Source organism: Rhipicephalus sanguineus, chromosome 4 (genome assembly GCF_013339695.2).
Source record: "Rhipicephalus sanguineus isolate Rsan-2018 chromosome 4, BIME_Rsan_1.4, whole genome shotgun sequence".
Taxonomy (NCBI): domain Eukaryota; kingdom Metazoa; phylum Arthropoda; class Arachnida; order Ixodida; family Ixodidae; genus Rhipicephalus; species Rhipicephalus sanguineus.
Genome location: NC_051179.1, coordinates 142,729,980 through 142,792,997, shown reverse-complemented (window position 1 = coordinate 142,792,997; position 63,018 = coordinate 142,729,980). Strand labels below are relative to the sequence as shown.

Sequence of the window (63,018 nt, the reverse complement as noted above, 5' to 3'; positions counted from 1 at the left end):
ACTATTAAAATTAATGAGAATCGCATCCATACAAATCTATACAAAAAACCAACGGATCGCCATCAATACCTTCACTTTAAGAGTAGCCGTCCACGTCATTGCAAAACAGCCATACCATACTCACAAGCCCATCGATACCGCCGAATTTGTTCGGACGTGTCAGATTTCGAAGGTCATGCCGAGGATCTTAAAACGACCCTTGTGGCGAAGGACTACCCAGAGAGTATCATCGATGATGCTATCAGCCGGGCGAGGAGTTTAGATAGAAACGAAATTTTGTCGGGCTCGAAACAATGCCACTCAAAAAACCAAACGAACCTTGTCCTCACGTACTCGTCCACACTACCGCACCTCAACAACATCCTCTCTAAACATTTCAACATTACACAGCAGAGTACGCGTCTGTCCTCAGTTTTTACGGAGCCGCCGCGAGTGGTCTACCGCCGCGGAAAGAATATAAAGGACATCCTAGTAAGATCCAAGACGACCGAGTCTGAAAACAGGCAATCGGGTTGCAGGCCATGTGGAAAACAGCGCTGCCAGGTCTGCAAACATACCACCACAACCTGTGTTGCCAAGGCTTCGTCCTCTGACTTCACATTCAAAATTAAGGGGCCTCTAAATTGTGACAGTCAGAATGTTGTATATATGCTACATTGCGATGTCTGTGGCCAGCAGTATATAGGCCAGACTGGGACGGCGTTTAGACTACGTCTGAATAACCACAGAGCTCACGCGCGTACTCTGCCAGATCTCCCTTTCTCTGAACATCTGAGTTTGCCAGAACACTCATTCGACAAAATACGCGTCACCCTCCTGCAGTCAGGCTTCCGCAGTACTCGTGAACGGGAACAACGAGAGTCCTACTTCATCCACAAATTTGAAACAGTGACACACGGCATAAATGAAAACATGGGGAAGCTCTCGTTTCTTCGGTCTTGCAAAAGTTAGTAGACGGGAAAAGGAATCCTGACAGTTGCAACTCGTGCTGTATGCTAAAATGGAGTATCGAACAAGTATCTGGGGGAGCGGACCAACCGGAAACCTTTGCATATTCTGTACTTATGTGCAATTTTGTTGACATGTGCTTTTGTATGTTTTATTTTTTCCGACTTTTCAGTATTCAATGTATACCTTTCCCACGTCTTACCTTTGCCTTTTTATTATCATATTTTTCAACGTTTTATTCGTTTTATTCTCATTTTCTTCCTTTCTTTCTACATTTTAACCGGTTTGCTTAACTTATTAATTCATTTTTTAAATGGGATAGGCTGACCCGCACTACATTCTTCAACCACAGGTGCCTCGGAGAGCCGCGCTAACAGGGCAGGATTCTTGTACTCACGCCGCCACTTCGACACGGACACGAGGGTTAACGTGTAGTTCACAAGGGGCCTCGTGCGCATGGACAATCTGTGCCCCCACACACACGCAACGGGTAAGCGTCAAAAGAACACCGACCCCCCCCCCCCCTTTCCCCCTCTGGAAGTGACCGCAAAAGGCGCGGTATCGGGCTTACTCTGCCACGGATGCACCACTCGCAGCAAGTAATTGCTGCAACGCAAGCAAAGCAACAATGCTCCCCACGACCTTCAAAGGCGCGCCGCGGAAGCCGCGCTCTGCGTTTTGTTGCGCTTCTGCCATTTCAATTTTTTTTTCCTCCTCCCACATCTACGGCATCTGCTCTACTCCGCCGAAACGGCGCTTGTTTCCCGTTTCCCCATTCTCTTCTTTGCTTGCTCTAGCGAATGAGCCGAGAGGAACTGTTTGACACACTATACGTCACCGCTGACAACTTGAGTGATTTATTATTTCCTCCCTTTCCTTCCTTCAACTAAGAGTGACCACGACGATTTTGGATGTTCGCATAGCGCTGTATTTGCTCATAAGCCCTGACGAAGACCGGTCCTCCGGTCGAAACCGTTGGCAAATAAAATCAAGACAACCGCTTAGTTGTGTCTCTTCTCTTCCCAAGTACGTTTGGCCCATTGGAAAAGCTTCTTCAGTGTGTATATATATATATATATATATATATATATATATATATATATATATATATATATATATATATATATATATATATATATATATAATATGAAGCGAGCGCCACCAACGCCATCTAGTGAGCTCTTCCCGAAATAGAGGTGGCTACTACAAACAAATAAACGGAAGATGAACATACCCACGGCATAAGGAGCTTCGCCCCTAAAAAAAGGCAGAGTGCGCTTATTTGCCGAAGTCCCGTACACGAATATATGTTTCAGTTGTCTTGCGATTGTGGCAGCGACTAACAGAAGCAGTTCCTCCAAGACAACGGATTCGGAGGTCGACCACGTCTCGAGGTGTTGACAGTGGGCCCCATCAGAAGTAACCAATCGCCCACCGGTGCCTCTAACATTTGTTTTCACGGACTCGCTTGTCGCTGCACTTTATTTTTTTAAGTTTCAGAGAGGTTTTCTGCACGGAAGACTGTAGAGGTAAGGGCACTTTCTGTGGTGCAGTGCAGTGAAGCCAATGCTATCCATAATAAAAAAAAAATATACTTTACGTGTATCTTTCGAATAAAAAGCCTCTGAATATTGTTTTACTGGTTTGAATACACGTAGAATAAAATAGGCGAAAAGAAATTGGCATAATTGTACCGGTTTCACCAAAAAAATCGGTAGGGAAAAAGTTATTAGAGGTAATAAATGGGCATGTCTTGCAGTACATAATCATCAAAAGGGCTAACTATTTACGAGAAAGAAAGCCAAGCGGAGTATGGCGAGTATGGTAGAGTGAAACAGGGAACGGTATCAGCAGGTTATTTGCACATATAAAGGGGAGAAAGCCGAGCAACTGTAATAGTATTGAATTTAGATAAAATTGCCTGTGGGAGCACAACTTATGAGCCAGTATCCAGACCTGTCCGCAAGGCAACCATATTTTGTTTTAACTTCTGAGTTATCGACAAAGTCATGATGACATTGTTTTAGCAATAAGTCGTTTGAGAGCGCGATGCAGACAACGACACAGTAAGAAGCCGAGAGGTGAGTAAGGCAACATTAACCTCGGATATAATACATCTCTCCGGTATAGGTTTGAAAGATATATGTGACAATATCTGGCATAATTAGAGGTGCGCTTACGCCGACGCTCCATTCAGTCGTTAATAAATGCATCGTTCGCAGCACGGCTATATGAGCGCTGTGGTTCAAATGCTTTGCAGCGTTCTAGCAGGTACACACTAAAATAATGGGGGTGACTCGCTCCTTTAAGGGTGATGAGAAAATGAGAAAATATATAAACTAGTTTCTTTTTCTTTGTTTACCCCTAAGGGCCCTCGTAAGTGGGCCCTTAGGTGTAAACGTCGATGTTTCCTTGTTCGTCTTTAAACGCGGTAAACTTCTTCCCCTATGTCTTGGATAAATGCGTCTCCCCCGTCAAGCGCAGCATGGCCGACGCAACTACAGTGAATGCAGCAGTACAATTAGGCCTTCCGACTTATCGATTATCATGTAAGAAACAGCATGCGTCGCTGGTAATCACACAAACGCAAAAAACGGTGACGTTCAGCTCACTATGAAAATTTATGAAAGGTAAAAGGTAGGGGTATCCGAATATTCGGCAATTTCGAATAAAGAATCAAATAGCATTCAATTCAATTCGGTACTCGAATGAAACAGTACATATTGAAAATGCCGAATATTTCTCGAATAGTTTTCGAGTATTTAGCACCGATGGGAGAATCCCAAAAGAACGAAAATTTGAAACAGCTAGAGGTAATTATTGTTGTTTTAATCGCTAAATTACCAGTATGCATGCAGCGCAAGCTTTTACGGGATGACCGACGGTATATTTATTACCAGATGACGGCAGTTTTTCGGAAAGCTTCACAGTTATTCAGTTTTCACTGTGCAAGAGCATCACATTAATAGGTTCCTGTCTTCAAGTATTAATAACTGAAGGTGGAGACTACGACTGCATTCAGCTTCATGAAAAAAAGAATCAATTATTGTGATCGCGTAAATTGCAACACTGTATACATTTTTTCGATGCCGTGTTGTGTTGACAGGTTTATTCGTTTCATTACACTCGTTGCTTATTCGTTGCTTTCGGAGTGTTCGCTTATAAAGTGTCTGCTCGTTACGTTTTAATTTTATTAAAAGCAGGCGACCAAGTATCAGCTTGATGACTGTAGGCACGCTGCATTCAGACTACTAGCCTACTGCTACAAAATATTTTGAAGGCCCTACTCTTTGCTGTATAAGAACATACCTCAGTTGTCATAGTTGTGTATTTTGAGTAAGTTAAAAGTTATCGTAATATTATTTGGTGAAGGTTTGTGAACATTTAATTCAAAGAAAATATTGTGGAGTTCTAAGACTTAATAATACAAAGTAGTTCTACGGCATCCCGCAAGGTGGCGGAAAGTTTAAGAACCCTTCCGCCAGCAACTAACTGGCTTTCATTCTGAGTGAGAAATCCGTACGCATTTAATTGCGGCTTCGTGCTACAAACGGGTGGTTGTCAATCTCCCTTTCTTCAGTTTCAAGACTGCTTTGAAAATGGTTGTTTTACTATTCGAGCACTATTCGAACAGTATTCGTTTAGTATTCGTATTCGATTCGGTGAAATCACTATTCGATTCGCATTCGATTCCAAAATTCACTGTTTGCCCACCCCTAGCAAAAGGAAGACGCCGACCACACATAAAATTGGCCGCCATCCCGCGCTTCGAGATTGAATGTCTGTATCAAACACCACACATGCTGATCGCTTTGTGGTCGCTGTGGTAGACCGTGATCGGTTGCGCGACCATTTTCAGGAAGACGAATTCGTTCGTTTCGTGGAGAGTTGGGCTAGTTGGTACGAGTTCATTCTGGTCGAACTGCGCAAAGGACGGGACACGAAGAAAAGCAAGACAAACGAGCGCAGCGCTGCCTCGTCGTTATGCTCCGTGATGCAAGTTCTGACACTTTGAAGAACGTCCTGTCGTGGCAGAGAATAGAAAAGATCTTCGACGTCGATACTGGCAGCAGCACAGCTTCCTGGGTTAGTTCCTCTCAGGAATTCAACCAAACATCGCGAATCCGGAATTCTGAACGGATCCTCAACACATAGTGGCGCCAGGTGCTTTTGCCAGAGACCTCCCGGAGCCAGGTATTTCTTTCTGAAACTGTAGTCCTCAACGGAGCCTGCGGCTTATGCGTCTTTACCGCGTAAAAAACTTCTAGTGTCAATTTTGGAGCCTTCTTCACTTTTTTGGCCACGTGCTTAAGGCCTACATCGTCCAGGAAGTCTAAAGCTCGCTGCCTCAAATCTTTTGCATCCGCCTCTATTACTCTGAAGTTCTTCGCTAAAGCTAGCTTCGTCTTCGTCTTCTGCCTCAAATCTTTTGCATCCGCCTCTATTACTCTGAAGTTCTTCGCTAAAGCTAGCTTCGTCTTCGTCTTCTACCTCAAATCTTTTGCATCCGCCTCTATTACTCTGAAGTTCTTCGCTAAAGCTAGCTTCGTCTTCGTCTTCTGCCTCAAATCTTTTGCATCCGCCTCTATTACTCTGAAGTTCTTCGCTAAAGCTAGCTTCGTCTTCGACGCGTGGAGAACGAAGGGACGTCGCTCAAATCCCTCGTGTGAAGTGCAAAGCAGCTGTAACCTATCTATACCGGGAACGCCTAGGAGGGTGTTCCCATTGTTTACAGGCGCCTTATCATCTGTAATGGGGTTTTCATGTTTCTTTTGTGGTTTCCTTTATTGCAACGAATACTGAGCTCTATGCTGTATCCCTGATTACAAAGAAAGATATGCCGTTTGTCGTCAATTGTTATATGGCCCGTAATCCAGCCGCAGGTCGAAAGTTTGTTGGGGTTGGGGCGTTACATTTCTGCACGGGTCTACAGCGAACGCTAGCGAAGGTACACGCGTTTGACCGTTTCGCCTTTTCCTTCGCTACGCCGCGTTCGTCGGCTCTTCTGTACACCTCTCCGAATGGTCTTCTTCAACGTCCGAGGTGAAAACGCAAGGAGAGCGCGCATGTGCTAGCAGAGGAACATGCGAGCGTCTGTGGTGAGTAGCGGTATTTGCCCAATTTCTGTGACACATACGCGCCGTAGGAGTTTTGTGCTGACGCCACGAAATTTTCAGATCAACGAGAGGTATACATCTTCGATGTAAAAGAGAACTTAAGAATTTTAGAAGGGATTTGGTCGGCGTCTTCCTTTTGCCTTTGACAATGAGGATTCCCTACCGGAGAAGTATTGGTCGAACTCTTGATTTCACTATTATTAAACTACATGAGAATAAAATGAAGCAGACAAACAACTGGTGGCGACAACTTTGTGAAACCGAACGACGAAACGTCGTAGGTTTTACATATTTGGGCACGCCTTGCTTTTCTTCTCTCCTCCTCCTCTGCGCGTCTTACGCACTCTCTGTGTTTTTTCTTGTATATATTGGCTTGTGCTTACGAATAAGGCTTTAGTTGTTAGTCAGCGCTTGTTTGTGTCTCCTTGTCTGCTGTTTTGTCGTTTTTTGCGCTGTTACTCAATGAACCATTACCAACTGGCCCAGCTTGCCACGCTTCTGCGACAGGAACTCGCACGTTACCCTGGGTTGGCAATACAGCAATCACTGTGGAAGTGCCGGAGTATTGCAGAATAGTTATTTCCCAAAGAATGGATGTAAAGCTCACTGTATTTTTTTGCTCGATGGATCAGGCTGTATAGCAGCATAATCCACGGCTTTGTGGGGCAACCGGCACCGACATTCTTATCGAACTGCACGCATAGCAACAATGCCGTTACGCGCAGAGCATAGCGGTGATAGCTAGACGTTCAATAATGTGTGAGTGAATATGTGGCGCTTTTAAAAAAAATAGCCAAATACAGAAATCGAAATCGTGCTAAATTTTACGGGAGCGTTAGGCGCGCCTAAGTATCATTAACTTCCTAAACAGTTGCAATCAAAATGGGACAATTCCTGATTGCAACGTGAATTCAAAGAGCTTGTAATTAAACATGACAAAAATGCTGCATCCGTTTCGATCAAGCTGAGCCACATTCAATAAACCAGCTTTGCGACAACAATCGTGAAGAAAGCAAAAAACGTTGTCTCATCCAATGTGTTTCATTTGTGTCCTAGTTGCTTTCCTGTCCTGTTTGCGTCCCACAATTACTTTTTCTAGGGCGAGTTGGCACTTACTGAAGGACGTTATCTTGCAGGGCAAAACTCTAATATAAAGAGTAAGAGGCCGACTTTACTATTTCTTTTTGCCTCTTAGTGCTTCTTTCAGAGTTTAGCGCTGTAGTATCATGTTCACATTTCAATCCAAGACGGTATATTTCAAATAAATGAAAGCACACATCTCCCCGTAAAGGGAACCCTGAGTAGCGTGCGAAACAGCTCATGGGTCGACCTAAAGTTCCGTAATGGGTTGCCGTTAAAGTTGCTCTTTATGTACTCATCATCACCGTTGATGACTTTAAGTTCTGTGTTGCGTTTTCCCTTGAGTGGGACGGCCTTGTAGTCCGTAAATTGTGCCGCGTCTTTTTTTTTCGCTGGCGTTCATCGTAGCGGTTGTAGAGGTCCATTGCCAGGCGGAGGACGAACGTCTTCCCGCAACCAGCCGGTCCGGTGAAGAAGGCGCGCAAGGGCGGTGCTGACGGCGTTGTTTGGCGGTGGACGATTTCGCGGAGCAGTTCGTGCTGTGCGGCATTGCTCATGCGCAGAAGCTTGGCGTATTCGTCTCGGTCCATGATGTCATCGTGGCGTTGACGGTGGCGTTGCCGGGAATGAGAATGAGTGGAGCGCGCGCGGGTCGTTTTCATCTAGCTGAGCTGCCGTGAAGCCTCTAGCGGTCTCCTCCAGAAGCTTCGGCCAGCTGTTGCGCATGCGCAGTGGGGGTGTCGACGGCGCAGGGAGAGAACAGGCTCGGTCATAAGCTGCTTCACATCGAAAGGATATATGAAATGAGAATATTGGGCACCGATCTATTCCTTGAAGAAGAAGTGATCCGAAATGGCACGGTATAAAACAAGCTCAGAAGAAGAAGAACTGGAGCACTTTTCAAGGCCTTCAATAGATGCCAAGAACAAGCAAACGCTTCCGACAATCCAGAATATTGCGCCTTCTCCAAGGAAGGACCAATTCGCTATTCTATGCTATCTACTAGGCTATCTACGTCGCACTCTATGTAAATCTCCGAAGGAAACTAAGCTTCTCTTATTTAAATCACTCATTCGTCCAATAGTAAGTTAGGCATCTGTCGTTTGGAACCCGTACAAGCAGTGCGAGATTAATAGGATAGACGCAATTCAGAAAAAAGCGGTAAGGTTCACATGTCATCGCTATGACCGTGACTTTTCACCCTCTTCTACTCTTTCTTCACTGAACTTCGCTCTCTTCGCGTCGCCGTATAGAGTCATTAAAATTATTGCATAGCATCGTGACGTCTTCAGTTAAACTATCAAATGACAAGGACTACACAAACTTTGCACCTCAGTCAACGACAAGAAGCTATCACAGCTTAAACTTAACGCCTTACTATGCTCGAACTAACATGTTCGAGTTCAGTTTTTTCCCCGTTCTATTGAAGACTGGAATTCATTACCTGGTTCTATTCGTTCACGCCCATCGCCCAGTTTTGTAGCCGACATCCATGACATGCATCTGTAATATACCATCGTCTATTTGCTGTTGGTGTGAGCTCTTGAGTAGTATTGTTTCTTTATTCAATTTTCATTCATGTTCACCACATGTTTGTGCACTTTTGACCTTGTATAATCACACATCTGTATTAGTTTGTCTGTTTACATAATTTTAATTCATGTTTGTTAAAATTCCGCGTATCTTGTACACCCACCCATGCCATAGCGCACTTAGCGCTGCAGTATGTGTAAATAAATAATTAAATAAATAAATAAAGTCTAGTCATCGTCATTACGCGCATGCGACGAAAGATGGCACCGACGGAAGCACAAGGATCATGTTGATTTTATCGAAAAATATCGATATACCGTACATTGTAATCGTATTAGGCTGATTTTACGAGCTAAATCAAGGCCAAACTAAATTTTCCAATCTATAAGAGCCAAATACGAAGTTTACTCCTGAATGCCGACGACAGAGGGTTATATAGGTTTTAGCCGCAATATGGATTTGAGGTATTTATGGGGCAGGAACACACTGGCAAGAAATTGTTGGAGCAGGCCCGACCATATTGGCAGGAGCAAAAGTGCGTTTTTCTCGGTTTCAGTTAAACTGCACTTGGCGCTTTTAGAAAAGAAAACGCCGCATATAGCTGTGACACCACCAGAGCCATATAATAATTGGAAGCTGGCACCACGTATCGCAAAGAAGTAAAAAAAACGTTTGGCGAGGCAAGCTACCTCATAGATAACCCAAGAACAACGGTAGCTCAATGCAAGCATGTGCAGAAGTTTGGTTATACAGGCACATCGTAACAAGTATTTTGACGCTGTCCACATTTCACGCATATTTCGCAGATTTTAGTACTTGGTGATGGTCTTTTATGTGTAGTGGTGCAAGACCCAGTTGTGGCCAAAGAGCGCCACTGTATAATGTATTTTGTGAATGATACTGTTATCTATGGCAATTAGTAAATGCGAGGCAGCTGTAGAAAATACTAAAACAATAGCTCTAAAACTCTACAATAAAAGAAATATAAAAACAAAGTGAGATGATACTGGGCACTACAGCTTTGCAACGACCCTTGCTTGGAAAGGCATCGATGTGAGTGGATTAGATATAACGTCGTAGCAACATCCTCATGAAGAGGAAATCCTACGTGATTCTTCGACAAATATCTTGCGATGTGCTAGGACCTATCCTCAAGTCTAGAACGAACTGATGATGAAACAGTGCACGACTAATCAAGAAAATCCAGGGATTAATTGGGATATGCTTCAGGTAGGCTTAGAAAAAGTGCGTTTTTCTTTCAGGCTCTACCTTTTTACACCTAATAGGACGTGAAGCACGCTAAGTGAAAATATTCAGAAGCAGGTGGTGATTGCCCTCGATGACGCCTTCAAGGTCTACGTGTTCTTCGGTGCCGACGTGAATGATGGCGCGGGAAAGATACGGTGCCGACGTAAATGATGGCGCGGGAACCATGACGTGCTTTTCTATCACATTCTACGAGTGGTTCGCTGTCGCATATGGAGCGGCAGCGCATTTTCTGAGGTTAGTGTGATTGACTCCGACCTCAGATAGATGACGGCGCCGTGATCACTTAGGAAGTCCATCCTAAGTATCACATCCCTGGAGCAGTGTTGTAAGATTACAAAGCTCGCAGGATAAGTCCGTTTATTGATGGCGACTTTTGCGCTGCGAACTCGAGCCGGCGTTTTTAGATGGCTTCCAGCGGTCCCGATTTCGGGGCTTTGCCAAGCAGTCCTAACTTTCTTCAAGTTTGTGCGAACGGTCCGACGCTCTGTTCGCCGCTATCAGTCTACAGTGTGCATTGCTGTAGTTAGACTTTGCGTTTCCAGGCCACAAGTTCGGCCAAATAAAGAGTTTATTTTAACACGCCGACTGCTGCCTTCGTCGACGTCACAACCCCGTGACATATCCTGGAGGTGCGGTTCGTTGATGTTCCGGACGCCCTCGTCAAGCTGTGAACCCAGCCCATGTCGCAAGGAAGACACCGACACCATCAGCGAATGTCGAGCTAGCCGCAGACTGAAAGGACTGCACCCACAATATGGACGCCTACCGGATAAGCCTAAAGCCACGGCAACAAAGACAACAGGTACTATGACGGTCAAGCGTCCCCTGCAGCGATAGCAATGCATCCGCCCAGGGACCGCCGACATTCTGTGGTTCGCCATGTGAAGACCCCCTAAACGTGGCTGGAGAAGTTTGAAAAGGTCGCTGCAATTAAGAACTGGAACGATGACGACAAGATGGTACATCTACCTGGAGAAAGCAGTAAGGACAATGCTCGAGCACTGGCAGTCCGCACTTGGAACATGTGACCTATTTGGCAGTGCTTTCTTTGAGACGTTCACAGGCGTTGTGCGAAAGGAAAGAGCCGCGGCCTTACTGGAGACACAGTGTAACTCCCGAACGAAACCGTGGCCATTTACACGGAAGAGATGACCAGGCTGTTTGGCTACGCAGACCCTACCATTTAAATGTAAACATTTCGACAGAAATCTGTCTGTCTGGGTGGAATATTTAGGAAGTTGATATGGCTCCAGCCAAGTTTCGCCCGATGTTTCGGGACCGATTCGGTCCCTTCCTCAGGGGTTGACTGGATTGGTCATGGAAGCTTCTCCCCGACTTGTTCCACCGCGGCTCCGGATTTCCATTTCCCTCGCGTTTCGAAGGTCGTGAACGTAAACCGAGGGCATTGTTCCCAGGGACCGGTTCACATTTGCCGGCGTGTTTTGAATGTGCCACGACTCGAGCAAGAGCCTCCTTCCCAGATTCCTTTCTGTTTCCAGAACAGAAGCGCCGTCGAAGTCGATCTTATGGTAGTGCTTTTCACAGTGCTCTGCAAGAGCGCTGCGTTGCATTTCCATCTTCCTGACGTCGTTCTTATGTTGGCGCATTCTTTCTCGAAAGCACTTGCTCTCGCCTATGTAGCTAGCTGGGCATTGCGAACACGGCACCCTGTAAACTACGCCCTGGTGTTGTTCCCTCGGGGGTCGATCCTTCGGCCGCGGTAGCAGGCGGGTGAGCGTCGACGCTGGCTTGTGTATCACCGTGACCCCCTCTTTTCTAAGAATCCTGGCGAGCTCTTCACTGATGCCCGGCACATATGGTATGACAATGTGCTGGGCTGGCTTCTTGGATTCCGTTGTGGCCGTTGGGGTGGCCAGGGAGGGGGGAGGGGGGTCGCGTAGCGCGCCTTTCGGCACACGGCGCGACACTCGGCGAATGAAAGCTTTGGTGTATCCGTTCTTTAGCAGCTCGGCGACGACCCTCTCCTCTTCTCTCTTTCTCTCCCCTTCCGACGTGCAGTACTTGCACGTGAAAGGAGCGCCGAAACTACCGAAGCTTTGTGGGCAGTCGGATGGCAGGACGTGAAATGCAAATACCTGCCGGTGTGCGTTGGCTTTCTGTATACCGAGAAGGTCATGCGCTCGCCCTGCCTCCCGACTGCCACATCGAGAAACGGAAGCGTCCCGTCTCGCTCTCGCTCCACCGTGAACTGTATCGCCTGGTCGACGGAATTCAGATGTTGGAGGAAGCTGTCTACGGCTGACTTCTTTATGACGCAGAAGCAGTCATCCACGTACCTCACAAACACTTTCGGCTTGTCAATAAAGGAGCCTAGTGCCGTTTCTTCAATGTGCTCCATTGTGAGGTTCGCAGCTGTAACGGAGATCGCCGCCCCCATCGCGGTCCCGCTGGCTTCTCTGTAGAAGATCCCGTCGACGCTGAAGTATGTCTCCTTGAGGCAATACTCCAGTAGACGACACAGTTCGTCGATGCTTAGGCAGCTTCTTTCGCTCAAGAGTTTATCTTCCTTCAAAGCTGCTCGTGCGCAGGACACTGCTAGCGCTATGGGCACACTGGTGAATAGAGACACGACGTCGAACGAAACGATGCACTCATCACTGCTCACCGCTTTTTTCCAGAAACCAAACGGAAACGAACAAGCAGCGTTTCATTAGTCTCTTAGTGCACTTAGTGCACGGAAGGGTCTTTTTTTATTGCAGCTAGTTTGATTACTAGAGATTATTTGTAGTCTGACTCTCTCACGTCATTGGGATCACTTCCAAATTGTCCCACTCGTCGCGCTCATGGTGTGATAGATTTAGCTTAATTTCTCGGTAAGTAGGGTACTACTATTGATAATATTGCCGTTTTAGACGTTGTCATACATTGAGCTTTCACTCTGACATTAATTGCTAGTTTCCTTTAGTGTCCCTTTAAGTAGTAGCACAAAGCCTATGTTTTTTCTGATATATTTTGCATGTTGTGCTCGCTGCTTAAGATGTAAGGGTGTTTCCATTCTATTGTATTGCAAAACGAATGCCTTGCTATGCAATAACACTGGCAGCAAATATATCTGGCTTTTATTGAAGATTTGTGGGTTTGTTTTCCACCTATCTACCTACGGATAAAAACAGAGATATTTAAAAAAGCACAAAAATTTAGGAATTTTGCAGCATGTCGTGTTTTCCGGCGCAGCGAAGCGCCTTCGTAGTCAAGCGTGATGGCTGACCGAATAAAAAACGCTAGGCTGCCGATGATTTCCTCCGATGAAACTCGACGCTTTCATGACAACTGTTGGGAGAGGTTTCGTGCCTATAAACATACTGTTGAATCTCAGCTACGCTTTTGCAGCAAAATGCCTCTTTTGCCGTTCAGCCAGAGCGCGATGAAAAACATGTTATCAGGGCGGATACTCGGTGCAACGTTCGAAAACAAGGCAATTAACTTTCCGTTCTGAGAAGTTGAATAACCTGCTATGTTTCACTCGGCATTAACCAGACTTTTTTGAGCAAGTGTCCTTGAATTCAAGTGAGGTTGTAAAACTGTGTTCGGTACACAGTTGAACAATACCTAAAAACACTTTTTACAGCCACAGAGATGTTTCATAGCCTTTGTTTGAGTACTTTGCACTTCCTCTCCTAGGGGACCGAGTCATGATTCATATTCACTGCGTTAAGGGGCCTTTTCTGCTGTGCGATTGCTATGCTTGCTCAGAAAGCAGACATTTATCTTCATTTATTTTTTCTTGCCAGAGTATTCCTTATAATAGGTTCATTTACCTTTCAACATTTGCTCTGCTGTTGTCAGCGCACTGCTGCGTGCGTGTACTGCTTTCGAGGACACTAGGACAGAGCAATGTCACTCAGGCGCCCATAGACGGCGTTGTCGGCACTTGGAAGTCTAAATATCAGTTACCGTGATCACCTCGTAGCATTGGCTGTATGGTCCTCGCGGAAAGAAGATCGCACCCACAAGCCGGCCTGCATCATGATCATCATTCTGTACAATGTAGTCGGGAGTCCTCCCTGCAACTTGGTGCGTTCACTCGCCAAGCACGCAGGCATAGGGCTTAAGCTCAAGAACCTGGACTTCGCCAACAAGGAGCACTTAGGAGAAGAATACCTCAAGGTAGGCTGCAACGACAAAAACACGGGTGCTTAGTGATCAGCAGGGAGCGGATCTCGAAATGAATGTTCTTCTCTTCTTGATGTTGTGTACACCTGAATTTTCATTGTTCTGGCTATGCGAAGCAATAACGTCGGTCTCTTCGCTTCGACGGTTTTATAAGATATCACGTTAATTGATCTCGATAAGCTAAAGCTAAGTGATTAACTTCTGAATTTGAATCGGACAGCTTTCGTGAATTCACAACAAGGAACGGCTAGGATAATTCTGGGTTGAGTAATATTGAGCCTAATAACAGTAGCTCTCACGAATGTTGTAACTGTATCGATTCTGCCTAAAAGAGCACTACGTACAGAAGTGCGAATTGTCAGGTGTCTTGTGCGTTGAATTATGTCCCATATCGGGTGCTACCTTGTCATTGCCAGTATTCCAAAAGAAAGAACAGGCAAGGTCCACGTTGCACTACATAAGTATTTTCTACATGATTTGCGACTTAAAAAAACACCTTATGACGATGCCAAATCGTTACCGCTGCGGAGAGCCTCAATTTGTATGATAAGCGTCCTTACTCGCTGTGCATTCACTGGTTTATTCGAAGAGGCAATGTCAAACAATAGGATTTGGCTTTTCTCGATACATCTCGTTATAGAGAAGATGCTGCAGTGACTGCATCGAGAGAAAATTATTGTTTCCTTTTTTCAGATAAATCCATTCCACAAAGTACCTGCGATTGACGATGACGGTTTTGTAGTCTATGAGAGGTAAGGCACCTTATGTCATAAAGATCAGATGCTGCGTTGTTCTTTTTTGCGGGCAAACGAACCGTAGCACAACTGTATACTCTGTGCTCTGTAATTATTTTTGGAGTATGCACGTTGACATTCCCTAAACTAAGTGAGATTTTTCTACGATTTATGGCCCATTATGCTGCAAGCCTACATGGGATCACTGAGAACTTCCATTAAACTGGGACGGCGTCGACACTATTTTTCTAGTTCGTACCATCAAGGTATGTTGTTCACTACATTTATTTATGCAGCCGGCACAGTGCAACTTAAAGCACAGACCGTAACACCTCGCAAAAATGACGAGAACATCCAGGAACACCATATCCAAGCCCAAGTGGGTCGTTTCATGCGGCACTTCAATATACGTACCGTATTCGTTGAGAGATGCGGGGTTTTTACAACGAGGCTGTATATAAGTAGGCAAGTCGTAACTGAAAACACCCAAAGCTCGTATGTGCAAAACAAATCGGGTAGAACCTCACTACTTACCCTTGGTCTACTAACAATGAAGAAGGGAACATACAGGCAGCAAACACCAACCTGTGTGGCAAACAAATTGGGCAACACTAGTCACCAGTGGTCCACTAAAGTGTCGCGAAACGGAGGATGCGGCAAAAAGATGTACGCTGCTTAAATAGCTCTTCAGACATGAAACTTTTTATTTGTCCTTGCTGGAGTCAACGGAAGGCGGCGGCCGGGAGACTAGCCCTACTGGAGCCCCCCTTCTTCAGGCGGTAGCGAGACCATGAGCCTTGGCAGCGTCTTCCGCTAGCCGGATTGCCCAGAGTTGGTTCCCCGGGCTCGCGCGGAGCAGCACAGCATCCCACTGCTCGGGCGTGATTGCCTTAAATGTAGGGCTGGAGCTGTGTTTAATAGTGCGCGTCGTTGCGGAACATGCCCAGATAATGTGGTCGAGGTTGGCACGAGCTGCCCCGCAAGCTTTGCGTTGTGGTGCATAAACGTCTGTGTAGATGCGAATATGCAGCGTGGGTGTGGGGAATGTCCCTGTCTGTAATAGCCACCATGTTGTCGACTGGTTCTTATTGAGCGACTTGTCAGGGGGTGGGTGGTTCAATCGTACCCTACGGTAATACGAGGGGCGTTCAATAAAGATTTCCCCTGACCCACTTCCTCTTGACGGAGAGCAACGAAACTTTGCAGGTTTATTAGTCCATCTCTACATAGGTGACACCCCGGGACACACACTTCTCCCATCTTTTTATGCAACTATAAACACCTCACTTGTAGAATTCGACAGGTTGCTCCAAAAGCCACGTTGTAACTTCAGAAATCAGAGTCTCATCATCTGGAAAATGCTTGCCCTTCAAATATGACTTCAATGTTGGAACGAGGTGGAAGTCCGATGGTGCGAGGTCGGGTGAATAAGGGGAATGCGGTAGAATTTCAAAGCAGCAGGAGCGTGCTTCCGTCTGGGCAACATCATCATCATCATCATCAGCCTGTCTACGCCCACTGCAGGGCAAAGGCCTCTCCCATGTTCCGCCAATACACCCGGTCCTTTGCTGGACAACATGTGAGTTGTGAACTGGGGTATGGTCTCGCAGAAGGCGGACGCCTTTGGTGAGCATGCCACGTCTCTTGTTTTTGATGGTCACTCGCAATTTCCGCAGCAGTGAAGCATAGCATGCCCCAGTAATCGTGGCACCCTTTGCTAGGAAATCCATCAAGACTACTCCGCGCTGGTCCCAAAAGACTGTGAGCATGACCTTGCCCGTCGAGGGCTGGGTGCGTGCTTTCTTTGGAGGCGGTGAGTCCAAGTGCTTCCAATGCATCGACTGGACTTTAGTCTCCGGATCATAGTGATGGACCCATCATTCATCCTGTGTAATCAGTCTGTTGAAAAAGTCCTGCTGGTTTCCATGGCACATGGCCAAAAGAGCCTGGGAGCATTCGACTCGTACCTGCTTTTGGAAAGGTGTGAGCAGCCGGCGAACCCAGCGATCGGATACCTTACGCATGTGAAGATGGTGCTGAATGATTTTTTCCATGGACTCCACACTAATCTTGACATGTTGGGCTAGGTCTCGAGCGCTAATGCGGCGATTTTCTCAAATGGCGGCCTTCACTTGCTGGATGGTGTGTTCATTGACAGCGTAGTGGGGTCGCCCTGCAATCGGAGCCGCTTCCACGGAAATCAGACCATATTTGAATTGGCGATGCCAGTTATTCACTACATCATATGATGGGGAATCCTCCCCATAAACCTTTTGTATCTCATCGAACGTCTCCCTTGGAGTGCGGCCTTTCAAGTACGGGAACTTGACTGCTGCTCTGTATTCCACTGCATCCATTATCACACTTCACACCACTTCAGCACCTCTAAAAGAAAGACCGTTATTAGTTTAGAGTTGCAAATTGGCACGTGAGCTACAGTGACTTATGTCATTACACATGCGCAGTTTCAGCATCCTGAAACAAATGGAAGTTAGTCAGGGAAAATCTTTATTGAACGCCTCTCGTACATAAGAATTTCACCATACGTGACTACACTGTCTTCCACGTGGGCACGCCCGGACACGACTGCCTTGTCCTCAGCCTGCTGGGCCCTCTGGGAGGGCATCTGCTCTGATGACGGGTGACGCGCCCGGTGGACAATTTCTCGGGCAGCGTCGTGAGCGCCTCGTTTACGGCAAGGCCCGAATGGCGCGGAGGGCATAGTAAGTTCACTTGGTGACGGCGAGATGGGGATCTGCTCGCGAGTACGCGCCTTGCTTGCGGTGAGATGAGGCCCCTGCTGAGGTTGCGGATAGCTGTCGAGTTGTCACCAACGATGCAAGATGCGGCAGTCGCCGGTTAGGCTAAAGCGATGGCAGCTTCTTCGCCCACTTCGGGTTGTGTGGTGCGTAAGGATCTGGTGGTGGTAGTCCTATGATTCTGCCCCGTGACGACCATGAGCGCCGTGGTTGGTTGCGGGCATTCCGCTGCGACGTCGCAAGCTATATGCGTGGCCCCCTTATAACTCTTGTCGATATGCTTCGCGCGGTCGTGCACTACACGCACATGCGCATGCGGCAAGCCGGACCAGACAATGTATATCGCAGAGAAAAGATCCATGCTGCTCAAATAGATAACTTTTAAGGAGTGCACGCTAAATTCAAAAGGGAGTTTCTGTACCTTTGTCTATCTTTAGTCAAAATTCTTTGTCACCTCCGTGCCGTGTGTTACGTACCTTGGCTAGTCATCCACTTCTGCAGAGTTGAAATGCTCATCAATTTTCTTTTTTGAACTACAAAGTACCATAGATGCAGTTGCGATGAAGAACCAAAAAATTGCCATTTTTGAAGTATGTAAACTATGCGAAAGGAGCAATAGCTAGCAGGACAAAAGCTATGCGATTCCACCACTGAAAAACACTACCGGTGAGCTATCGCTTTCAGTGAAATGATAGATCTTTGAAGCGCGTGAAAACAGTTGAACAAAGTTTGAGAAGGTACAACGCGGCTAGGGAAACTAAGGCTGTTGTTGAATGGGCGTCACAAGTGCTTCAAGAAGCAGTGTGAAAATGTCAGCATAAAACAAACTTATGAAGTGAAAGAACGCGCAGTCCTGCAATTTGAAGTGCATAAGGGCAAAGGCATGGCCTGAAAGGAGAAGGATATCGAGATTCTCAAGGCCCCGCTCCGCCTGAAACTTTAAAATAGTTCTGTACTATCGGCGTCAAATGAAACACAAACAGCGGCAAGCATTCCCAATAATATAATGCGCACCCTCCAGTCATCTCCACGAACAGGCTCGTGGCGGCACTGCGCTTATACCAGCCTGTCCGTGGTGAGGGCTGGAAGGCGCTCACTATACCTTTGCGAATCCTGGCCGCTGCTCGCCTTTCATTTGACGCCGATAGTACATACATGCTCGCACACATACCAAGTCATGTACGGATATCCATGGTGGTGGAATCAGAGCCCCTCGCCTTCTGAAATGACATTCTGATATACACAAATTTATACTCTCATATCGACAGCAATGCTATCGCCTACCACTTGCTGCGCAAGTACGCCCCTGAGTCGGAACTGTATCCGGCCTGCATTCAGACTCGTACCCGTATCGACCAGATTCTCTCAGCCATTGCCACTACGATCCACTCTGCAACATCTGTCTTCATGGTAAGCGCTTCACCTCCAGTTGAAATCTCTTGATAACCGCTACCTGCCCAAATAGTTTTTTATATTGCTGTTGCACTGTTAATGAAATGTGTTAAAAAATATTAGTCATGCCTTGCAAGCATATAATTTTCCAAAGAATACATCTGCAAGAAGAATTTTTTTCAGCTGCGTTATTATAGTGAAGAAATATAGTGAAGCGTTATTATAGTGATTTTTTTTGCTGTCGACAGAAAAAAAGAAAGATAACGCTTGAATACGTTAATCACAACTAAATTACGGAGTATGAACCAGAAAAGCATGAAGGTGGTACGCTTCAAATGCGAAACATTTCTTAGCGAACGTAAGACACTTGAGCGTTTCTATCTATCTATCTATCTATCTATCTATCTATCTATCTATCTATCTATCTATCTATCTATCTATCTATCTATCTATCTATCTATCTATCTATCTATCTATCTATCTATCTATCTATCTATATCTATCTATCTATCTATCTATCTATCTATCTATCTATCTATCTATCTATCTATCTATCTATCTGTCTGTCCGCCTATGTCTGGGTGCTCTCTTGATCACCTCCTTAACTTAGTGTAGACTAAAATCGTCATAGGGCGTTTGAAGAATATGATTGTCTTGTCATGACATGACTCTTTTCACGTACGTCGCCAAACCCTCTCTCCAGACACGTGTAGCACATACCAGGATACCACGGACCGTGGTTACCGATATGCGCCACTAGTGATTTTAAGTTTATGTCTACTTAAGAACGGCGAGACCAGACATTACTCATTTAAATGTTAGAGCGTTAAGCAAAACCGACATCGGCAGCGTTTACCCGACGAATGCAATAAATAAAACATTGTATCCCAGCAGAAATCGGACCGAAGCATTCTCTGTGGCAGTCAAGTATTGTACCACATATCCACGCCAGGTCTAGAAACTGCGTTGTAAAAGGCCCCTATGCTGGCGTAATATTGGTGCAACGAAAATGGTGGTTGTAGCGCTGGCTATTTAATCTAAAACAAAACAATAAATACTAAATATGCACTCCTACGACACCGGTGCATGCTGAGTCTTTATTCTCTAGTTTTTTTTTTAAACCGAAGCTCATATTTTTTTCCAATTTCCCCTTTTCTGATTTCCAATTTCCCCAATTTCCCCCTGAGTTCCAGGTTCAAATTCTAAGGGAGCGCGAAACGAGCTCTTGCATGGCTTTCAGTATTGATATTGAAGACGTGTTTTTTTTTTTTGTATTCCTAATCGCAAACCCATGGAGTGAGTTCAGGAATGTATTTTGAAAGAGAATGATGAGCTTCGTTTCAGGAGTCATAGTAATATTTCTGTAAAATCATTCACTGAATTATTGGCAATTTACCTAAATTACACCTTCGTCGGTTGGCGAGGGCAGAGCCTAATCGAGCGATCAGGAGTCTGCATAGGCTCGTACGTGGCACCTGTGTGGTATGATTTTTTTTTTTTTTGCAGAGAAAATTGATCACATTGTGGATGCAATCCTAAACGGAACTGTGAAACGTGTTTTCCGATATGTGGATGTCTATTCGGTGGTGGTGAAAAAAGTTCCGTTGCCTGAAACTGTTTGCATTGTGTAGACTGTGTTTGAGGCAGAAGGCATGGGCTTGTCCTTTACATCTGAGGTTCCAAAGCACGACTCCCTCTAATTTCTCAATCTTAACCTTCGCTCTAAGGGTTCCCACGTATTCTGGTGTTATGCACCACGATTAACAAAATCAATTCTTAAGCTTGTATCAGCCCAGTCAAAGGTGGTAAAAAGGGCCATCGCCTTCACATGCCTAACATCCGCTCTGGAAAAATCATGCCAAGGTGTGTTGGGCTCTAATTATGCAAACAAAGTAGCAAGGGTAAAGCAAGCAGTCTTCCCAGCTAGCATACTCATGACATTTTGTGTTAGGTTTTGATTGCATTTTTAAAAGGACTGTAGTACGGAAGCCCGATGCTGATGCCGGTAAAAGAAGTCCGCAGTCATTCCTTATGTGCATAAACGTGCACGTGGGTTAAAATATGCTGCTTTCCGCTACAAAGTTGATGTTGTTTTCAGGATGTAAGGAAAGGTAGCGATGGCTGGTTACTATTGGAAATGTAGCTATTGAGGGACTATGCCACACACTGTAGCACATGCGGGTGCGTTCCGCTTTTCGATAAGTGTTTAATCGTGCGTAGGAACTATGACGAAACCACTCGTATAATCGTTGAATCAGCAACAATTCATAAGCTGGGCCGAGATTGCATTAGTGCACCATCACTGTCACTGACAAACAAAGAACTAGTTTTCATTGATGAAAGCGTTACTGCGCATGCCTGACCATTGTTTTTTTTTTCAATGTATAGATGTCTGTGATCCGGTTTCAAACAAATCATTTGTTGAAGGTTAGCGCCTTTGTACGTCCCCTTCGTCTTGTCCCGCCTTGGTTAATTCTACGCTCAACACTTAGCATATGTGGTACCAAGAAGGCCAGAAGTCAGCCCTTGCAAGTTTAAACAAGGATGCACAAAATGTGTCGGGCAACTGTCCTGCATTTCACATGTGTTTTACCCGTTAACACTAGCAGAAATTACTTGAAACCAATTCATCTTACTTCCTAAACGTGCTGGATTGCAGTATGTGAGTTCGATAGCTTCCATAAGGAGCAAGACCAGTTGCTGCTTATCTGAAATCGAATTCCCAATGCTTCCTTTTCGTAAGTTTTTTTTTATTGCGAGTCACTAGCTGGCATTGCTGATGATATGTCCGGCGTCAGGATTGGCAAAAATGTTCCTACGAACATTTCTGCAGTAATACATCTTTGAGAATTCAGGTCCCACCTTACATGTGGCCTCTAAGGACATTCTAACTGAGCGTTTTAAGAGAGGATAGAGTGTAGTGGATCACCACGAAGAGAAGAACCGTCAGGTGGCAAACAAGTTGGATAAGTCCCTTATGAAATTCTTCTGCAAAACTCGGCTACTAGCATTTTCTTTAACTTCAGCCTATTCATAATCTTCTCTGCGGCAAATCTTGGGAATTATAAAAAAAAGTACGCTGTATTTCCTTATCGTGGGATAAAGGGCACCTGCATCAACATGTAATGCAGATAAATAGAAATTTTTGTACACTCTTTTGTTGCAGCGTCCTCGAATTTTTCTAAAGACCAAGCCGACAGCCGAGGAGTTGGCGGAATTTGAGCAGAATGTCGTCAGAGGATTGGAGCATCTCATCGGGGACGACAAGTTCGCGGTCGGCGACAACTTCACTCTTGGTGATATGGCTTTAACCACACGCATCATTGTGGCTCTTGAGGTAATGCATCGCTGCGTCTTCATCGCTTGAGTTGCAATGACACGCTCATATATGCAGGGCGGCCCAGCTATATTTAGCCAGAGTTTAAAAATATGCCGACACACTCAATGATGACGCGACCAAATGCATGTCGCTGACTGTTGCTCGGAGTACGTGAGAGTATTTTTTGTGTTCTGATTAATAGTATAATTAGGACACCTTATTTAACAGATTTCTAATCCACGAAGCCGGGTAAAATTCCAATGAGAAAGTCGTACATCTGTTTGCAAAATGTCCGATTTGACAGTTTCTAATATTCTATACAATAAGTATTAGTGCTTTCTTGCTTACTACAGATCTCCGCGAAATACAAAAAACCTCAATATTAATGAGAACTAACAGACAATAATGCCAAGGAAAGTATAGGGGATGTTTTTAGTAATAAATGTAAGGTAATTGCGAAGAAAGAAAAGTGGACGAAAAGATAGCTTGCCGCGGGCAGGGACCGAACCTGCGACCATCGAATAACGCGTCCGATGCTCTACCAACTGAGCTACCGCGGCGGCCATCCCCCCGTCCACTTTATAGGGTATATGTGTGCGTTTAAACGTGGGAGCGTCAGTCAGCGCCGCCAGTAGCCACGACGGCGAGTGTGGCACACTCTTTTTCTGCCTTGTTGGCGTCACGTAGCACGTGAACTTATTACGAGCTGGCAGCTGACCAATAATCCCTCGCATACTACCTGAAAGCATCAAGTCTGCCAGAACGAGACCCTCGCTATGAATGAAGGAAAGAAGTGTTAATTTCAAGGGCTCGTTTTCTTTGTTATACACAATATTAATGAGAACTAACAGACAATAATGCCAAGGAAAGTATAGGGGATGTTTTTAGTAATAAATGTAAGGTAATTGCGAAGAAAGAAAAGTGGACGAAAAGATAGCTCGTGACATGCGCCTATAAGCGTCGTGATTTGAATGCTTCCTAACGTTCCGCGTACAAACGACATGCTTCCCTGGCGCCGGTTCATGACAACGATAAGCAGGCGCAGCGGTTATCGCATGCGTTGCCGCTAATAAAACGTGTTCGTCGCACAGCCACCACCATCGACGCTGCCCTGTCGAGGCAGCACAACGGGGCAAATGCTATGGTCGTTTGCATGTGGAACGTTAGGGAGCACCAAAATCATCGTGTGCACTGGCGCCCAAGGAGGCATGTCACGTGATATTTTTTTTTTTGTATTTCCCGGGCATCTGCGGCAAGCTGAAAAACACTAATACTTAACAGATAGAAATTTCGAAGCTTTATAATCGGACGTTCTTCAAACCAATCTACAACTTTCTCATAGCAATTTTTTGCCCAGCTTCATGGCTTCAAAAGTTAGTTAAGTAAAGTGGTCTAATTAAGCAATTAATCACAACACAAAAATAGGTTGACTTACTACAGGCAATATTCGTCAACATGCATTATTTGGTCGCGTCGTCACTGACGACTATGGCATATTATTAAAACTCTGGCTAAAGATACCTGGGGTACCCTGTGTAAATTACGGGCTCGCGAGCTTTTGTTAACCTGCGAAGTAATCGGATAGCCAGCAGTCACAAGACAAAAGCTTTAAGCCCCACAGTTTGGGTTCGTGTAAGAAAGTTTCGTCGTCTTCAGTCGTAATCTTCCTGACTCCAGTGCATCATTAATTTTGTCCACTAGCAAGGAAATCTTAATAAAAACCACCTCGCCCAACTTGTTACCCTTACTCCGGCTTAGCAGTAAGAAGAGATATTCCTATATCCAATATTATATTGCATTCAAGCAGGCAACTTTACTCGGTGTTTACTTTACCCGATGCTCTGTGGTGCAACATGACAGTGGACACCCTTGTGGTATATCAACCCTTCCCAATTGTTTGATCAATTGGGGAGGGTTGATCAAATTCACCTCCAGTATGTAAAATGCTCCGTGGGCGCCATGTTCATTGATCACCGCCTACGATTACTGGAGGACTACACATGTTATTGAAGTGTCTATTATCTGCGTGCAAGAAGCTAATTGATCAAAAGGCTTGAAAAAGGTGGTTGATCCCTCCTTCATAGGAAACTGTATAACGCGAAAGTGAAACGTATCATCACAGAAGTAGTTCATTGTTTGTAGTGCATTGGTATATGAGAGCTTGTACAATATCTACTGTTGTTTGGCAGATATAGCATCGCTTGATGTGGACGCACCGCACTCACGTTGACGCATATAGTGGCACATCACCGTACCGACGACAAACGACCATGATCGTAATTTAACCCTTGCGGTAGCTGAAGTTCTTAACACATGCGTGGACACCGCATATGGTGAATCCCGCTTAAAGATGGCATCAACAAGCACATAATAAACACTAATGCTCGATATGCACTCCTTAAAAGCGTCTTGAAATGCGAAGAGAAACGCTACGCGCGTCGTGTCTTCCCTCTAGCCTGGCCGTTACTTCAAACAGGACGGGCGGGAAACGCGGTGCGACAGGCAGGCGAGCGTTATAATAATAATATCTGGGGTTTAACGTCCCAAAACCACGATATGATTATGAGAGACGCCGTAGTGGAGGGCTCCGGAAATTTCGACCACCTGGGGTTCTTTAACGTGCACCTAAATCTAAGTACACGGGCCTCAAACATTTTCGCCTCCATCGAAAATGCAGCCGCCGCGGCCGGGATTCGATCCCGCGACCTTCGGGTCAGCAGTCGAGCGCCATAACCACTAGACCACCGTGGCGGGGCGGCAGGCGAGCGTCGGAGAGCTATTTGTCGATATGGATGGATGCTATGACCGAGGCTTGCGCGAAAACCGCCATCTCACGGTGTTTTAAAGCGTTGACGAATTTAAACTTGTATTGGAAACGCGCTGAATGGGACGGTCGTTGCAACGGCGCGTTTTTTGTTTCTTTTTTTCGCGCCTGGTGGCACAGCTGTCACCGCCCAGTTATAAAGGGGACCCTCATAGCATCCATCTATCCAAGAGCACTGTGAGATGCAAGTGTGAAAAATAAAAGGCGCGTTCATGTCGCCTCCGTAATGTGTTTAGCGGTAGCTCAGTGGGCTAAACGCCCGCCAGCCATCTTTGCGGACCGAGAGGTCATGGGTTCGATTCCCGGTTACGGAACTTTTTCTTATAGGTTTTTTTTCTTTGCCATCTGATGGCGTATATTTTGCTGACGTACTTCCGTGACGGAAATACGTCATGAAAGTCTTGGTGGACCCTGGCATAAAACATGTTCGTGTTAAAAGCTAAAAGAGTCAGCCGAGAAATTACTACCGGAGGATTCCCGTAGCATGCAAGCATTCATATACTGCCAAGGTATTCAACCATTGGGGTCACGTGCTCGCGAAGTCACGTGAAGATACGATCAGATGACCCACGTGATGCTCACTATGCCGCCTTCGGCATCTGACCACACTTCTGTTATATGTGATCACGGGATAGTCATGCGGCCTATTGGGCCAACCTTGGAGATTCTGGAACACCCAATGATACCTGACTGCTCAGTGACCGACGAAAAAGGCGCACCGAACAACATGCTTCAGAAAGTTGGCATGCCCGTGTTTGCCCTATTTAAACAACTGTGTTAATTAACACGTACTATATTTGTCACAGTAAGGCTAGACAGGTATCGTTCGCTCTTTTACTGCGAGAACGAGAACTCTTGCAGAGGTAGTTTATGCGGGGATGCGTAATATCATCCGGATTGCCTGGACTGCCACATATTGTGATAAGCATTCGGCGACGACGCGGGAAAAACGTTTGGAGATGCGTACTACAGTTTCAAAGAATCACAGGGCTACCATTGTAAGCGAATACTGGGAATTAAAAGAACACAGCAATAGTTTCACATTAAACAGCAGAAAAAAGAGAGAGCTATCAATTCGGTCTGCCTACTTGGCGTGCACTTTAGTGTCGCAATATATTTTCTAGTGATTTTTAGCCGTGGCATGCAGCAGACAGCCTATACGTTAGTCCTATGGCCTATGGGCTAAACAAAGTGTCGGTGTACTGCACCAAAGAACGAAAAGACAATACCACCTTCGTTTAGGAAGTCACGCTGCTTTAGATGGGACGTTGCAGACGAAAGAAATATACTGCATATGTGACACGGAGCACAGCGAGCTTTGTATCCCGCGCCGCTGTAACAATACGCATTGGTTTAACTGATTTCTGGGCACATATATATATACTTGACACGAACTTGACGCCGGAGGCATTTATTGCTGGTTAGGTTTATCAATCGGACGCTTTTGTCGCTAGTTTATTTGATTGCACAATCAATGTTTTCAAATTTATTTGCATTTCAGAATGGTTTTGTTGACCCTTCGAAGTTTCCCAAGCTGGCACGCTATTATGACCGCGTCAAGCGAGAGCAGCCTTATTTCGAGGAAATCTACAGGCCAGCTATTAACCACGTGAAGGAACTCTTTGGAAAGCTGAAATAGCTAATACATGTTTCTGCTAAATGTTCCAGGTGCACTTTTTCTATTTATAAATCGCGTTTTGTCCAGCTTCTTGTTGTTGGCAAGGTTGTTTGCATAAATATAATTCTGAATGAGTTACGTGTGTGTTGTTATTTCGTCTGTATGTATCTCCCAAACCCATCTGCATTTTCTTGGGATAGTGCCTGTGATGTCGGCAAGCCATAGGTGGGCAATCTCATCTATGGTTGCCCTCAGTAGCCCCCATTTCTTACAAGGGCTTACAGACACGCTGTTTGAACGAAAGATAAATTTTGGTAATGAAATTGAACGATGTGGTGTGTCCAGAAATAAATTTGAATTGGATATTTCGTGAGTTACTTGATTATCAAGGGGTTAAAGTTTAAAAAGATAAATGGAGGGAGGATGTTATTTACGACAGAAATATGAGAGGAATAAAGGTAGGTTATTTGACAATCGAGGGAGAAGGTGAATAGCGGTGAGATCAATGGAATGAAATCAATAGCACAATAAACAACTGTCGTGCTCTTTCTACCGTTACTGAGCTGTTTTCGAACAAGCCCGCGATTAACACTGCGCCCTTCCTGTCTCCTTCAGGCTGTTCTTTCTGCCCGTTACGCTCAGCATTTCACGCACGGGTTGTGGACTCAGCATGACAAATTCAAGCGCGAACGTGTGAACGTTTAATAATAGTACGGTGTATGCAAAAAGGCTAACATCTAACGCATACGACGCATCATTAGGAACTCATTTTGATTCATAGCTGCAAAGTACTCCATAGTTAGACCTACTATACCGCCTAAAGCAAGCAAACAAACTTTAGTAGGCACCGCTAATGAGGATCTAAGGGTATTCAGAATGCACTATGGCAGATTTATTGTCCCTTATGAAGTATTTGCACAGTTTCGCTGGTGTGGTAACTGTGGGCTTGAAAAAGCGTCACGGACCGCAACCACAGTCTTCATAAGCAAACAGAGTTGTTCGGTTGTTCCTGCGGTACGAGTTGGATCGTTGATGTATGCTCTGAATACTACAATACAAAAGCTTTGCGTTTATTATGTGTTTCTCTGTTTGTACAAAATATTTGCAAGCATGATCAATAGGGAATCAGCATGATGGGTTGGGAATAAAATAATTTAGGGATGCTCATTCAATGTTTGACCAATATGAACGTAAAAAGCCAACGCTAATCTGCGAATGCCCCCTAACCGAGTTGCCCACAGTAATGTAGCGGCATTTACTGGGACTTCTCCTGTCCGCACCTTAAGTTTTTGATGCTTATACTATTTTATTTACATATTCGGAGAAGCCTGACCATTTATCCACGGTACAACCACATATGATTTTAGTGTCTGCGCTGTCGGTCTAATTATTGAAGGAGGTCCAAGCAGTTCAAGAAGACGACGACTGAATACATACAAGGCGACTGGAGGAAAGTGGAGGAGAATAAAGGAGTTAGAAATGGCGACATGAAGGGTATACTCTGTCTGTGTATAATGTGTGGTCTTCTTACAAATACGATAACATTGTTTCCGTAATCAGTACCTTTACGAGGCGATCGGAAGATCAACGCGAGGACCAAAAGAGATAAATTGAAGCAGGACCGTTGCTGACTTTCAAATATGAGTCGTCTGCGCCGGTCCTACTTTTACGTGTCTGTTTTCATCCATGCCTTTTCCCGCTGTAGATTTATTTTACCATGCACCAACATCATTTTACTATCATTATTTTACCTTTAGGAATCACGGCGTATCCAGCGTACCTGGTGCGCTCGCCATATGATCACAACGTTCTTACAAAGGACGTAGGCCCGTCTCGTTACAATTGGCTGAGCGTGAAGCAACGTGATATATTCCGCGTCTCGCGGAGTGCGTCGCATAATAACGACTCCTCCTAAGCGTGTGATCAGCAGGCAGATCTTACTCCTCTGATTATCTTTAGGAATATTCTCTTGGCAATGCGTAAGGCTTTTTTAAGAGACTTTATTTCTTAACTGAGGCAAGCTCACTTAAGAGCTCAAAACACGCAGCCCTTACGTGGATGTCTGAATGGCTTTTTAACCGTCCACGGCCGTTGATAACGTCATGATACGTTGGACATTTAGTTCAATCGATACCAGCAAAATGAGACTGCTCAGAACGAACTGCGCAGTTAGTGCGGTGACAATAGTGGCAAGTTGTCTACGCGCTCCGTACTGTATATAGGTCAGCCTTTGGAGAGACGTGTGTTTTCTGCCATAGTCCAGCTACATCTATACTAATAATATTAATAATATCTGGGGTTTAACGTCCCAAAACCACGATATGATTATGAGAGACGCCGCCGTACCTGGGCTTCTTTAACGTGCACCTAAACCTAAGGACAAGGGCGTCAAACATTTTCGCCCCTATCATAAATGCAGCCGCCGCGGCCGGGATTCGATCCCGCGTCTTGCGGGTCAGCAGTCGAGCACCATAACCACCAGACCACCGTGGCCGGTAGATCAAAGATTGAGGGCATCTCATATTTTGAAAGCTACCGACATTCTACAGGAAACACAATACCTTAGGACTTCAAATGTACCAGCGGGTTACGAAAATGGCAATAACATTCAACACGCATGACCGACATAAAAAAACTAAAAACAATGTGGCAATACGCCTGCGTTCAGCATGATACAAAATATTCACGAAGGTGATCTCGAACAGCATAAGAGGCACGCATGACTATTATCAACCTCGAGAGAAAGCTGGTTTCAGGACATGGCTTTCTTACCAGATCGGTGCCATGTGCTTCATGAAATGACTGTGAAATCTGCTAAATACAGCAAACCAGAGCCTCCACTATTTTTTCAGTGCCTGGGCGAATGCTGTCCATGGGCCGTCAAGAGCGCGCTCCGCCTCCACTCGCGGCTGCCGCATGGTGGCGTTGTACGAGTACATTACGATACGCTGGCTCTGAACGGCCGCGCGTATTACGATCTCACGACTTCGTGTGTGCATCCCAGTTTAGTTGTATTTGTGCTTCTCGCAGGCTTTCACGGGTACAGGGGGGGTAGATAGAAACGGTTTTCATCGTCCTCTGACCGTGGTGGCAATAAATAGATGCTAGGCGGTCTTAGTACCACGAATGACTCCGTCTTTTCATGAATCATCCAGGCTACAACTACCTCAAAATAAATGCGAAACAGCAGGAAATGTAAATGCCACATGTTCGCGTTCCTTTCCATTCGCACTGAACGTATTCTGCAGGCAGTCTCTCGGGCCGGGCTTCCAGTCCAGTACTTGCATCCCAGTTTCATAACATTCGCGGTTTACTTTCTATTTCAGGCTATTGCAACCACGTCATTCGCGTGCCCTTATTATGTCATACCGTTGCGTTCCACTCTGCAGGTGGAACGGAAAGAAGTCACGATTGCCTTTTTTTTGTTTCCCTTTATTGTTAAAAAAACTCATAGGATCCGTTAGGAATTCACGTAAGACGACTGAAAGCCGACATCCATCTTCGTTTTATTCCCCGTCAATGTATTGAAGATGCCTTGCCTTCCTCCGAGATATTTCTGCATCCAACGGGGCTTTCTTACAGCCTCAAGGCAGTGGCGTAGCCAAGGCGCGTGCCCCCCTTGTGATTTTTTTTGCTATGGCATACAGAGCACAAAATGACATTCCACCACATGTCCCTGACCGCTACACCCCCCCCCCCTTCTCCCCACCGAAAAAAAAATTCTGCCTACGCTCCTGCCTCAAGGATTGGAGGCGCTGCAAGTTTTCTGTAGCTCAGCGGGTTATGCACTGCCTCCGTCACCGCCCCTTTATGGCCAAGTGAAAATATAATATGACGACGCCACGTTATGTGACGTCACGACGATGCTACAAAATTTTATTATCTGTGGCGTCATATGATGACGTCATCACGTTATGATGATTTCTTGGATCAGTAGTGTTGACACAGTCGACGGCCAATTTTCGCGTTTGATGAGCCAGGTAATGCTTTCGCCTTAATACACTGTTCGGCTGTCGTTCCATGAAAATCCAGCTGCGGCTGGTGTTCAGGAGAGGTGGCTTGCAGTAATGAGGTGGGATAATTGGTCTCCTAATACATCTTCAAACTCAAAAGCTCCGGAACTCTTTCGTGGCAGGGGGGGGGGGGCTCGAGATACCCGATAAGCCACGATTTCCGGCTGGTCACAGGATAACATTTCTAACCATATTCTAGTGTGCACGCACACAAACAAGTGCGCCTGGCCAGCCCTATCACCAATTCCTGCTCTCAACAACTCCTCGGGCAACCCACACCAGGTAGGCTGGGCTAAGTCAGCCTCTTCTAGCTGCTGCTCAAATCACACTACTAATATTGACTCCATCCTCCTTAAAGAAAATACAGCCCTAAAAGCCGAAATTCAAAAACGTAAATTACTACTCGAATATCGCCACCCATCAGCTACGACCACTCAAATCGAATCTCGTCACCCCTCCGCCTCAACCACTCAAACCCCGGCCTATAATTCAGCCCTTTCAATACATCATACATCAGCCCCACCTGAACTCTCCTCACATCATGCCATGGACACTAGCCCCTCCGCTCAACGGGAACCGATTCTTCCTCCCCCCAGTAAACGTAAAACTCCGAGCACTCCGCGGTCAGAGGATTTCCTGGATGTAAGAATTTTAAATTACAATGACAGAATAACCGTTTTGGAAACTAAATTCCACAATACACTCACCGCAGTTGAAAAACTCAATGCAGATTATACAGCCAAACATGAAAAACTCGACAAATTTATTGACTTTATGCAAGCACATATCCAACAAACTACCAGTTGGATAGCTGGAGTCGCCGCGTGTAACCCTAGCATAGCAGCACCTGCTGCATCCGCCTCAGCACCATCTCCGCTTAACAATGGCCAATAACCCGACTCGCTCCGAGTTTGATGTTTGGCAGTGGAACTGTAGGGGGTTCCGAAAAAAGAAAGCACACCTCCAACAGTCCCTTGCCTCTCGTTCCAATCTCCCAGCAGTCATTGCGCTTCAAGAAACTCATGGGCCTATCAGCTTCCCAGGATATAATGTCCACCAATCCAAACAGGTGTCCCGGCCCGATACGGCAGTTCTTACTCAAAAACACTTCACCGCCGATCACTCCCACTTCGACGGCGTCGATATAGAGCACGATTTCTTAGAAATTATTCCTCCCAAGAATAACACCTCTACGCTTTACATTCTCAATGTCTACAGCCGCCCTCAAGAAAAACATCACCGCTCTGACTCCCATTTTGCACAAGCCATTGCCGCTGCCACCCACCATCCTCTCTTAATTCTTGGCAATTTCAGCGCACCCCACCAGTTGTGGGGTCACACAGTTTCTACTCCCAAAGGAAGAGCCCTGTGGATACACATACAAGACCACAGACTCACACTGCATAACGACATCGATGCTCCAACCAGGCTTGGAAACAGCGTAGCCAAAGACACCTCTCCAGATCTTACCCTTACACTCAGAATTCAACACGTCACATGGCACAACTTACAAGTTAACCTCGGTAGCGACCACTACATCATTACCACCACGGTACATTTCAAGCACAGACCGTTTGCACCCAAACCACTCAGCCTTACCAATTGGGACAAATTTCGAGAGGCCCGCAGATATCAGCTCCGGCAAACATCCAAGACATCTCCGAATGAGTGAAGCAACTTCACTCAGACGCTGAGACGCTTACTACCACTCTGGCCCCAGAAACCACCCTCACAACGGTTGATGCCAAGCTTCTACATATGTGGGAAGCCAAGCAGTCTCTTAAACGATGGATGAAGCGACGGCACAACCGAAGGCTGACTCAGAATTGCCAAATTAGATCTGCTGTTCCAGGAGTACGCCACACAACTGGTGTGACAGCAGTGGGGCCAGGTGTGTGAAAGCATGCATGAAAACCTTGACAGCAAGCGCACATGGCAACTATTGCGCCACTTATTAGACCCTACCACATCACGCACACATCACTACCACAGCACAAACAAACTTCTACATGCACACAGAAACGATCTCAACGGACTTTTCAACGATCTCCGGCATAAACAACTGTCTCCCACTCAGAAGTATGACATACTGAAGTACACTGAAAAAAACAACGATTTACTAAGCGCCACTATCACCGAAGCAGAGGTTCGGCATGCCATGGCCACCCTGCCCACAACATCAGCACCGGGACCCGACCTTATCAACAACAAACTAATCCGTAATCTAGGCGACAACTCCGTCACAGCCATCACGGATTATTTCAATCACTGCTTTGACACTGGCACCCTTCCTAGTTCGTGGAAAGATGCCAGGGTAATTTTCATACCAAAGCCAAACAAACCATTGCACACTACTAATATTAGGCCCATATCACTAACATCTTGTCTCGGTAAAACACTTGAACACGTTATTCTCAACCGTCTCAGTAAATACATGGAAGAAAACAATCTTTATCCATCAGTCATGGTGGGTTTTCGAAAATCACTGCCATGCCAAGATGCCATGCTTCGAGTGAAGCATGACATCATCACACCAAACAGCAGCCTAGGTACGCAAGCAATTCTGAGTCTGGACCTCGGCGGAGCTTTCAATTACGTTTCTCATTGCGCCATTCTACAAGAGCTTAATCTCATTGGGGTTGGCGGGAAGACACACGACTATATAGCTACCTTTTTAGCCAACCGTACCGCAACCATACACATAGGCGCAGAGCAATCACCCTCGTACGCTTTGAGAAGCTACGGCACGCCCCAAGGATCAGTGTTCTCGCCTTTCTTTTCAATCTCTCGATGATGCCGTTGGCGCGAGTATTGAGATCTATCCCTAATCTCAGATTTTCGCTCTACGCCGACGACATCACTATTTGGACGACTGGCGGCTCCGATGGACAGATGCAAGACACTCTGCAGGCCGCGGCCAATACGGTCGTGGCACTTGCAGGTGCTTTGAATCTTACATGCTCGCCGCTGAAATCTGGGCTACTTCTTCTGCCATCTCACCGAGGGGCTCAAAAACACATTACCAATATACAGGTATTCCTAAATCACATCCCTGTTACTATAGTTGATAGGCTCCGTGTGCTTGATTTACACATTCAAAGCAACCGACTCAACACATACACACTAAAGATACTTAAAACCACCGTTAATCACACTTTGCGCCTTCTAGGTCGTGTCTCTAATAAACATGGCGGACTAAAGGAGACCGAACTCCTCCGCTTGATCCAGGCATTCGTTATCAGTAAGATTACATTTGCAACGCCCTATTTGCATTTTCCTAAATCAGAATCCGATCAGATTGACATCCTTCTACGCAAAACGTATTAATTCGCTTTGGAGGTACCCATACGGACCTCTACTGAAAGACTTAGGCGTACTGGCACTTTCAACACCCTTGCTGAACGCACAGAAGCCCATCTTGCATCGCAGTATAACAGACTTTCTAACACCGTGACAGGCCAACACATTCTACAAACACTTTTTGTCACTCAGGCGCCCATCACCAAAGCTAAGTACACCATGCCACACCACATACACGAGAACCTCTATATTCCCCCACTTCCCAAACACATGCACCCTGTGCAGCACAAACAGCGCAGGCGGCAGCGCGCAAAGGCTCTCAAAAACAATTCTCCTCCCCAAATGATGTGCTCTATGTTGATGCCGCCGATTACGGGAACAGGAATTATTATGCGATATCAGTCATCCGCTCTCACGGCCAGGTCACTGCGGCCGCCTCCATTCCTGCCTCTTGGTTGGAGGAGGCCGAAGAGGCGGCCATAGCCCTGGCCCTCACAATCCCTAATTCCTCTATGTCGTGAGTGACTCCAAAACATCCATATATAATTTCGGAGCGGGCAGGCTGTCTAAGCCAGCCCTTTCCCTGCATTTGGCCCATCCCCTCGCTCAAATTGTAGCACTAATCTGGACTCCCGCGCATGCGGGCCTTGCCGGAAACGAGGCGGCTCATGCCAGTGCCCGAGGATTTACCGTGCGGGCACAAGCATCCGACGTGTCGAAACTCGCTACGGAGGAGGCATCGTTTACTGCGCGGGGTCGGCCTATTAGATGCGAATTATCTTATGGCGGAGTTCAATCCGGTGGTGGTGGTGGTGTGCGGCGTGACCACCCTTACTGCGCATGCGCATACCCTCTCCACTCACCCTCTCCCCTCCCAGACTCCTCTTCCCCTCCCCTCTCCCATTTTCCCTCTCCACTTTCCCCATCCAATCTTCCTCTGAAACGCGGGAAAGACATGGCGAAATTCTCTCCTGCCCAACGCCGCGATGAGCACCAGCGAATGCGCGTCCCCTCCCCCTCTCTCTCCTCTCCTACGCTGCCCCCCTCTGGCACGCCTGCCGACAGGGAAGACAAGACGCGCGTAGCCTCTTCGCGTTCCACCACGCGAGGTCGGTAGCATGCCCAAAGAACGCCAACGGAACGCAATCGTGCAAGTGCTCCGGCTTCGGATCGCCTCATGGTCCCCTTTTGCGGGAAATGGTGTAATTTTTTCATTCCATGACATCTGCACACACTACAGATTAGAACGCTTAACCTTTCCGCCACTCATTCGCAAATCCCCGCGCAAGTGTGAAATTCTGTGGTGACAGCTACAGACTCGCACCTTTCCTTCCCCTTACCTCCTACACCGCATTTATCCCTCCAGTTACCCTTCTCCCTCTTGTAAATTCTGCACCGGTTCTACAGCAGACTTAAACCACATCATGTGGCGCTGCCCTAAGAACCCTCGTCCCTCTTTCATGGCACGCCTAATTTCTAGTGGGGAGCAGTGGGAGGCTGCCTTGCGCAGCTCGAAGCCCGACATTCAGGAGGCCATCCTGGCGCGGGCTGAGAGGGTAGAGGAGGCCTACTTCAAGTAGGTCCTCCCCCCACCGTCTGTCCCATTGCCCCCTTCCCGTTAAACAGGGAAAAATAAAGTTGTGCATTCATTCATTCATTCATTCATTCATTCATTCATTCATTCATTCATTCATTCATTCATTCATCTCATATATGGGCCATTTACAAGGCTTATTTGTTGTAAGGATTGTGGAAACATATCCATAGAGATCTTAAGTATGAGTAAAATCTGGACGCCGCTTGTGAAATAAAGTGTTTCTGTTTCATGGTTATGCTTCAGCACATGATGACCCCATAAAAAATATGCTTGACACCAGTCAAGTAGCTTGCCCAAACAAATTGAGAGGCAGGGTAAAAGAGGCATTTCCGAGGAGAAGGCAGGGAGACGCCAGGTATGCTTCCCTCTCGCGGCGAGCAACGTGGCCTTCAGCAGCCTTTCGCCCCTACAAAGTTCCCTTTTTACCCAAAAACATTAGAAGAAAAACGTCTCTGTCGGCCTTGCCTGCCAAGTTCTTTTCTGATGCTGACAGCTGAATATTGCTGGTTGAAGGCTTATGAACACACTTAGTACGGGAAAAAAATATGGGACGCAGATAGTTTTGTGCAGGCCGGGCAGCTAGCGAAAGGTTCGCGGACCGCGGGACGAAGGTTTGAGACCGCCGCTCTACATACTGATTCTTGTGGCCAGAAAGAACACTACCTTGCCCAACTATCGGTTCTAATGATGTACGGGACGCTTTATCAGCCACGATACACAAGGTAGTCTACTTGACGCTGAACAGCTTGGTTACTTGTACGGACTCCATGCAGAGAGTTCGAGAACTGCGAAAAGTGACTGGCTCCCTCGATCTAGCTTCAGACGTGCGCCGACTCATCCATTCGTGCGCCTGTCTTGTACGGGTATTCTGGACCCGTTGGTCGGCCCCGGCCCAACTGGACGCCGATGCCGCTTGCCATTCAGAGGAAGACCGAACCACTGCCTCTACTTCGTCTGTCCCGAAAGGACACCATGCTCCTGCTCAAATAAACACCCCAGCGCTCCACGCCTACACTCATCCCTCCGCCTGGATCGGACCTTTTCTGTGGCCTCACTCGCCGAGAGGAGGAGGTAAGGCGAATTCGTGAGGGCGTTGCCCTGACTCCTGCCATACGGGCTACTTGGATATCCGGTGCACGGCCTCCCCCAACGACCTGCCCCTTTTGCGTTGCCCCAGCAACAGAAGCAACACTGGATCACCTACTGGGGACCTGTCCGGGCCTTCACATGGCCTGCACCTACCACGTACATTCTGTCATTTCTTGTCCTCGTTGCATTGTGCCTCCAAAATTGTTTTCAGACCACGCAACAACCAGCGCAAGAACGCCTTTCAGCGTACCACATACGAGGCTTTGGCTACGACCCCCGGTCGAATACCTGACTTACCGCGGTAGACGCACGATCCGCAACATCGAACGCTCCTCAATTTTATCCCGCAAACTGAAGTGCATCTCTTTATTTAACTTATGCCATAAGGCATACTGGGCCAAATAAAAAAAAGATCTCACAAGCTAAACTCTTGATACGCTGCACGAACTGGAGGTAATGTTTCATGGCACGTTTGCATTCTGCCTTCTTTTACTATTTTGGTGAGATTCAATTCTTGTGCAAATCCCCATAAGCTTGCTTTTGGCAGAAAAGATCCCATTCACATCGCACCGTGGCGCCACTTTCTTAAAACTGTGCGACACGTTATCAATATAGAGGATCATTGAAAACGGCCTGCAGTTGATGTTGATTTGTCATGCCCGCTCTAAAAATATAGAAAAAAATAGAAAAGCTGCTGTTCTCGACGGAGTCGTTTACCCGCAGGCAGTGAACTGTTGTTTTCGAATCCAGCATGCCAGCCATAAAACAGTGAATCCAATAAAATGCTTAGCAAGATACCTTTCACTGAGTTGCAGCGCAAATGTTTTGTATAGCGGTTTTTTTAACATTGGATGCCTGCGATGCCTGCATTCAGGTTCATACAATGAGTCATGCACTTTTTATGTGGCGAAGAACATTTTTGATGGCTCTCGTTCAGTGCATTCTGTTCCCTCTGCTTGCGCAAACGGATACTCTTTATTGTAGTGCATGCATGGAAACACATTTTTTATGATGTGCATGTCCAACAGTCTGCACTATGAACCTCTGCATTTATACTTATATTTTTTTGTATGAAGCGCAAGTGAATGGCCTCTGCGCTATTGTTTGCAGTGTGCTTCGCTGTTTGCACTAACATACCTTTGCCACACTGGCGGGCATCACCCAATATTCCAGTCTTTAAATATCCTTCGCCATTCTGAACTCACACGATTCGCTATAGATCATCGCTGGTTCAAGGGAGGTGCAAACGCTCTATCAGCAGTATGACCATCACTTTATACAATGTAATTGCGTGCCCTCCGTGCGTTTTAGTGCGCGCACTCGCCAAATACGAGGGCATTGAGCTGAAACTCAAGGAAATGGACTTCGCCAAGAAGCATCACCTCAGCGATGAATACCTCAAGGTGTGCCACAATGACACAAATTTATACAAATCAGGCTACCTGTTCCTGAGAGTATAGTAAGGTAGAAAGAAGGCTCGGCGATTCGGAATGGTTGCACGTAGGAAATGCCTAGAGGACAAAGTATACAATATGAACGCCGTTTCCACAAGGCGAGGCTTCGGCTAGCACAGTGTTTTCCCTTCTTCAAGGGCTGCCTCTGCACCTTCGACGTACGTCGAATGTGCAGAGGTGCAGCACGGAAATAATCTAACAGAGGTAGCTATAAGGGCTAATATTATTGCATTTGTTTCGCATACTTTTCTGAAGTGGTACAGCATAGTTTGCGGTAACAAGTTGAAAAGTAAGAGTTAGTGCGTGTTCGAATACATTTATTGGCATCTAAGCTTTCCGAATGGAACGGCACTATAAGATTTCTTTATAAGCGTCATTATTGGATTGTTTACAGTGCAAGTACTTTGGTGTTACTGCGGCTTATTGGTATTTGAGCACCGTTGTAGCTTGTTAGATTATGTGCATTGACGGCTTAGTTCATGTTTTCTTCTGCGAGTGGCTTACGAAAAGGAACAAATGAGTCTTTGTAACGCCGTATTTGCTGCAAGGCTAGCGACAATATTAAACACTGTGAAAATGACAGGTTATGTTGAAAAATGAGCAATTATGTTTTCTCAATGCTTTGCTACACGCACTGGTTCTTTACTGATGACCATTTGTACTCACAGTGAGCTTTAATTCTTTCTTTGATTGCAAAATGAAGACAGGTATCTTGCTTTTGATGAATGCTCTTCGAGCTGATTGCTGAGACAGTTACGCTGGTCCATACGTACGCTTCTCTGATTGCAGATTAATCCATTCCACAAAGTTCCTGCGATCGAAGACGATGGCTTTGTCGTCTACGAGAGGTAAGGATTGGTATGTTTTGTTGAACCCAAGATGCATTGTTCTTCATCCCAAGGTTGGTCACATCTGGAACCGTAACACTTTTCAGATAAGCTAGTAACGCGCCTCACAGAAGACCGCGTTACCTACGACCAGCGACTGGAAGCTATCTTTAGACTGGGATGGATGGATGAATAAACTTTATTTCGGTCCCTCGGAACGCGCTCTAGCACGTTGCGGGCCGCTCTCATGTCGGAACAGAAAGACCAAGTCTCTCTGCTGCGTCGCGGGCCCGTTGGACTGCCCATAGTTGCGCTTCGAGTCCGGAGCTTGTGATAGCATCTTTCCATTTTGACGGCGTGATAACTTCGCCGCCGTGTAACGCGGGGCAGCGCCAGTGCATATGTTCGAGATTAGCGATATCTGCGCATAACGAACATGCATTAGTTGGCTGTATTTCAGTATAGGTCTTGTTCAATAGCGCGGGGTCAGGGTACGCCCCGACCTGAAGTAGCCTGAGTGTCAGAGCCTGTAGCCTGCTTAATTTTCTGTGTGGTGGAGGGGACTGTCTCCGCCCCAGGTAACAATGTTTAGTGATTTCGTTATACCAGGTGGGAGGGTCCCGACTCTCCAAAACCTCAGCGCGCCCTCCGGTAGCTACGCGGTCTACTAGTCCTCGCGCAGCTATGTGGGCCGACGCATTGATATTGGGCGGGGCTCCCTTGATCTGTCCCATGTGAGCTGGGAACCAGACGAGTGTGTGTGTCTCGATGTTCTTGTACCGGCGGATCCGCAAGGCCGCTTCCGAGATGGTGCCCTTGGCAAATGCTCTAATCGCTGATATGGAGTCGCTGTAGATCGTGGACCTCTTGTTGTCAAGCAAGGCCAACGCAATCGCAGCTTGCTCCGCTATTTCGGCTGCCGTCGTCCGGACCATCGTCGAGCTTGTGATTACCCCCTCGTGGTTGATGCTCACTGCCACATACGCCTTCCCCTCGGGATACCGGGCCGCGTCGACGAAGCAACAGTCCCCGGCCTGATCGTGCGCCATTTCTAAAAGAGCCTTTGCCCTGGCCCGTCTCCTACCCTCGTTATGCTAGGGGTGGACGTTTCGCGGGATGGGGACAACGGTGATTCGTCCTCGCTGTTCACGAGGAATGCTGCAGAAACGAGACTCGATTTCCGTCGCTGTAGTCCCCAACTCCCGCAGAATGGTCCTACCAGAACGCGTGGGGGAGAGCCTGGCGAATTGCGCCCTCTCCTGAGCCTCCGCAATTTCTTCCAGCGTGTTGTGCATTCCGAGGCGGAACAGCCTATCCGAGCTTGTGTACATAGGGAGCCCGAGAGCTCTCTTGATGGCCTTCCTGATTAGCGTGTTGAGCTTGTCACGCTCCGCTCTCTGCCAGTTGTGCATGGCTGCAACGTAAGCATAGTGGCACATCACAAAGGCGTGCACCAGCCTTACGAGATTGTCTTCCACAAGTCCCAGGTGCCGGTTGGCAACCCTCCTTATAAGTCTGATGGCATTGTCCGTTTTTCTGGCGAATCTTGTTACCGTCAGGTTATTGGAGCCGTTCGATTCTATAGTCATACCCAGAACCCGGAGGTAGTCCACCCTGGGGATGAAGCAGACTTCACCTGTCCTAAGAGTGATGCTGACGTCCTCTACTGGCTTCCAACCTTTCGGTTTAGGGCCCCTGCGCTTGGGCCTGTACAGCAGGAGTTCTGATTTCCGTGACGAGCACCGAAGACCAGTCGGTTTTGGGTAGTTTTCCGTGACTTCAATAGCTTCCTGTAGCACCGCCTCTAGTCGTCTATCGCTGCCTCCAGCACACCATATAGTAATGTCGTCGGCATAAATCGTATGGTTAATTCCGTCGACTTCGGACAGTCTTTAAGACAGACCGATCATAGAGAGCTTAAAGAGGGTCGGGGATAAGACTGACCCTTTTGGCGTCCCTCAGAAGCCAAGCCTGACCGGTTCCGAAGCGAGGTCGCCCATTTTGAGAATAGCCTCCCTGTCTGTCAGGAATGATTTCGTGTAGTCGTGGAAGCGCTTGCCAAGCCCGAGAAACGAGATCTGACGCAGCACGAAGTGGTGGAGAACGTTGTCAAATGCCCTCTCCATGTCCAGTCCCAGTATTGCTCTTACGTCCCTTGTGTTGCGATCGATGACTTGGTCTTTGATGTGCTTCACGGCGTCTTGCGTCGAGAGGCCCGGCCTGAAGCATGTCATGTCGTGGGGGTAAATGTCATGGTCCTCCAGGTATCGGGAAACCCTGTTCAGGATGGCATGTTCGGCAACCTTACCCACGCACGACGTGAGCGAGATGGGCCGGTGGTTGTCGAGGCTGGGAGGTTTGTCCGGTTTGGGGATGAAGATAGTGGTGGCCGTCTTCCACATCTCCGGGACTCTACCACTCCTCCACGCCTGGTTGATGGCACCCGTGAGGTACTCAATCGACCTGTCATCCAAGTTTCTCAAGGCCTTGTTCGTGATCTTATCTGCACGGGAGGTGGCGGGCCGGAGGCGATTGGTAGGTACTTCCCAACCAGTTCTGCAAGTACCTGATTGTCCGAGGATCCTTGCCTAGCTGCATGAAGTATGCGAGTCGTGTACATCTCTGGTTCGATTTGGTGTTGTTCTCGTTCAGCCGGTGCTTTAGGAGGTTCCAAATGCCTCCCCTCTGCATCTGTCCGTCTGCCGAATTGCAAACCTCGTCCCATTGCTGTTTAGAAAGGACCTTACAGTGTTCCTCAATGCTTCCGTTGACCTCGGCTATCTTCTTGCGAAGCCTGCGATTGAGGCGCTGCGCCTTCCACCGGGCCAGGAGGGACTGTTTGGCCTCGAGAAGATGAGCTAGTCTTCTGTCCATCTTTTCTACGGGGAGGTGCGTGGTGATTTCTTTAGTCGTAGCCTGGCTGTCCTCGCCGATCTGCGCCGTCCAGCGTTCAAGGTCGAGCTTCTCCTCGCCCTCAGACCTCTCCTCTCTTAGCTTGCAGAACTTGTCCCAGTCGGTCACTCGGAACTTGTGTTGTCTTGTCCGTCCAACCCGCAGGACAGTGGCTAAGAGGTAGTGGTCGCTACCAAAGTCGACGTTGAGGTTAGTCCCATTGACTTCCGCCACGTTCCGGACAAAGGTGAGGTCCGGTGTCGTGTCCCTGCTGGACGAAGTACCACATCTTTTCAACTGCACCTGGGAGTTCTACGCGTTTGTTCTGCGAGTGTTACTTCCGCGTGTCCGCAGAAGATTTCAGCCTCTACCGCTTTGATTGCTGTGTTTTTGAACGTCAAAGACGAGCAACAGTATTCTTCACAAGCGAATGTGGCAACGAGATAAATAAAGATGAGCTCAGGAAAAAATTCGGCAGATCCCACGTACCGTGGGAGTCGATGTTATGCGAAGCATGCGGCGGGTAGGTGACTGTGGCGTAAATTTTTTTACTGAGCGACACGTTACAAAATGACGCTGAAGATTTGTATAAATTTTATACGCACACTTATATATGCTGAAGAGCCGCATATGTGTTTATATAACCAGTTGTTTACGGTTGGCTAACGCTGCCAATGGCAACGTGGGTATTACCGGCACCAGAAGCGGTAAGCTGATATGTAGTGCTTATACGTGTCCCGAGAACGCACGCACGTTTCACGAACACGTGTGCATGTGTGCAAGAAGTTCGTGACAGTTCTTGAACAAGGACATCATCACCGTGATCAGTGAGCACCAGCAGCTGGTCATGACTTGTTATAGGATCCGGTCGTGGTCGTGGTGACGAGGGGTCCATGTGTAGTGAAATATGTGGTATAGTAGAGCTGTTGGAATTCGTGGATGCCTCGGTCATTTCGTCGACAAATTGTCTGTCGACAGAGCCGGCGACATGTCGGAACCTGAAGCCACCCCTCGCGTTGGGGAGGTATAGGCCGTCGAGGCTGGTAGACCTCGATAGTGCTACGTAGACCAACATTAGTGGATGGTTTTTGTCGTATATGTAGACTACCTGGGCGTATGTGGCCTACGTAGCCTAGTCTACAAAGCGGTTGTCAGTCAATCTGGCATCATCCTCGGTCAGCATGAGGCCATCGCCCAGCCTCGTAAGAAATGAAGAGGACACTGCGTCGTTCTGGCGGACTAAGCGCACTTTACGGTGTGGTGATGTGGATATCATATGTAACTTTCGCTAATACATTCATCCGGGGTCGAGCAATGCTTCAATATAGCTTGCTAAATCATAGGAATAAAAGGTAATGTTTGTTAGACTGCTATAAAAGTGGAGTCAACACTGGAACTACAGACGTTAATCTGATATGACGCCTGTATCGTAGGAGTAGACATCGTAGGAGTATCATGTAGTGTTTATTACTTTCTTGTAAAATTAGATAGCCAGCACCACAACCACAATTGACGTTGCACCGCTATTACGCCTGCGTAGGCTGTTTTCTTAAAACAATTTATAGACCTGGCGTGGCTCAGTGGTAGAATACCTGATTGCCACGCAGAATGCTTGGGTTCGACTCCTGCTGGGATCCTAATTTTCATTCTTTCCATTCGTTGAGTCTACGCTGCCGATGTTGGTTTTCCTTAACGCTCTAGCATTTAGGTTACCAACGTCTGTTCTCGCCGTTCCTGGGTAGATATAAACTGTCAATCACCTGTGGCGCATATCCGTACAACGCGGCCCGTGGTAAACGGGTATGTGCCACACGTGTCTAGTGGAAAGGGTTTGACGACGTACGCGACAAGATTTTAACGTTATTCATGTCATGACCCGGCAGTCATATTCGTCAAATCCTTTTACCCTCCCATGCAAATTTTGGTCTACACCAAGTTAAAGAGGCGATCATGAGAGCACCCAGACGTAGGCGGCTAGATAGATAGATAGATAGATAGATAGATAGATAGATAGATACGTAGATAGAAACGCCGAAAGTGCCAGAGGTTCGCTAAGAAATGCTTCGCATTTAAAAAAACGCCAGGCCTGCACTGAAACCGCAGCACAGTCACAGCGAAAGCTGGAAGAGCGGCGTTTCTAGGGCCGTTGTAAGCTCTCTTGGGGCTACTAATACAAGTACACTAGCAAGGTACCCACTACACCATAAATCATAATTTTTGTGAAGTTGGGAAGCACCTACTAAGCCATTATTCGTCATTCTGTGGAGAAGCGAGGCACCAGCTACACGTCTGTAAGGCATTATGTGCACTTTGTTGACGCGACGACTGATGACGATGAAGAATTATGGCTCAGCCCTTTGTAATGGGTTGGAATCTAAACGGCCCACCAGTTATGTAATTTGCATTGGCTCTTTCCCTCTCCCGCCATGCTGTATAACATACGTTGACGTGGGAGAGAGACGGGGGGGGGGGGGGGGCGAAGAACTTTACTGAGACCCCGAGGAAATGGTTCATGCGCTTATGGGCTTCCTTGGCAACCAATACAAGTGCACTTGCGAGGAACCCACTACGCTATAAATCAGTGTAATTTTACTGAGACCCCGAAGAAGTGGATAATGCGCTTATGGGCTTCCTTGGCAACCAATACAAGTGCACTTGCGAGGAAACCACTACGCTATAAATCATTCTAATTTTTGAGAAGAAGGGCAGCAGGCACTGTGCCATTTTTCGTCATTCTGCGGAGAACTGTGCTACCCGCTAAACACCTGTAAGGCATTATGTTCACTTTATTGATGCCGTTGCTGACAACGACGAAGAAATATGGCAGCGCTCTTCGTAATGGGTTGGCAGCATTCAACAACCTAGTCGTTGCGCAATTCGCATTGTGTGACGTCTGGTTACAGAATTCGCGTTGTGCGACGCTTGGTGCTTATTTTACTCTTCTACCAGGCTATATTTCATATGCTAATGTGGTTCGTTCCCGACATGAAGCCTTTATAGGATCTTTTTGCAAAGCAGTTTCAAGCACCGGCATGGCTCAGAGGTTGAATACTGGGTTCCCACGCAGAGGGCCCAGGTTCGAACCTCGTTCCATTCTGGAAATTTTTTCGTTTTTTTTATTATTTCGAGCGATACTGGTTACGGACACCGGCGGCGGCGGCGGCGGACAACTACGGCGCCAAAAACGGCCGGTGAAATGATCTCATAACAGCTTTCGCTGTAAAACTTGGAGGACGCCTGAGCTTCACCTTCAAAAGTAGAGCGCGATAGCGTAATCGGGCACCATACGCATAGCCTTCTCAACTGCTAGCCTTGCGTCGGTTCTCGGTGCATGCCTCAACCTTGCCCTACAAAAACCAACGACTGTGCGAGTAATATTGACCGATTCAAACTATCCCAGAATGCCTACTGCAAGTACAGTTGTGAAGTGCCCACTACGCCATAATTCTTCCTTTTGCGAATGAGCGAAGCGACCACTACGCGTCCGTAAGTCAACATGCGAACCTACACAGCTGCTCGCTTTCTTGATGCTTTGCCAGCTGATGATGATTAAATATTTCTGAGCCCTCCTTAATGGTAGGGCTTTTAAAACACACACTCCTTGCGCCATTCACATGTTTTAACGCCTGGCGCGATTCTACCTTTATGCTAAGCAATAATACATGCGTTAAGGTGACTCCTTCTACTCCATTACATTCATATTGTGTTTTTTTCCCAAGTAGTTTCAAGCAATAGCGCACCTCTGTGGTAGAACACCTGCATGCGACGCAGACGGCCTGAGTTCGATTCCGACTTGAATCGAATATTGTTATTAGTTATTTTAATTAGATATCACCCTATTTTTCGATCACGGACAAGATAATTATTTTTTGCACACAACCAACGATGCCGACGCCGACAGCGGTATTTTTGCCAAACGAGTTCTTTAACGCTACCAGTTTAACACAGCTTGGCTCTGACTGCGTGATCTTCTTTCCTATAGAAGTATGCATTTTGCCACTTTACCTTGTAGAGCGTACGCCAACTCACTCAACATAGCAGCCTACTATTCGCAATGCCCACGAACTATAGGTGGCGCGCCGTGCTTTTCAAGATGGCGCCAGGAGGAGGGTCAACCCGTTTGTTAGCATAGGAACAGATAGGACGTGCGGTCGTACGGCCAGTGCCACTTTCACCGGATGAAGTCATGAGCTGCGCTGAAATGGATATGAGACTAAAATACTTTCCCAAACCATGGAAAGTGCAAGGACTCGCCACCTAATTATTTGCTGCGGTGTGAAAGATTATATTTCAGCTCCGTTACCATGCATAACGATGCTTCGCGAAATCCTGTGCGTGCTACATAAAACTGCATGATCTAGAATTGACGTATGAGCTGAACGGCACTCCGAGGTATAGTACGTACCGAGCCTGCCTGACGGATTTGCGGCAGTAGTAGGCCGCGAGCGAGTAGCGCCATCGCTGCTGCACGGGACCACACGTTTAACGTGGTGATGGTTTGCAAACATAATACGCCGTCGTCATTACTTGCGCAGTCGGGAACGCGGAGTTACGTCTTCAACGGAACACAAGCATTTAACATTCCATTCAGTAGCGCTTGTGTCACAGCCATGCTGAGGCTCTAGCCGTGTGCAATTCACTTCACTCGCATGTTGCAGGTTCGATCAGCACGATCGAAACATGAATATCGAAAAGAATGCACACGTATGCTTTTCGCAACGTCGAAGAAGTTAGCTGAGAGGCGTGGATTGTGGCCGTGAATGCACGTTCCAGCGCTCAAACCATTTCGCTTCGCTGGTCGAGCTCGAGCGTGTTGGTGGCATGCGGCGCTCCATAATATCCAGAATAATTGTGATACATGCAATGCACAAGAGGAACTATGGTTTTATTTTGATCTCGCTCAAGGATATTATACATTAAATACAATCAGAGTGACTTACGAGCGTGAAAGAACATTAACGCACGAGGGGACGTGAAGTGCAACTCGCTCCTCGTGAGTTAGCAGTTGTGGTTCATCGTCGCTGTCACTCTCGGTGCTTTCACAGTCTTCTACGTCCAGTGAAAAATCCTCGTCGTCAAGATGGTTTCCTTCAACATCACTGCTGAAAGCAATCTGAAGAATTTCTTCCGCCGAACGACTTCGACCACTCCGCGTCACCACGTTAGACATCTGGGCGCTAACATTTTGCTCTCAAACCGGTCAACAAGCAAATCGCTTGCAGTGTGCTGCCACCTATCAACAAACGTACAAAAACAAGCGGTGCAGCGGTGGCTATGAAACCCAACCAGAACCCAACACTACCAGCACACTGGGGAAGGACGGCATGGATGGAAAGCGTTCGCTCCACGAAAGGCGTCGAGCAGACGCGTCCTCAAATGATTGAAACGTCGCTCGCACGATTCGTAACAGCGCTTTGCTGACAAAGGATAGAGGTTCTATTTTAATGTGTCGCCAACTTGAGATCGCTCAGTTATACAAGAGCACATCGCGAGCCCGCGCGACCGCCCGCGTACAGTGTTATGGGACTCATGCACTACAAGAAACACTGACCAATGCTATATGCAAGTAAAACAGGGTGAGCTTCAACTGAATATGTCAGACGATAACATTTAACTAACCTACGTGGCTACAGAAAGCCTCGAGAAGCTGATAGTGTGTGTACGCTCTGGGCTAGCATTGAAAGCGCGAGTTGCCACGTATTTTCACGAAAACTTCGCGTCTCGCAAGAACGAATCAGATTTCTCGTGTCACGGAGTGCCCGGCTTTTTCACTGATGTAGGGAACATTCAAAGTCGTAGTGTTCCTTTCTTTCCAACGCGTTAACACTGAGGCTAGCACAGCCGAACAAGGGAGCGACTGCGTGTGCTGGCATTTTGTCGTCTACTAACCCTCCTCGAGAGGACGCTCCTGAATTCCGCTTGGCGGCGCGACAGTCTATGGGCCTTGCGAATATATTGCCACGCCCGTTTCTTGTTTTATTTTTATGTATTCGAATTTCCCCCACAAAAGCTGTTAGCAACGCTCGGCACAGACCGTGACGCAATGTTCGGGACACTTGCCGATTGTCGGAGATCATCCAGTCAAGATTACGCGCAGGACGCGAATAGTCAAGCTTTTTTAGTGCTTGAAAAGGCGCCAGCGATAACACTAGAACCATCGATGCCGCATGTATAAATGCCGACGCTGCTTGCCGCGGTTCAGTTGGCTCAGTTTTATCGACGGCCGACGCGCTGTTCGGAGCTATCAGCGTACAGTGTGTATTGCTGTAGTTTGACTTTCCGTTTCCCGGCCAAATAAAGAGTTTCATCTTGGACATGCCGACTGCTTCCTGTGAAAATATATACTTGACTTCACCCAGTGCGATGGAGGAAACCATTAAGCTGCTGCGTGCATGGAGGCTGCTGGACTTGCAGCAACAAATGCCAAAAAAAAGCCACCGAATAATGCGAAGAACATGAAATAACGCTGAATTGCCGACATGTTGGATGCGCAGGAGCTGCTTAGCCAGGTCGCATATAGATGCTTGCCATATTTTCGTTTCAGGAACTTTTTAACCCTTTGCGGTCCGTTGTCGGGCAGCGCCCGACAACGCAACACGGCCGTAGCGGTCCGCTGTCGGGCCCCGCCCGACAAGGGTGTTCGTGGTTTAAATTTTGCTGTTTTCTCACCGCGAGTCGCGCGCATTTTTTGTATACATGAAGGGCCATCTCTTGAGGAATAAGTGAGCTTTGTTTGTTGAGGTTTTACTTTTTTGACACTAGGGTGCAGCACTATGATCAGCACGGGGCCTAGAGCGTACCCACTCGCGCGCGCGGTTCGCTGAGAAGCATGGCCACGTTTTCACCGCGTGCGTTTTACGGCGGTGCTTTTAGCGAAAGCGAGGATGACTTTAGTGAGGAAGAGAATTACGTGCCTCCACCAGACAGTGATGACAGTGATTCGACAGAAGTGAGTGACGAAGACGACGACGGCGGCGGTGGAAACCTGCAGTAATAACCCTGGCCTGCACACAGGGGAATGATTTAAGCGGTATCATACGTTGCCCAAATATCACTAAAAGAGTTGCCTGCAGAATGCAGGAGCAAAAATAAATATCCTGTGCGTTTCTCTTCCACAGCTTGTGTTTTTATTCGCGGCGCCAGAAACTGGCGAAATAGTTTCGGACCGCTAGAGCCGGAAAGTGGGTAAAGGTTTTGGACCGCAAAGGGTTAAAGACGACTTTTTAAAGGGCAGCAACTGCGTGAGCATGACGTCAGTTTCATTGACACAGAAGAAAATGGCTTTCTTGGAAGGGTCACTACATTTTGGGGGAGTGAGTAGCTGATGCGCGCTGACACACTGCACACCTGTGTCATTGGTGTTTTTGTTTTGTCATAGTCATATTTGTATATATTTAGGGCACATGTTAATAATAAATTCAGTTGGAAGTTTGCGCCTTCCGTGTCTGTTTCGACCGTCGTCTTAGAAGATTTTGCGCAAGAAGTGGTGCGCATACAGGTACGCCATGCGTTCTTATGTCCACAGCAATGCCATTGCTTACTACTTGCTCCGCAAGTACGCCCCTGAGTCGCAGCTCTATCCGGCCAGCATTGAGACTCGGACCCGAATTGACCAGATCCTCTCATCAATTGCTACTACGATCCACAGTACGTGGGCAGACTTCAGTGTAAGTGCACGGTTTCACTACGCACAATTTCTGGACCATTATCAGGCGCCCAAGTATTCGCCATATGTTTCACTTGTAGCATTATTATTTACAAGTATAAGATATTGTTGGCAATCTGACCCTGAGTAATAGACGTGCTGTATGCCAGGCGCTACACGTTTAAAGCCATACTGATAGCATGTATTGCATAATATTTAAGAGCAGCGCAAAAGAGCCAACTAGCGCAGCTGTCGACCTTGCTACTATATATTGCAGCGTGCTCGATTGCATTATGAGCATGCTTAAGAACCGCTGTGACGAAACACTGAAATTGAGCGTCTAAATTCCCTCACGCGCATTTTGTTGTTTCTCTCTGCGTTATCAAAATAGTTATTAAATGCATAAAATGCACATTCCGAGGAACAGACGTACTTGACTACTAAAATAAAACAGGAATAATCGAAATAAAGTCGTTTGACTTAATTAATTAAGCACAATGTCGTATTATAATGGTTCTTTTTGCAGAGTTCTCTACTTATCCAAAACACCAAGCCGACGACAGAGCAATTGAGGGGATTTGAGCAGAATGTAATCGGAGGGCTCGAACACCTCATCGGTAATGGCAAGTTTGCGGCAGGCGACAGTTTCACTCTAGCCGACGTTGCCCTGACCACACGCGTTGCTGTGGCTCTTGAGGTAAGTCTTTACCGCGCCTCTATGTTCCCGTACTATGATTACAGGAGCGTATAAGCATTGCAATAATTGTTCATAAGAGCTTTCTTGAAAACTTCGCCATTAACGAAGCAGACAGAAACAGGTGTACTGCAAGAAGACAGAAATGTGGGCGAGTTCATGAACAGCGTAATAAAACGGCGTGAACTGACAGCACAACAAGAAAAACAAAGGAAGCAGAACAAGCGGCGGCTCACAAATAAGTCTATCCACATAAAACGGGCTGTGACAGATGCACTAAGCTAGTTCGTCGAATGTAGAAGGCAGAGTTGCGATCTCCCATCGCATAATGACCACCTTTAGAGCAGCGAGCCATCAAAAAGTGCAAGTTCCTTCAGCAATAGCGTAATCGAAGGCTGCCTCATTCAGTGAACTTCTTTGCGGCTTGGACAAGTAATCTTCAGTAACTTACTTGGAACGAGCGCTTACCTTGATACCAATGTGCGTACGTATGACTGCGATCCTTTTTGTGTCATCATCAGCCTGTCTACGCCCACTGCAGGGCAAAGGCCTCTCCCATGTTCCGCCAATCAACCCGGTCCTGTGCTTTCTGTTGCCACGTTATACCTGCAAACTTCTTAATCTCATCTACCCACCTAATTTTCTGTCTTCCCCTCACGCGTTTGCCCTCTCTTGGAATCCAGTCAGTTACCCTTAATGACCACCGGTTATCCTGCCGACGTGCTACGTGGCCGGCCCATATCCATTTCTTCTTCTTAATTTCAACTATGATATCCTTAACCCCCGTTTGTTCCCTGACCCACTCTGCTCTCTTCCTGTCTCTTAAGGTTACACCTATCATTTTCCTTTCCATCGCTCTCTGCGTCGTCCTCAATTTAAGTTGAACCCTCTTTGTAAGTCTCCAGGTTTCTGCTCCGTAGGTAAGTACCGGTAAGATGCAGCTGTTATATACCTTCCTCTTGAGAGATAGTGGTAGACTACTATTCATGATTTGATAATGCTTGCCGAATGAGCCCCATCCCATCCTTATTCTTCTAGTTATTTCACTCTCATGGTTCGGCTCCGCGGTTACTAGCTGTCCTAAGTAGACGTACTCCTTTACAACTTCCAGCGTCTCGCCACCTATCGCGAAGCGCTGTTCTCTGCCAAGATTGTTCCACATTACTTTAGTTTTATGCATATTAATTTTCAGACCTACTCTTCTACTTTCCGTATCCAGTTCAGTAATCATGAGCTGTAATTCGTCTCCCGCGTTACTCATCAATGCAATGTCATCAGCGAAGCGCAGGTTACTGAGATACTCTCCATTAACTCTTATCCCTAATTCTTCCCAATCTAGGGCCCTGAAAACCTCCTGTAAACACGCGGTGAATAGCATTGGAGAGATCGTGTCTCCCTGCCGTACGCCCTTCTTTATTGGGATTCTGTCGCTTTCTTTATGAAGGACTATAGTGGCTGTGGATGCGCTGTAGATTTCTTCCATTATGTTTATATAGGCTTCGTCGATGCCCTGATTCCGCAGTGCTTGCATGACTGCTGATGTCTCCACCGAATCAAATGCCTTCTCGTAATCTATGAAGGCTATGTATAGGGGTTGGTTGTATTCCGCGCATTTCTCTATCACCTGATTGATAGTATGAATATGGTCTATTGTTGAGAAGCCTGTACGAAATCCTGCCTGGTCCCTTGGTTGATTAAACTCTAATGTCGTATTAATTCTGTTAGCAATTACTTTTGTGAATAGCTTGTAGACAACGGACAGTAAGCTGATGGGCCTGTAATTTTTCAGGTCCTTGACGTCCCCTTTCTTATGGATCAAGATGATGTTGGCATTCTTCCAAGATTCTGGTATCCTCCCTGTCGAGAGACACTTCGTGTACAGGGTGGCCAGTTTCTCTAACATAATCTCTCCACCGTCTTTCAACAAGTCTGATGTTACCTGATCCTCACCAGCGGCTTTGCCTCTTTGCATTCCCTTTAGGGCTTTCTTTACTTCTCCTGTTAATACTGGTGGGATGTCAGATTCCTCTGGGATATTACTGCTTCTTACGTTATCATCCTGACTGTCTCGGCTGCTGTACAGATCTCTGTAGAACTCTTCCGCTATCTCAACTATTCTATCCATATTGGTTGTGACCTTGCCATCCTTGTCCCTTAACGCATACATCTGATTTTTGCCTATGCACAGTTTTGTCTTCGTAGCTTTGAGGCTTCTTCCGTTCTTTAGAGCATGCTCAATTCTCTCCATATTATACTTTCTTATGTCGGCTACTTTACGCCTATTGATCAACTTCGAAAGCTCCGCCAGCTCTATTTTGTCTGTTGCATTTGAGGCTTTCATAGCTTGACGTTTCTTAATGAGGTTTTTCGTCTCTTCGGATAGCTTACCAGTGTCCTGTCTAACGACTGTACCCCCGACTTCCACTGCACACTCCTTAATGATACTAGTCAGATTATCATTCATTGCGTCAACGCTAAGGTCGGTTTCCTCGGTTAAAGCCGCGTACCTATTCTGAAGTGAAACTCTGAATTCCTGTACTTTCCCTCGCAGAGCTAGTTCATTAATCGGCTTCTTGCGTATCAGTTTCTGCCGTTCCTTCCTCACGTCTAGTTGAATTCTAGATCTTACCATTCTATGGTCACTGCATCGGATCTTGTTAACTACTTCTACATCCTGTATAATGCCCGGGTGGTCGCACATTATGAAGTCTATTTCATTTTTAGTTTCGCCATTAGGACTCCTCCACGTCCACTTACGAGTAGTCCGTTTTCTGTAGAAGGTGTTCAAGATCCGTAAATTATTGCGTTCTGCGAACTCTACTAGTAACTCCCCTCTGGCATTTCTAGAGCCGATGCCATATTCCCCAACTGCATGATCTCCAGCCTGCTTCTTGCCTACTTTTGCATTAAAGTCGCCCATCAGTACAGTATACTGTGTCTTTATCTTACTCATTGCTGATTCTACGTCTTCGTAGAAGCGTTCAACCAGTTGATCATCATGGCTGGATGTAGGCGCATAGGCCTGTATCACCTTCATCCTGTACCTCTTATTAAACTTAATCACGATACATAACACCCTCTCATTAATGCTATAGTATTCCTCTATATTGCCAGCTATATTTTTATGAATAAGGAACCCCACTCCTAGTTCTCTTCTGTCAGCTAAGCCACGATAGCATAGGACGTGTCCGTTCTTCAGCACTGTATAAGCCTCCTGTGGCCTCCTAACCTCACTGAGCCCTATTACATCCCATTTAACACCCTCTAATTCCTCGAATAGTACAGCTAGACTCGCCTCACTAGATAAAGTTCTAGCGTTATATGTAGCCAAGTTCAGATTCCAATGACGGCCTGTCCGGACCCAGAGATTCTTAGCACCCTCTGCTGCGTCGCAGGTCTGACCGCCGCCTTGGTCAGTTGCTTCGCAGCCGCTGGGTACTGAGGGCCGAGGGTTAATTGGTGTATTCATGTGGGAGGTAGTGGCCAAGTACTACACCAGGGTGGCCAATCCTGCTCTGGTGAGGGAGTGCATTGCTGGCTGTGGTCGCCAGTGAGGCTGCACCCCAGGCCTTTTTACACAATTCCATCATCACGCGGATTTTTTTTTTTTTTTTTTTTTAATCCGGTTGGGAATTGTCCGGCACCGGGATTCGAACCACGGACCTCTTGCATGCGAAGCTGATGTTCTACCCACTACGCCATCGCTGCAACCTCCCTTTTTGTGTAGTGACTGACAAAGCGGGCTGGCGTAGCATAACATCCAAATATAGTGTATCGGTGTTTTCGGCCCTTATATCCTCAAGAGAGGTAGAGAATAATCGAGAATGAGTGCGTAAGTTACACATTTGTTCACTTTATATATCTCACGCATCGTGTGGGGATTTCTACACATTCCAATGGTATAAGACGAGATTAGTTTGCGGCAGTGTAAAACACTACCTTGACTCTGGAAAACACTCAATATTCTTAAGGGCGTGTCACAACGTATGCGTAAGACGTGACTATCATTTTGTCGTGACGCTACTTAAGTTCCTACGTAGTCTTCGATTTCTTCTTATTGGGATGGGAATTCTCAGTGGGTTCTTGTCGTCGCCGTGATGTTCCGTGAAAATATATGACGTCGCCGCAGCACATTACTTTCTACGCGCTAGCAAAAGCGCGGGAGCGCTGGGGACGAACGCGATTGAAGCAGAGTGCAAAAAGCGGGTCATCTCTGTATCACGAATTACGTATGCGTTACCATCGCCCCGCGTGCGAGGCTTGCCGTCGCTAGCTCCTCAAGCAGAGAGGAAACGCTCCGCCTGCCCATCGCCAAGGTGGTGGCGGTGGGTGGGGTAGATGTTAGAAGCCGCATCGCTTGAGCTGTAACTGCGAACTTTGATCATAAGACAGCCGTCGCGAGAGGTGGCGCGCGCGCTATCTGCACAGACATCACTAGACGGCAAGTAGACTGTGCTCTCACCGTCTGCTTTCCATTGAGACGACAGGCAACACGAAAATTGTTTCGCTCCCTGGAGCGGCTCTTTTCACTTAAATCAGCGTTTTGTAGACTTATGCGAGATCGGATCCAAAAGATTTAGCTGCTAGCTGTACTTCGGATAACATTACAATTTGCTGCTATCGCATTCATTGCTTCACCCTTGCTGCGAAACTGTGATTTTTTACTCTCTGGAAGTTCTTGCCAATATGAACAGTTCGCTTCTTGAAACTACCCCATCTGGGTACACTGTGTGCGGAAGACTGAGCACCCGGCGCACAAAAGCATCGATTCACACGATTTGGACAACTGTGGCTGCAAAGATGGGAATCAAATCACACAGATAACTACTCTCTAGTCGTCGAAGTGTTATTTCAAAAGAGGCTTTGGCCGATTGAGACAAATACTGTCGGAAAACATGGCTACCAGGAAACCCCAATGTCATGTCATGGCTCGTAATGTTCGCACTTCGTCGTCCTCGGCCACCTTGGATGGTAACTTCGTCCTAGTACAATCCTATTTAATAATATTGAGAGCATCAAGTGTCTTCTTAGGACACGTATGGAAAGACTTCGAGCGAGGATTCTCGTGCGCATTTGTGCAGGTGCTCTTTCAGGTTCATACACAGAATTACCTTAAGAGTAGTTAATTCTTAGTGCATGAACGAGGAATAACAAAAAGTTAATTTTTTCCTGGGGTTTGACATCCGAAAGCCACGATATGGTTACGAGAGACGCCGTAGTGGAGCGCTCCGGAATTTGCGACCACCTGGGGTTCCTCAACGTGCCCCTAAATCTAAGTACACGGGCCTCAAACATTTTCGCCTCCATCGCAAATGCAGCCGCCGCGGCCGGGATTCGATCCCGCGACCTTCGGGTCAGCACTCGAGCGCCATAGCCACTAGACCACCGTGGCGGGGCAAAAGCTAAAATTTCACCACCATGGCGAAGCAATGAATGCGATAGCAACAAATTCGGAAGATATACCAAGTATGGCTAGAAGCTTGCTCCTTTATCATCCGGCTTGTAGTAACACAACATAACGCAGGCCTAAGGAACGCGGCCGCTGCAGCGGCGAAGCGAATTTAATGCTGTCTATCACTTCAACATAAACTTAGTCGTCAGAACACACCATGTTAAGGAGATCTGAGCCGTCTGCTGATGCCTGTCAAGATGGGGAGCGCAACCAAGCGCGGATTCTAAAAGTGCGGAGTTTGTACTGTTGCCACGTAGTCCTCCTCCTGGAGCATCGTGGGCCCTTCGCGCAACTGAAGAAAGCCGGCGCGCTTTCTCTTCTCCTCGCACGATTTCCCTCGCACGGAACATGAAAGACGCGGGGCGAGCTTATTGCCCGCGCACTTTAGTCGGAACTTCACAGCGACGGTAAATTGCGCTTGAAGTGTCCACATATAATGTCTAGCGCAATAATATTGCACAGCGTAGAAAAATGTTCGAATGCTCAACCACAATAGGCAAGATCAGTACTTCGGAAGCCACACAGCTATCGCGAAAGGGGAAGTGTGTCTCCGAAGACTACACTTCGCGTCTGAGAGAAACGTACTTGTTGACGCATAGCACTAGCTGGAAAGTGAAGAGAAAGAAGCGAAGCAGTGTGCATTGTTTTGCAACAGGAGAGACGGCGGAATAAATCAATTCGGTGTACGAAAAAAAAACCGTGACGGCGCTTGAGAACTTATGACAATTATTCAAACGGCATTCGCTGTTTCGCTACGCGCTGCGTGCTTCGCAGTACAGAAAATAGCGAGCCTGTGAGGAGCAAATTAACAGTGGTCTGAGGTGGCCACGGCCACGGGCCGACATTAAATACATCAGCCGTGCTCAGTCGAGCCGTAACGATAGATGACGAAGTCCTTCTCAGACCCCGATAAATAAAAAGAGAAACATATCCACGACGTGAATGATGTTAGAGGAGCTTGCTCGGAGATGATCGGGTAACCCGCGAATCCTCCGTACACATTCCTCTACCATCATATATAGACGTGACAACGTTGTTATATATACATCAGCCCTCTTCGCTTCGGCCTCCCGGGCTCTCACCGCAGGATCTTCGCGGCGAGCCCCAGCTGCAGCTGCGTTGCGAGCCCGTCGCGCTGCTGCCTTGTATGGGGTGTTCATGTTGCGGAGCGGCAACGAAGAGTGTTCACTGAGTGAGCTCGCGGTGAAGAAAAAGGAAGCGCGCCAAACTAGAGGTGCGGCTCTCTGTTCAGAGTGAGCTCCCGTCGAAGAGAAAGGAGGCGCGCCAAGCGCGAGCGCCAAACGAGAGGCGCGGCCCTTTAGCGATCGCATATTTAACTGGCGCATGCGCCGAGCGTGGTGTGCGCCGCCTTGAGCGGCGGCGCGCCATCTAGTGAGCATTCTTAAAATCACCGGCGAGAGCGCAGCTGCGGTTATGGCGGGACCAATGAGAAATAGTGTACACACCGCCGACAACGGAGAAGGCGCAAGCATAAGGAGCAAGCTCCTAAAAATTCGGCTCGTGTACATTCTTATAAAACATGAAGGTAAAAGTCTGCGTTTCTGTGCGGCCGCGACGGCACGAGCCTCCTCGCTGGTAGCTTGCTTGCACGGCCTTCCTCCCTTGGGACGGGGGTCCCGGGCTCCTCCATCGCTGTTGAACCCTGTACTGGGGTCTCCCCCGTCGTCGCCGCCGAAGACGACACAGAACGCACGCGCCAGCCTTTCTGCGCAACGACACGCCAGGGGAGGAGGAAGCGACTGCACATGTGCTCTGTTTGCTCTTCTACGCCGCTTTACCGCTGCGTTGTCATGTGCGTTTTCTGCAGGCGTCTGTAGAATTGTCGCCGAAGCGCGCGCCCAAGTCGGCCGGATGGAAGCGCCAACATAGCCACTTGAGGCTTTAGCCTTCAAAAAGAAAAGAAAAAGACTCTTCTGGGAGAAAACGTGCGCGGAACCGTACATCCTAATTGCCGTCTGTTCTGTGCATTGTGCTTTCGGGCACAGACTTGCGTTGTCTTACAGTGCTGCGTTCTACATTCCCACGCGCGCTTATTACTTTATTTTATATGTGATTGTGTTTCGCCCACAAGAACATTTACCACCGCTCGTCGCAAGATGCACCGCGTTGTATAGAAACTGCACGTATATTTCAAACCGTCTGTTAACATGACGTGAACGACACGAGTAACAAAGTTTATTCTAAAACTAACGCGGCCTGTATTGCTTGTAGTTTAAGCTTTTGTTTCCTGGACACAAGTTCGCCTCTTAAAGAATTTCGTCTTTATCAGCGCGACTGCCGCCTTTTTCAGCGTTAAGACCACGTGAAAAAATGTACATCAGAGGTCAAGAGGCGGCAAACTTGGTAATTACCGTTCTCGGTACTGGTGACAATAGCACATCCACAACCGCGAATTTACTTAAGTTAATATGCAAGGATGCACATTGTGTTACAAAACAATGCTTTGCTGCAAAATGGCTGGACCTGCAGTTGCATTACAAAACGTTATTAAGGTCCACAATTCGTTTTACCTTCTTGTTGCAGATAAGTTGGCTATTTTTTTGGTCTCATACAATAGTAGGAAAATTATAAGCTAATAAAATTTTCGGGTAGTACCATTCATAAAAATTTCGAACACTTTTAACCTGTATATTCTGTATACAAGATATTCTTTTCGTTTATTTTCTGTGCATTTCAGATCTACGGCCTCGACCCTTCCAAGTTTCCTAAGCTTGCAAGCTACTACGACCGAGTGAAGCGCGAGCAGCCTTACTTTGAGGAAATGTACAGGCCATCCATAAACCAGATCAAAAAGAATTTGAGTACATTGAGGGAGCCTCAGCAGTGCCAATAAAAAGGACGTCAAATAAGTGCTACCCGGCATTTATTTGACAGAACCGTATTATGACATTCACCTGGCTGAATGAGAGTTGCGTGGGGATCAGCGCTTCATTTCGTTGAACACATAATGACCCACAGCATGACCCATACGCGGTTGGTGTGCGCGTTTGGTGCATTTTTGAAGGGCGTTGGTACCAAGTCAAGCCAAAATATAAGCAATCGTACCTCGACGGGAACGTTAAGTTTTCTAACGGGAAATTGATGCGTGAGTACTGCGGATGGCATCCTGCTCGCTAGGATCGACGTCAGAGAGCAGGGATTGCACAACGATGTTTCATAGCAGCTTTCGCACAGAGTTCGGCTGGGAGACCCAAGGCTGCAATCGCGTCTCTTAACGGAGCCCTAATCGCACTGGTTTCATTGGAACTAATGCATAATATTACAGTTGCATAGAGCAGTTGCAGTTACCCGCCACGGTGGTCTAGTCGTTATGGTGCTCGACTGCTGACCCGAAGGTCCCGGGATCGAATCCCGGCTGCGGCGGCCGCATTTTCGATGCAGGCGAAAATGCTTGAGGTCCATGTACTTAGATTTAGGTCACGTTAATGAACCCCAGGTGGTCGAAATTTCCGCTGCCCTTCACTACGGCGTCCCTCATAATCATATCGCGGTATTGGAACGTTAAGCCCCAACAATTGTTATATTATTAGAGTAATTGCAGTTGTTGCCACCTCACAGTCCAGAAGAACTTCCCTTGTTCAGTATAAACGGGTGGTAGGTCTTAACCGCACGGCTGCCAGAGGGTTGTGTGGCTATGAAGGGCTACATCCTCTGATAGACACGTTATCCATGACTGTCCAAAAAAATGGTAGCCGCCAAATTAATTGCGCTTGAAACTGACTCTGTCTTCCTGAATGTGTCGTGCATCAGACATCCTGAGTGCGCAGAAATTCGCAAGCTGCCCGGAGAAGTCGACACTTCGACATGAATCTTATGAATGGTGTAGTATACTTCAATATTTAGTAACGGTCTTTCACAGCGTCACTGTTTTAGTGTCTCTAAAATTCAGCTGGCAACAAAGCTTACTGATTTGAAAGAACACCCGTATCGAAAAATCTCATATGACACGTACGACACATGTCCAATAATCTCGTGGGATCATGCGAGAACACGTATGATTCATATGCGTTCATACGAGATTATTGGAGACGAGGTATATGTGTCATATGAGGATTTTCGATAAGGCTATAGATAAAAAAAATAATGATGACATTGAAAGGGTACCAAAACAGAAACAAAACACCTGGATGAATTGGTCATACAGCTTGCCAGTTGCCTGACCTTTAGCTGCTTTTGGGAGGATACAGATATTCACAGAGTGGCAACAAACTATGCAAGAGTTTTGTTATAAAAAGGCAGCTAGGTCTAAGCCGTCAAAAATATCGGACAGCGAAGCTGTAACCTCGCCTGTGCTTGTGGTTGGCTAGCGATATCACGTGGTGTCGTATATCCACTATTATATTTAAAATGCGCGCCCTTACACCTGATTAGTCAAAGCGAGATCACATGATCTTCCGGCTCAGGCAAAGGCGTTCTAGCGCCATCACGTAGTGTCTTACATCGGCCGCTAGATTTGAACTGCGAGCGTTTACACCTCATCGGTCAAAGCGAGATTACGCGACCTGCCGGCACAGGAAATCGCTCTTCAGCGAATGCCTCGCGTCATGTGATTTCGGTCCGGCTCAGCCGGAATCCTGAGACTTGGAATTGCGATCTTCCTGATATCTACATGAATTTCTTGCAGCGGCGGATTGCCTTTGCCAGAGAAGGCGGGTCATCTCGCTTTGACCGATGATGCGTAAGCATGCTTAATCATGCGTCAGCCCGCGCATTTCAAATCTAGCCGCGGGTTTACGACACCACGTGATCTCCCTCGCCAATCACATACATTCACGCTTACAGCTTCGCTGTCCGATGGTTCTCATGGCGCGGAACCGGATGAGTTTTTTCCCATGAATCCGCTCATTGCCTACATAATGTCATAAATTTGAAGTCGATTTTATACGTAACCCAACAGGTTTATGCCTGTATCTTAATTTTAAGAAAATGTTTAAGTGAAGTACCCATGACAACTGTTCTCCTTTTCAGTTCTGTTACGATCGTCGGTTCAACGCATTCATACGGTTCTCATAAATTCTGAGCAGTTCGCTAGTCGGCTGGCTTAATCTGCAACCTTAGACGAGTCAAGAGGACCCTACACTTCGCGCCGGAGAATCAGAAGCACAGGCCGCCGGCGAGATGAGCCAGGATATCGTCGTTATTTCTTTTTCAACAACGAGCGACACAATCAGTAGAATTGCTTCATTGTTTGAGGCTCGTGTACGTAGATTTAAGTGCACGTTAAAGACCCCAGGTGGTAGAAATTTCCGGAGAACACTACTACGCCGTCTCTCATAATTATATCGTGGTTTTGGGACGTTAAACCCCAGATATTAATATTATTAGAATTGCTCCATTTGCCTCAGCTGTTAAACAAACTGCCTGAGGAGATGCTCAGCGGCGCCGACTTTGGAATCAGGAGGTGCGCGCTGGAGAAGCAATACGTAAGCTCCCTCGCCAAGATTTAATTGCAAAAGCAAATACAGATTAGCCTGCCAGTGAGCTTAGATGCATGTCTCTCTCAAAGTCATCTTGACTGCCTGTGTGTTTTTCAAGTTCAAGACTAGTGTTTTGTTGTCTCAGGATTGCATCAAGATCCTTGCTTGAGCCATTGCACATTATAAAAGTTATCTCGCATCGCTGAATTATTACAATATCAGTCTTACCAAACGCAGTATAAGTGCACGAGGAAGTTTGCATTGTGCAATGTCCCAAAAAGCATAAAATAATGGCGTTGTTATTGGCCTCCATTCGGTTACCTGAGCCCAAATGAGGAACACGTCCTCGGTACCAGTGCTCCTGAGAGCGCTAGCTAGATCTCCTTCACAAATAGGTTGTTCAGCAAGACCTATAGGACAGCTCCTATGTTTCACTCAACCCAACAGGAGTTTCCGGCGCAAAAAAAAGAAATAGGTTAGTTCAGTAATAGCTTGAGAAGCGATTTTTGTGCCTTGTGAAAACAATACTGCAAGCACGATTTTATGGGGAGAGACATGTTTTCTGACTTGAGTTCAGCGACTTTCACTTCCTGTGCTTGCACATACACCTACACTCTGTGTCATTGCATGATAATAAACGGCCGTTTTATGCTCTGTTGATGTCATCGCTCTACCAAAGGGAGCTGTACACCTCTTTCAATCAGGCACTGTTAGCGTGTGCTGACCCGTGCGAGGTTCGCACGCGGAGCGCTTTCAAGGACTCTTCTGACGTTGTCGTCCAGATGGCACACCGACGGCATCTCTTTAATAAAAAGCTTTAAATATAATTCATTGTCACAATCCGACACCATTCGCACTATTTTTGACGACGAAAGAGGCTCCGCTTGTACATTCCACCTCGATCATGACCATCACTTTATACAGCGTATTAGCATGCCCTCCCTGCAACTTAGTACGAGCACTGGCGAAGCATGTGGGCATCGAGTTGAAGATCAAGAGCGTGGACGTGTTCAAAAAGGAGCAGTACAGAGATGAGTACCTAAAGGTCTGTGAAATATATGCAGTTTATCGGAAGATTGTGCATTACGTGGCACCATTGTTTCGCGATCTGGTGTTTCCTCTTCTGCTAGAGCTAAATCTGAGCATTGAGATATGAGATCATAAAAGAGACAACAATATCAAGATTTCTTTCTATTCGTCACGATTCTTTCTCAAGGTGCGGTACATCAAATCGCTCTCAATGTGTTATGATGTATGGTATGGTGTCTCACGCTAAAATATGTTATTTCCGCATAATTTTCTACGAGCGACTAGTGAAATAATTTTACCACCGTAATCGTCCGTGCCTAAATAAGTATTATTGTTGTCGCTTGTAGTGTTGTAACTGTAGCGGTTCAGCACGCTCCTTGCCATTCGGTGCAAAACTAACAATCCATGTGTCGGCTACGGCTTATAAATTATTTCAGGATTGGATTGAAGAGCTGTTATTAGTTTTCGTGCAAGAGCCATTCTGGCAGTGTTTATACAGCGTGTGTGTAGTACGAACTGTCGCAATTACTGCCCTTATGATTTTGTTCCCAAATTTTATCAATGAAATTATTTGTTTGTTCCTTCTATGAATGCCCCATTGGAAGATAAGAATAGTCTTCGCACTAAATCATTCAGTTTCGAACGAGAACAGGCGAATATCATCCAGCACGAGCTAACAGAGCCGTACGCGGGATAGCTCAAAGGCTACCGACATGTGCATTGTTGAGAAGTTCTGTGTCCGCCATCTTGGTAACGTGCCCGCGCTTCGCTTTTAAAAAATTGACATATGTTCAACATAACCTGAGAGAAGAAAACAGGGCGGGGCAGCTGCCTGCATATCTCGCAAGGCTAGATCTGCCG

At 46.9% G+C, this 63,018-nt stretch overlaps 1 protein-coding gene across 1 annotated transcript; it reads left to right on the top strand.

Moving 5' to 3' along the window:
• The first annotated feature begins 13,906 nt into the window (after nt 1–13,906).
• LOC119390768 (glutathione S-transferase 1-1) lies at nt 13,907–26,748 on the top strand. Its single transcript, XM_037658469.1, has 5 exons — nt 13,907–14,075; nt 14,775–14,833; nt 18,843–18,984; nt 22,133–22,303; nt 26,611–26,748. The coding sequence occupies exons 1-5, from the start codon at nt 13,935–13,937 to the stop codon at nt 26,746–26,748; spliced, it is 651 nt and encodes a 216-aa protein (XP_037514397.1). The 5' UTR covers nt 13,907–13,934.
• Nucleotides 26,749–63,018: the final 36,270 nt, after the last annotated feature.

Bases quoted from the DNA above. Each gene is read 5' to 3' on its own strand.
- LOC119390768 (XM_037658469.1), top strand. From the start codon at position 13,935: ATGATCATCATTCTGTACAATGTAGTCGGGAGTCCTCCCTGCAACTTG. The intron at 14,834-18,842 runs GTAAGGCACCTT...TCATATCGACAG, and splicing joins GGTTTTGTAGTCTATGAGAG to CAATGCTATCGCCTACCACT. The intron at 18,985-22,132 runs GTAAGCGCTTCA...CTTTTGTTGCAG, and splicing joins CTGCAACATCTGTCTTCATG to CGTCCTCGAATTTTTCTAAA.